Source organism: Ranitomeya imitator, chromosome 2, assembly GCF_032444005.1.
Source record: "Ranitomeya imitator isolate aRanImi1 chromosome 2, aRanImi1.pri, whole genome shotgun sequence".
Lineage (NCBI taxonomy): Eukaryota > Metazoa > Chordata > Amphibia > Anura > Dendrobatidae > Ranitomeya > Ranitomeya imitator.
Window position 1 is genome coordinate 206964784 of NC_091283.1, and position 72089 is coordinate 207036872.

Sequence of the window (72089 nt, forward strand, 5' to 3'; positions counted from 1 at the left end):
CTATTAAAAAAAAAAAAGCAGAAAAAGAAGTCCTTGTTATATAAAGTGCCTGTTTGTTATCAGCTGTCAACCATAGTTCCCCTGCTGACTGTAGTCCTCCTATTGTATCATGTTGTTCCAGATCCAGCAGATGGCAGATGACGTATCGGCAGAAATAGACAAGCAGCTAGCATTGAAGACTAAGGAACTTTTAGAGTAAGACTTCTCAGCTTAAAGGTGGACTGTGGACAATTATATAGCGGTGAACCAGTCACATTTTCCTCCATATGATGCAGTGATGGTACATGATATACCTTTCATACTGCATTATGGAGAGTGTGATTCTGAATGTAAGGTGACAATGTGACGTACGATCACCATCCTCATTAATCTGGAGACCTCTCAGCATGAAAAAAAAAGAAAATGAACAGTCATTTTGGATGAGGAATAGGGTAACATTACCAGACCACAAACTCGGCCATGTACACACATTCTCTGCAACCTTGTGAAAATTATTCAGGTACTGTACAATATCTTCTTTATGCTGCATATGAAATAAAAAGAAAAAAAGTTTATATGATTATAAATCATAAATAAGTGTGGATTATGCGTTGTTGCATAATATCTTGCCTGCATTGGCGTAACTAGATTTTGATGGGCCCTGGTGCAAGATTTGGATCGGCCCCCCCCCACGTAATGGTCAGATGTATGGGCCTTTGTAACATTTTAAATCATATGGGGACATGCAAGTTACACCCCCTCCCCCATTATGTAGTAATATCACCCATTTTGGGCTCCTTCCTGGTATATATGTTTTCCATCCTGGTATATATGTCCCCCATCCTGGTATATAGGTCTCTCATACTGGTATATATCCCCCAACCTGTTTCCCTGTTTCTTATGTGTATATACCCTACCATATCTGTCTCAGGCCTCCTTGGGGAGGGGACAGCTTAGGACATTAACAGGAGCATAGTAAATTCAGAGACTCAGGCACCTCTACCTTTAAGAGTACCCCCGGGACAGGGATCGTTAGGATTCCAGGAATAGCTTGAGGTCCCCCCTTCCGTACCGAAGACCGTCACAGCGTGATAGTGTTATTTATTAATTGGCCTTTAGCTCGATTTTGAGCCATAGCGACTTGATGGATGAACACTCTAGGAAAATCAATCTTCTGCAAGCTTGCATAAGTCCACCAGGGTCTTCTCTGCCTTTCTCTTGATAGTATGATGCCATCAGGTTGCTGGTCTTTCTCTTCACCTTGTTCCTTCTATTTTTCTGACCATGATGTCCTTCTTCAGTGATACCTACCTTCGTATGAAGGTGTCCAAAGTAGGCAAGTCATAGCGTGGTGATCCTTGCTTCCAGTGACATGTCTGACCTGATTTGTTCAAAAATTGATTTGTTTGTTCTTCTTGCCATCCATGGTATTGATAGCATCCTTCTCTAACATCACATTTTGAAGGCGTTGATTCTTCTATTTTGTTTCTTTATCATCCAGTTTTTGCATCTGTATGTTGCCACAGAGGAGACCAGACTATATATGAGCCGTAATTAGGGAAACACGGCACTTCTGGAATTCCAGGAAACTGTTCAGTTATGCACTGAAGATGGCACGTTCCCTGAGTTTTTCCAGCAAGATGGTGCCCCACCACATTATGGGTGTCAGGTCCGAGCATTCCTACATGAACAGTTTCCTGGAAAGTGGATTGGTTGTCGTGAGCCAGTTGAATGGCCACCAAGGTCTCCCGATCTGACCCCCTTAGACTTTTATCTTTGGGGTCATCTGAAGGTAATTGTCTATGCTCTGAAGATACGAGATGTGCAGCATCTGAAACAACTGATACTGGAAGCCTGTGCTAGCATTTCTTCTGCGGTGTTGCTATCTATGTGTCAAGAGTGGGAGAAGAGGGTTGCATTGACAATCCAACACAATGGGAAGAACTTTTAACACATTTTATAAGTGGTCATAGACTTGTAAATAACTCATGAAAGAATATAGATACTTTAAAACCAAGCACATCATTGTTTTCTTGTGAAATTCTCAATAAGTTTTGATGTGTCACATGACCCTCTTCCCATTAGAAAAAATAAAGTTGGATCCAAAATTGCCGACTTCAAAATGGCCGCCATGGTCACCACCCATCTTGAAAAGTTTTCCCCCTCCCATATACTAATGTGCCACAAACAGGAAGTTGATATCACCAACCATTCCTATTTTATTTATGTGTATCCATATAAATGGCCCACCCTGTAGTATGAAAGTTCACACATATCACTTACAGTATGCGATAGCAGGAACCCAGGTGGTCCACCAGCCCACCCTGACACCCATTTTGGAGAAAAGACTCCTTCCTCAGGGGCCGTGTCAATGGAGTGGGGCTCAGGTTTAAATGCATATCCGACCGCAAATCTAAATACGTACCGCAGTACGTCGCCATGACCACCTCCACGCCTGCCGGATTACATACTGCACAGCCGCCTGCATCGGAAGCACGTGGGGCCCCACATGATCAAGCACAGGAGACATAACGGAAGCGAATACCAGCGGAGGTAGAGGCGCCTGGGCGGCACATGCGCATAGGAAGTTAAAACCTTAGCGGCCATCTTGGAAATTGGCAAGGATAGGGCAAAGTTTGTAAAAGGTAATGGAGTCAAATAGTCCTTATAACTACATATACAAAACCCATAAAGAAAGATAACGGGCCGGTGCATATCATGCAAACATACAGAGCAGCACTCTATCCTCTGGGATGCATGACTGTACGCACCCAACCGGACCACACTGAAAATATATACAGTCATGGCCAAAAGTATTGACACCCCTGCAATTCTGTCAGATAATACTCAGTTCCTTCCTGAAAATGATTGCAATCACAAATTATTTGGTATTATTATCTTCATTTAATTTGTCTTATATAAAAAAACACAAAAGAGAATGAAGCAAAAAGCAAAACATTGATCACTTCACACAAAACTCCAAAAATGGGCCAGACAAAAGTATTGGCACCCTCGGCCTAATACTTGGTTGCACAACCTTTAGCCAAAATAACTGCGACCAACCGCTTCCGGTAACCATCAATGAGTTTCTTACAATGCTCTGCTGGAATTTTAGACCATTCTTCTTTGGCAAACTGCTCCAGGTCCCTGATATTTGAAGGGTGCCTTCCCCAAACTGCCATTTTTAGATCTCTCCACAGGTGTTCTATGGGATTCAGGTCTGGACTCATTGCTGGTCACCTTAGAAGTCTCCAGTGCTTTCTCACAAACCATTTTCTAGTGCTTTTTGAAGTGTGTTTTGGGTCAATGTCCTGCTGGAAGACCCATGACCTTTGAGGGAGACACAGCTTTCTTACACTGTGCCCTACATTATGCTGCAAAATTTGTTGGTAGTCTTCAGAGTTCATAATGCCATGCACACGGTCAAGCAGTCTGGTGCCAAAGGCAGCAAAACAACCCCAAAACATCAGGGAACATCCGCCATGTTTGACTGTAGGGACCGTGTCCTTTTCTTTGAATGCCTCTTTTTTTCTCCTGTAAACTCTATGTTGATGCCTCTGCCCCAAAAGATCTACTTTTGTCTCATCTGACCAGAGAACATTCTTCCAAAATGTTTTAGGCTTTTTCAGGTAAGTTTTGGCAAACTCCAGCCTGCTTTTGTATGTCTCGAGCTAAGAAGTGGGGTCTTCCTGGGTCTCTTACCATACAGTCCCTTTTCATTCAGACGCCGACGGATAGTACGGTTTGACACTGTTGTACCCTCGGACTGCAGGGCAGCTTGAACATGTTTAGATGTTAGTCGAGGTTCTTTATCCAACATCCGCATAATCTTGCATTGAAATCTCTTGCCAATTTTTCTTAGGGAGGTTAGCCCCAGTGCCATGGGCTTTAAACTTCTTGATGACACTGCGCACGGTAGACACAGGAACATTCAGGTCTTTGGAGATGGACTTGTAGCCTTGAGATTGCCCATGCTTCCTCACAATTTGGTTTCTCAAGTCCTCAGACAGTTCTTTGGTCTTCTTTCTTTTCTCCATGCTCAATGTGGTACACACAAGGACACAGGACAGCGGTTGAGTCAACTTTAATCCATGTCAACTGGCTGCAAGTGTGATTTAGTTATTGCTAACACCTGTTAGGTGCCACAGGTAAGTTACAGGTGCTGTTATTTACACAAATTAGAGAAGCATCACATGATTTTTCGAACAGTGCCAATACTTTTGTCCACCCCCTTTTTTATGTTTGGTGTGGAATAATATCCAATTTGGCTTTAGGACAATTCTTTTTGTGTTTTTCTCATTTAAGACAAATTAAATGAAGATAATAATACCAAAGAATTTGTTATTGCAATCATTTTCAGAAAGAAACTGAGTATTATCTGACAGAATTGCAGGGGTGTTAATACTTTTGTCCATGACTGTATATAATAGAAGCAATCTGCATTCAAACAGTACAGGAAAGGCACACGCACAGACATACTCCATATGGAGAGTCTTTGCATATGTCCAGAATTCCTCAGGCTTTCTTTCATCCATGTTCAGGGATGTAAATCGGTTGTGTACAGCAGGGGTGTCAAACTGCATTCCTCGAGGGCTGCAAACAGGTCAGGTTTTCAGGATTTCCTTGCATTGCACAGGTGATAATTTAATCACCTGCAGAGAATGATTCCAGCACCTTGTGCAATGCTAAGGAAATCTTGAAAACAGGCATGGTTTGAGGCCCTCGAGGAATGCAGTTTGACACCCCTGGTGTAGACCATTCCAAAAAATGGCTTGTTGTCTGATCCATTTGCGCAGCTTGACTCTAATCTTTGCTGCCAGAAGTTCATGATCAGTTCCACAGCTCCTGGTATTGTTTTTCACAGTAATGATCGACAACATCCATGATTGGCAAATACATATAGAGTCAATCTGATTCTTATGGGCTCCATTCGGTGATGTTTATGTGTAGAGTCTCCGTTTGTGATTTTGGAAGAAGGTGGACAGTTGACTTGTCATACAAAAGTCACTGAATCTTCCTGCAGTCTCGTTTCTTTCACCAAGTCCAAAGTTTCCATCAAGGATTCCATGTTTGCCGTGGCCCAATTTGTCATTCAAGTCTCCCATGATAATGAGCAAGACTTGTTTTGGTGTCTTGTCGATTTCCTCTTGAATTTGATCGTAGAATAGCTCAAGGTCCTCATCGGCATCTATTGTTGGTGAGTAGACTTGCATCACTGTGACATGGATTGGCGTATAGAAATCACGATCACTGACTGCATTGTACTAAGAAAAAACACATTTACCGGAATATTTTAGGTAACAAATGCAAAAGTCGTTTGGAGAATTAGCTTTTGTCCGACAGCTATCTCATGTCTACAGCCAGCTCTACAGGTGCAGTCTATCTGTAGAGAAACAAGGTCCTTTCTGGGCAGGTTTTTGTCACGTGCCAATGGCTGATAAGAACTTGGGCAGAGATGTGATCTTCACAAGTGCGGCAATGTTGGCAAACAGGAAAATAAAAAATGGACTGAAATCATAGAACTATATTATACATTCATATGTCCTACATAGTGCCAACCTATTCAGCAGCCATGCCCCTAATAGGACTCGTAACCCAGATAAGGCTCATTTTATAGCATTCGGAAAATCAAGAGTACCAATAGGAAATCCAAACAAACATTGGGAGAAAACACGAACCCAAGCAGATGATGTCCTTGGTCTCGAAACTGGGCACCGGAGTAAAAGTGTAAAATAAAATAGAGACCCTAAATCTGTTGTCCCAGAGGGACTGGTTATGATACCATGAAGAACCTGAAAAGGATATGGGTAGTACATGGTAATATCGAAAAGAACCCCCCTCCCAAAACAGGGGGAAGCTTGAGTAAGAGCCTGGCTGTATGATTGTCGAGTTGTCGAAGCTTTTCAGAGAGAGTATACTCAAAGGATCCAGCTGAGGACCATCGTTGGAGAACCAGACGACTATTGATAGATCCCTCCCCATGTACACGCAATACAATGTCAGTCAGCTGCAGCAGCGCAGGGAATAGCTGGTCTGTGCCGATCTAGTCTGGTCTCTGGCTATGGTCCCAGGTGGATATACCGTATATACTTGTGTATAAGCTGAGATTTTCAGCACAATTTTTTTGGCCTGAAAATGCCTCCTTCGGCTTATACACAAGTCACGGTCCAAAAAGCAGGAGGGGGGACGGCTGTGGCACAGTGACAGCTGCCGGCTAACAGAAGAGATCATACCCTCCATCGCTGCATCTCCATCCCTGCATCTGTTGTCCCGGAGCCAGAAGCTCTCCTCGCCTGTGCTGAGCAGTCACGTGGTACAGCTTATTAAGGTAATGAATATGGACATGTCTCCACTCCCATAGGGGTGGAGTGCATATTCATTACCTTAATGAGAAGAGCAATGCGGGACCGGGGGAGCTGAGCAATGCGGGACCAGGGAAGCTGAACAGTCGGACTGGTGAGCTGAGCAATAGAGGACCGGGGGAGCCATGCATACAACAGGGGGAGCCACATACCAGAACAGGGGGAGCCACATACCAGGATAGGTCAGTGGGAGCCACACATAGCAGGACAGGGATGAGAGGGGACAATGCCTAGCGAGCTTATACTCGATTCAATAAGCTTACCCAGTTTTCCATGGCAAAAGTAGGTGCCTCGGCTTATATTCGGGTCGGCTTATACTCGAGTATATACGGTATGAGGTTAATCTGCAGGTTTATAGGGTTAGAAAGGTGCCCGGTCACCGAAGAGTTTCAGGGGATAATATACAGCTGTGCTCAAAAGTTTACATACCCCAGCAGAATGTTTGCTCCCTTGGCCTTTTTTCAGAGAATATGAATAACACCAAAACTGTTTATCCACTCATGGTTAGTGGTTGGGTGAAGACATTTATCGTCAAACTACTGTGTTTTCTCTTTTTAAATCATAATGACAACCCAAAAAATCCAAATGACCCTGATAACATGCACAGAAGTTGACACAAATGGGTTTGAATGGCTACTAAAGGTAACATCCTCACCTGTGACCTGTTTGCTTGTAATCAGTGTGTGCATAAAAGCTGAGTGAGTTTCTGGGATCCAGACAGACGGATCTACGGGAAATGGTAGTGGAACTGTATAAAACAGGAAAGGGATACAAAAAGATATGGAAAGAAGAAATATAAGCCAGCTCACCCCTGATGCATAAGCCATACTTCAGTAGCACGGACCCACTGTGTCCAGGCGTATAAAGTCCAAAAAAAAGAAGAGAATGTTCAGCTTCACTGAATCCATAAAAAAGAGTTTTCTTTATTCACAAACTTTAAGCATAGAGGATACAGACTTCAGCACGAACCATATGGGTAAGAATCTCAACGCGTTTCTGGAGACTAAGCTCCCTTAATCATGACATGACTGTGATTAACAAATGGAAAATCAGGGGCTCTGTAAAAACAAAACAACAGTCAGGTAGACCAACAAAAATACTCAACAAAGCCCATAATGGTGTAATAGCCATAGGACAAAAAAGTGTAAAGGCAAAAAATGAAGTTTAAAAGATAACATCTTTATTATACAATTTAAAATAAAATGAAAAAGGGGGACCAAAACAATAAACAGGGCTGAAAAAACCTCCGTGGGGAAGGACCAACTGTATAGTGGACGCACCCAATACACTGTAACGTATCTGGCAGTAAATACCAAAATGTAAATATGCAAATGCCACAATAAATATATAACTGCAAGTGATACAAAAACAAATGTATGGGACAGCGAACACTGAATCTCCACAGCCTATAGCCGGTATAAAGATATGAAACTGCCTGTCTATCTATGCACTTATTAGCCAAAAGATATAATACTGATAAGTCACATCGGATTGATGCCAAAAAAAAAAATATATATATATATAAATATACAAACAAAAAACTGCTGTATAAGTAAAGGAAAATATACTGACTACAGTGAGTCGAATGGACATAAAACAAACCAGTATAATGTAGGCTGATAAGTATAGTGCAAAAAAACTGTATAGCAAGTGGCCAGGTAAAAGTGCTGATGCCGCAGTGAAAAGATGTCAATATAACAGCATGGCAAGATGCAACAGTGAAGACAGATATCATAGACCAAGCGGTAAACATAACCGGAATACCGGCGATAAGGCAAAGGTAACGGAGTGCTCACCGCAAAATGCGTGGCGTCCAAGAGTCCTTTCCGCCTGCCCGACGGGCGCCGTTTCGCTGCTCGCTTCTTCCGGGGGCGTGTACGGAGAGGGGTGCCGACGCTGTATTTACGTGCAGAGAGAGGATGTGATAGGCTGTTCCACCCAGGTATACGGCGCATGCGTCAGGACAAAATCTCCCCTGCTAAAAAAATGACTTCCGGGAGATGCCTCAGTGGAACGCAGTGAGACGCACTGCGGCCACAAGGTAGACACACTCGGAAGTCATAGGGGATAAGACCCAGCGCATGCGCACCCCGAGTGGGAAAGCAGACCGAGACAATAAAATATAACGTGCAACCACCGGCAAGGATGTATTTATGCAACCAAAAGGATAAAGTAATAGCGAGGCAATATTAATATAACAATATAAGACGAAAAGAATACCTACGGGGAAGGAAATAAAGTGCGGAAAAGTGCCCGATATGAATTGATAATTTTAATTAATAATATATATAAAAAGGAGAACCATAGTTAAAACCAAAAGTGAATCCAATGTGCCATAACCAAAGAATTATATATGAAATAAATAAAAGTGCCAAAAAAGAATATAAATAAATTAAATAAACCTAAATATAACTACCAATAGACCAAAATCATATTCATAGGTCCATTAACACGCATAGTGTCATAGTATAAAAAATATTATTTTTATAAATTTTTGTGCATGGAAACTCCAAATATTATAATATTCTATCCTATTAGTGAAAAATTGTGGAAAAACCACTATAGCATAAAATAAAATAAACACATGGCATACAGCTAACACACAAAAAGATATATACATATATAAACACCCAAAATGTAAAAATATAAAACATTATATAAGACAGTCCAATTGATATGAAGGGCATCATTAATGAAAACTCCAATGGTCCCCGATCATTTTTTCATCTTTAATCCTTAAGATGCTGATTGTAGAGATGCTCAGTATCATCCTTGCCATTAGGAACGGAAATAGATCTGTTAGAATTTCTCATAATATAGCATATTATCCTCAATTCACACTCTCACATAACGAATACTTCTGTAATGATAAAAGAATTGATGTTAAAATCAAGAATAAAAATAACACAAACAACAATTAATTAAAAAGGAACCCCTAACCTAAACTCAGGAAAGTGACCATAAGCGATGACCAACTGTTATCACAAAAATGCATTAAAACCCAAATTCTCATTGAGGCCTTGTGGTGTGAGTGTACCCAGGCGGAAAATCCATCTACTCTCATATTGTGCCAACACTTGGCCTAAATCCCCTCCCCTAATGCCAAGATCAACCTGATCAATCCCCCAAATAACTAGCCCACGTGGATTACATTGGTGGTGGGCCCTGAAGTGCCTGGGGAGAGTTTTCAGGGTGGAGACATCCTCGACTATTGCTGCTTTTTCGATGTCTCTAACATGTTCTCTCACCCTGATTTTGAGTTCTCGAGTGGTGAGACCAATATAAATCATGTCGCAAGGACACTTGGCATAATAAATAACACCACGAGATGCACAAGTGAGATGTTTTCTAATCCCATAAGTTTTAGATCCATTCCAATTTGAGAACGAGCCTGCTTTACGAAGATTAAGGCAGGCTTTACAGAAGCCACACGGAAAGAACCCATCTTGTAAGGGCCTCTTCTTGATGTTCCGATTTGAGTCATAATGACTATGGACTAACACGTCCTTGATGTTCTGACTTCGCTTGGCCACCATCTGTGGAGATGTCGGAATCACTTTTCGTAAAATGGGATCCGATTTCAAGATATTCCAGTGTTTCGTTAAAATATTTCTGAGTTCATTCCACTGGTTATTATAATTAGAGATAAATCTCACTGGTTCCCCTGTATCAGAGTGACATTTTTTGATAGGGGGATGGATCAATTTAGCACGCGGGGTGTTAATGGCTCTCTTATAACCCCGTCTGATGGATTTTTTACTGTATCCCCTACTGGCAAATCTACATGCCAAATCTACCGCCTGTTCCTCAAAAGTCTCTTGTTGGGAACAAATTCTACGAGCCCGCAGAAATTGGTCGATAGGTATTCCTCTAATCGTGGACGCCGGATGTGAAGAGGAATAATGCAGTAAGGAATTTGTAGAAGTCGGCTTCCTATATAAATCTGTAGTAATGGTTCCATCATCAAGGACCTCAATTTTTAAATCCAAAAAATCTAGTTTCCTTCCGCATTTATAAGTTAAATGGATATTTAGGGAGTTGTCATTAAGTTTCTCCATGAGATGACGTAGTTCATCCATTGTCCCCTCCCACACAAACCATATATCATCGATATAACGCATCCATCCCTGAACTTTGTCCATTTCAGGGATGGTGCCATCTTGGAAAATACTTCTCTCTTTTTTTTTTTTTTTTTTGGCATCAATCCGATGTGACTTATCAGTATTATATCTTTTGGCTAATAAGTGCATAGATAGACAGGCAGTTTCATATCTTTATACCGGCTATAGGCTGTGGAGATTCAGTGTTCGCTGTCCCATACATTTGTTTTTGTATCACTTGCAGTTATATATTTATATTTATTGTGGCATTTGCATATTTACATTTTGGTATTTACTGCCAGATACGTTACAGTGTATTGGGTGCATCCACTATACAGTTGGTCCTTCCCCACGGAGGTTTTTTTCAGCCCTGTTTATTGTTTTGGTCCCCCTTTTTCATTTTATTTTAAATTGTATAATAAAGATGTTATCTTTTAAACTTCATTTTTTGCCTTTACACTTTTTTGTCCTATGGCTATTACACCATTATGGGCTTTGTTGAGTATATTATATGAGGGTGTTGTTCTCTAGGCTACTATACACATTGTCTCTAGTGACGTTTTAGTAATAATACGTATTCTCTGTTTTGGTGACAGACTTTTTGTCCTAGACATACAATATGGACTTTAAAGCCAGGGAGAAAGCCTGGCAGTCCAAAGCATCGGACCTATTTAAACAGGGTACCTCCTTAGGAACCCAGGAAACGACCACCGCCAATAAGGACCTTATAAAATCATATAAAAATGCTCTTTATAAAAAAAACCGCCTGTGGTGGAATAAGACATCGTTAGAAAATTACTTGGATAAGCAGATAATACCACGGGGCCTTCGGGTGCAGATATATCCTTCTTTTGAGTTGGGTGATGACACACTCATTAAAAGATGGATATCTGCTGCTATGACATGCTCATTGGACTTTATGCAGATTATTGTGGATAAGAATTCTCAATCTTTAAAAATTCTGGACGAGGAAATCGATGAAATGGAAAAAAACATTTTAAAACAGTTACCGGTGGACAATTTTGACACAAGCTTGGCAGAAATTAATAAAGAGGTGGATAAATGGGAAAGTCAAATTAGCCAAAATAAGTTGAAGAAATTACAACGAGACCTCAAAGACTATGAAAACGATAAAATTTATCGATGGCAATATAAAAACGCCAAAAAGGTTAATAAAGAAAATATGGAGGAAAACAGACCAGACTTATCCCACGAAAGAACGGCATCAGAGAGTTCTTGCGCCTCAACTTCCGATAATCACAACACCTCGGCTAGTGAGGGCGAGAACTATACCATTAGAGAAAGAAGACCCCGTAGGGGCAATCCGAGGAATGAAAAACGTCTACATGATATCTTCACAAGAACCAAGGGGAAGAAATCCTTTGGTGAACAAGCTAAGGTAGTGAATTTATCACAACATAGGATAACAGAGACGCAACTACGTCTCTTGGAAAAAGGATTAACATTCTCTCCCTCATGCCGTTTAGATCCGTTTACAGCGGTAAAAGATTTACACCTGTTCGCCAGGAAATTAATCTTCAAGAAGTTCCATTACAAGAAAAAGACTGGGGATATGATAGCGACTGGTGAGGAAAATGAGACTCTACAAATTTTGGAATCCCTATTAGATGAAAATACCACTCCAACAACGGTGAGTACTTTTCCTGATAGCCTCCTAGGTAAATCCAAGAAATTTCCACCACTTAGTACTTGTTCGGCCATAGAAGTATTTACTAAAATGGTTACAGCAGACATTGAAGATTTAGCATCTAAGCCCATATATAGGACCAATATTACTCGAGAAGAAAGCCAGGCCTTGAGAGAATTACAGTCACTTCGTGACGTGGTATTCAAAGAAGCTGACAAGGGGGGGAATCTTGTCATTTGGCCCATTGACCAATATGAGAGGCAAGCCTATAAATTGTTGAATGCACCCCTAGGATATAAAAAATTGAGTTTCAACCCCACCCCCAATTTCCAAACTGAGTTGGTTAATATCTTAGATAAGGCATGGGAGCATGGCATTATCTCAAAAAAGATGGTAGAGTTAATTCGGAATCTACATCCAAAATTGCCTACATTTTATTTGATTCCGAAATTACATAAAAACTCGCTAGATCCACCGGGCAGACCAATTGTGGCCGGAAATGGGGGACTCAATGAAGTTATTTGCAACTTCATCGATTGGCACTTAAAACCCCTAGTGTCTACATTGCCCTCGTTTATACAGGATACAACAGCTGCTTTACAAAGATTGGATGGCCTCAGTCTTGAGGATAATATGATCATGGTGACATCAGACGTTGAGGCCTTATATACCTCGATCAAACATCACGATGGCCTCCGGGCAGTGGCGTTTTATTTAAGATCTACCAACTTTTCGCCTGAGTTGACCGAATTGATTTTGATTCTTTTAGAATATGTCTTAACTCACAATATTTTTACATTCAACAACCAGACATACCTCCAATTACAAGGCACAGCCATGGGGGCCGCGTGTGCCCCCTCTTATGCCAACTTATTTATGGGGGCTTGGGAGAGAAGTATTTTCCAAGATGGCACCATCCCTGAAATGGACAAAGTTCAGGGATGGATGCGTTATATCGATGATATATGGTTTGTGTGGGAGGGGACAATGGATGAACTACGTCATCTCATGGAGAAACTTAATGACAACTCCCTAAATATCCATTTAACTTATAAATGCGGAAGGAAACTAGATTTTTTGGATTTAAAAATTGAGGTCCTTGATGATGGAACCATTACTACAGATTTATATAGGAAGCCGACTTCTACAAATTCCTTACTGCATTATTCCTCTTCACATCCGGCGTCCACGATTAGAGGAATACCTATCGGCCAATTTCTGCGGGCTCGTAGAATTTGTTCCCAACAAGAGACTTTTGAGGAACAGGCGGTAGATTTGGCATGTAGATTTGCCAGTAGGGGGTACAGTAAAAAATCCATCAGACGGGGTTATAAGAGAGCCATTAACACCCCGCGTGCTAAATTGATCCATCCCCCTATCAAAAAATGTCACTCTGATACAGGGGAACCAGTGAGATTTATCTCTAATTATAATAACCAGTGGAATGAACTCAGAAATATTTTAACGAAACACTGGAATATCTTGAAATCGGATCCCATTTTACGAGAAGTGATTCCGACATCTCCACAGATGGTGGCCAAGCGAAGTCAGAACATCAAGGACGTGTTAGTCCATAGTCATTATGACTCAAATCGGAACATCAAGAAGAGGCCCTTACAAGATGGGTTCTTTCCGTGTGGCTTCTGTAAAGCCTGCCTTAATCTTCGTAAAGCAGGCTCGTTCTCAAATTGGAATGGATCTAAAACTTATGGGATTAGAAAACATCTCACTTGTGCATCTCGTGGTGTTATCTATTATGCCAAGTGTCCTTGCGACATGATTTATATTGGTCTCACCACTCGAGAACTCAAAATCAGGGTGAGAGAACATGTTAGAGACATCGAAAAAGCAGCAATAGTCGAGGATGTCTCCACCCTGAAAACTCTCCCCAGGCACTTCAGGGCCCACCACCAATGTAATCCACGTGGGCTAGTTATTTGGGGGATTGATCAGGTTGATCTTGGCATTAGGGGAGGGGATTTAGGCCAAGTGTTGGCACAATATGAGAGTAGATGGATTTTCCGCCTGGGTACACTCACACCACAAGGCCTCAATGAGAATTTGGGTTTTAATGCATTTTTGTGATAACGGTTGGTCATCGCTTATGGTCACTTTCCTGAGTTTAGGTTAGGGGTTCCTTTTTAATTAATTGTTGTTTGTGTTATTTTTATTCTTGATTTTAACATCAATTCTTTTATCATTACAGAAGTATTCGTTATGTGAGAGTGTGAATTGAGGATAATATGCTATATTATGAGAAATTTTAACAGATCTATTTCCGTTCCTAATGGCAAGGATGATACTGAGCATCTCTACAATCAGCATCTTAAGGATTAAAGATGAAAAAATGATCGGGGACCATTGGAGTTTTCATTAATGATGCCCTTCATATCAATTGGACTGTCTTATATAATGTTTTATATTTTTACATTTTGGGTGTTTATATATGTATATATCTTTTTGTGTGTTAGCTGTATGCCATGTGTTTATTTTATTTTATGCTATAGTGGTTTTTCCACAATTTTTCACTAATAGGATAGAATATTATAATATTTGGAGTTTCCATGCACAAAAATTTATAAAAATAATATTTTTTATACTATGACACTATGCGTGTTAATGGACCTATGAATATGATTTTGGTCTATTGGTAGTTATATTTAGGTTTATTTAATTTATTTATATTCTTTTTTGGCACTTTTATTTATTTCATATATAATTCTTTGGTTATGGCACATTGGATTCACTTTTGGTTTTAACTATGGTTCTCCTTTATATATATATTATTAATTAAAATTATCAATTCATATCGGGCACTTTTCCGCACTTTATTTCCTTCCCCGTAGGTATTCTTTTCGTCTTATATTGTTATATTAATATTGCCTCGCTATTACTTTATCCTTTTGGTTGCATAAATACATCCTTGCCGGTGGTTGCACGTTATATTTTATTGTCTCGGTCTGCTTTCCCACTCGGGGTGCGCATGCGCTGGGTCTTATCCCCTATGACTTCCGAGTGTGTCTACCTTGTGGCCGCAGTGCGTCTCACTGCGTTCCACTGAGGCATCTCCCGGAAGTCATTTTTTTAGCAGGGGAGATTTTGTCCTGACGCATGCGCCGTATACCTGGGTGGAACAGCCTATCACATCCTCTCTCTGCACGTAAATACAGCGTCGGCACCCCTCTCCGTACACGCCCCCGGAAGAAGCGAGCAGCGAAACGGCGCCCGTCGGGAAGGCGGGAAGGACTCTTGGACGCCACGCATTTTGCGGTGAGCACTCCGTTACCTTTGCCTTATCGCCGGTATTCTGGTTATGTTTACCGCTTGGTCTATGATATCTGTCTTCACTGTTGCATCTTGCCATGCTGTTATATTGACATCTTTTCACTGCGGCATCAGCACTTTTACCTGGCCACTTGCTATACAGTTTTTTTGCACTATACTTATCAGCCTACATTATACTGGTTTGTTTTATGTCCATTCGACTCACTGTAGTCAGTATATTTTCCTTTACTTATACAGCAGTTTTTTGTTTGTATATTTATATATATATTTTTTTTTTTTTTTTTTTTTTATTTATTTATTTTTTGGCATCAATCCGATGTGACTTATCAGTATTATATCTTTTGGCTAATAAGTGCATAGATAGACAGGCAGTTTCATATCTTTATACCGGCTATAGGCTGTGGAGATTCAGTGTTCGCTGTCCCATACATTTGTTTTTGTATCACTTGCAGTTATATATTTATATTTATTGTGGCATTTGCATATTTACATTTTGGTATTTACTGCCAGATACGTTACAGTGTATTGGGTGCGTCCACTATACAGTTGGTCCTTCCCCACGGAGGTTTTTTTCAGCCCTGTTTATTGTTTTGGTCCCCCTTTTTCATTTTATTTTAAATTGTATAATAAAGATGTTATCTTTTAAACTTCATTTTTTGCCTTTACACTTTTTTGTCCTATGGCTATTACACCATTATGGGCTTTGTTGAGTATATTGTATGAGGGTGTTGTTCTCTAGGCTACTATACACATTGTCTCTAGTGACGTTTTAGTAATAAGACCAACAAAAATGTCATCCACAACTGCCAGGAAAATTGTTCGGGATGCAAAGAAAAACCCAAAAATAACATCAGCTGAAATACAGGACTCTCTGAAATCTAGCGGTGTGGCTGTTTCAAGATGCACAATAAGGAGGCACTTGAAGAAAAATGCGCTGAATGGTTGAGTCACCAGAAGAAAGCCATTACTGCGCAAATGCCACAAAGTATCTTACCTACAATACACAAAACAGCAGAGACAAGCTTCAAAACTTCTGGAACAAGGTAATTTGGAGTGATGAGTCTAAAATTGAACTTTTTGGCCACAAAACGTTACATTTGGAGAGAGGTCAACAAGGCCTATGATGAAAGGCACACCATTTCTATTGTAGAGCATAGAGGTGGATCACTGATGCTTTGGGGATGTGTGAGCTATAAAGGCACAGGTAACTTAGGCATAGTTGAAGGAAAGATGAATGCAGCACATTATCAGCAAATACTGGAGGTAAATTTGCATTCATCAGCCCAGAAGCTGCGCATGGGACGTACTTGGATGTTCCAACATGACAACGATCCAAAACACAAGGCCAAGTCGACCTGTCATTGGCTACAGCAGAACAAAGTGAAGGTTCTGGAGTGGCCATCTCAGTCTCCTGACCTCATTATCATTGAGCCACTCTGGAGAGATCTCAAGCACGCAGTTCATGCTAGACAGCTCAGGAATTTACAGGAACTGGAGGCTTTTTGCCAAGAAGAGTGGGCAGCTTTACCATCTGAGAAAATAGAGAATCTCATCCACAACTACCACAAAAGACTTCAAGCTGTCATTGATGTTAGAGGGGGCAATACACGGTACTAAGAAATGGGGTATGTGAACTTTTGATGAGGGTCATTTGGATGTTTTGGGTTGTCATTATGATTTAAAAAGAGAAAACACAGTAGTCTGACAATAAATGGCTTCACCCAACCACTAACCATGAGTGGAGAAAATGTTTTGGTGTTATCATTCATATTCTCTATAAAAAGGTCAAGAAAGCAAAAATTCTGCCGGGCTATGTAAGATTTTGAGCACAACTGTACGTGGCTGCAATTGTGCAGCAAGGCCAGCAGTTTGAGCGACATGACAGGTTCCATTTAAAAGATCTTCCTAGAGACGTCACTCATTATATAGAGATAAACCTGTCACGGGGACGTCAATACGGTTTTGAGTTTTTGAGCTATAGTGTTGTGATCAGGACAGCTGGATGGAGACAGACAGACAGCAAATTGCTTTAGAAAAGTATCTGCCTAGTTTACGATTCTGCAACGCCGAGCGCGGCTGGCATGTCAAAGTTTACGGCGTGCATACATTTCGGCGTCTTCTCAGCAGAATGTCACTCCAATCTCTGCCTCCCACATTCACTGCTGATTAGACACTATTTCCACTGCCATTTTCGAAAAACTCAAGTGTTTTTTTAATCACTACAGAAGCTCATTACGGTTTCCCAGTGACTCTTATGTCCTTCAGTTTTCCTGCAAGATTAGATTCTATACTCCGATGAATATTGAATGATTTCATTACATACAAATGCAATCAACACTTTTTGCATAAATTTCCCCCTCTTTTCTTGAGTCCCAATTGACCTTAGCACCCATCCAGGCAGTGGCACAATACAAATGCAAATGAGCCAACACAAGAACATATAGAGGCAGTCAAAGAATACATTATGAGCTGAGGGAGAGGGGGCCGACACTTTCACTACATTGCAGTGTATCATCTTGTGTAATTTCTGTAGAGCGAGGGCAATGTATTCTGTTGTGCAAACCATAATCTACCTATGCCATGTAAGTTATTAAGTACACAGAGGAAGGAAACGCAATTACACCTGCCGGCGGACTACTAGAACTTCCACATTCTGCCGGGCTTACTAAGAACCAATGCTTGCTTCATGGCGTTCTTCTGGAATTTGGGCATCAACAATGTGTATTATGTTTTTGTTTTTTTTTGGCAATTGTTTACGGGTTATGAGGAAGGCAGCCAAGTCACGAGAACTGGTGAATCCCACATGGACGATCCTGAAAACATGAAACAATAGGGGTCATTTTCAAACCACAAGTCTATGAACGCAACTTGTAAAGTGGACTTGCCAAGTAAATATTTTCAGAGGATACTCAGTAAGAAATGCATCACATCACTGACAGAGATGGGAGAGAAGTCTTTTCTTTATTCTTATTTAAAGGAATTGTCCATTTTATTTTAAGAAATGTGTTGCGGACGTGATTTTGTAGCACCAATCTCTGAAATATTATAGGTATTTTGCATCATCATCATCGGATGTAACAATAGACACTAGAGCTGGGTAGGTCGATGTCTGGGACTCTAGCTCATCGGCTAGGACAATAGTCTCTGACCTCCAGACAGGAGCTCTATGAATCTCTTAGTTACGTTGTTGCTTTTGATTAGAGACGCCATCATTGCACAATTCATGTTGCGCTAGAAAAGTAATAGTTTTGCACGACTCCTGACCAGCAGCCAGAAACTGCTGACCTGGCTGTGAATCCATCCACCAGAAACTGCTGACCTGGTTGTGAATCCATCCACCCAAAACTACTAACCTGGCCGTGAATTCATCCACCAGAAACTACTGACCTGGCTGTGAATTCATCCACCAGAAACTACTGACCTGGCCGTGAATCCATCCACCAGAAACTGCTGACCTGGCTGTGAATCCATCCACCAGAAACTACTGACCTGGCTGTGAATCCATCCACCAGAAACTACTGACCTGGCTGTGAATCCATCCACCAGAAACTACTGACCTGGCCGTGAATCCATCCACCAGAAACTACTGACCTGGCTGTGAATCCATCCACCAGAAACTACTGACCTGGCCGTGAATCCATCCACCAGAAACTGCTGACCTGGCTGTGAATCCATCCACCAGAAACTACTGACCTGGCCGTGAATCCATCCATCAGAAACTACTGATCTGGCTGTGAATCCATCCACCAGAAACTACTGACCTGGCCGTGAATCCATCCACCAGAAACTACTGACCTGGCTGTGAATCCATCCACCAGAAACTGCTGACCTGGCTGTGAATCCAACCATCAGAAACTACTGACCTGGCTGAGAATCCATCCATCAGAAACTGCTGACCTGGCTGTGAATCCAACCATCAGAAACTACTGACCTGGCTGAGAATCTATCCATCAGAAACTGTTGACTTGACTGGAAGTGCATTTGGACAGCAAGGTGGATTGCTGTTAAGGGAACTAAAGAAAAAAAAAATCTATAAATCTTCAGCATAGCGAGTGTGAGCGAGCTGAGTGTGATCTGAGCTTAAGTGTGAACGGCGGTAAGTGTGACTTGTGATTCAGTGACTTTTGAGTCAGGGAGTTTCCAAGGGAGGAATTACTGAATTGCTGTCTGATTTTTATTAATACTTTGTATTTATTTTTTATTTTTTTTATTGAACTGTTTTGTCTGGTGCAATCCCCATTAGGAAATGTGCTCCACTCTTGTTAATGCCATCCAGTGCACGTCTTGCCACATGTATGCAATCCTTGAGCAGCCGATCGAGGGTGCATACTGCTGTGCGAGATGTGAGCACGTTGTGCATTTGGAAACCCAGATTCTGACTCTAAATGTGCAGCTGGCAACACTGAGATCCATAGACAATATGGAGAGGAGTCTTCTGCTCACAGAGCAGACGCTCAATGGGACAGATGAGGGGGGGGATGGTAGGATGGAGCTGCAGAATGGTGAAGTAGCAAGCTGGGTGACAGTTAGTAAGCGGGGTAGAGGGAAGAGTGCTAGGGAGGCTAGTCCTGATCTGGAACACCCCAATAAGTTTGCTAAGTTGGCAGATGAGGGGGGTGCCAGTACAGGGGTAGCACTGCTGCAGCCAGGCATGTCCTCTGAAAGCCGGAGGAGTAACTGCTCCAGTAAGGAGGGAAATAGGAGAGCAGGGCAGGCCAGACAGGTGCTGGTAGTGGGCGACTCAATTATTAGGGGAACAGATAGGGCAATCTGTCACAAAGACAGGGATCATCGAACGGTGTGCTGCCTACCTGGTGCTCGAGTCCGACACATCGCTGATCGGGTGGACAGATTACTGGGACGGGCTGGTGAGGACCCAGCGGTCATGGTGCACATTGGCACTAATGACATAGTTAGAGGTAGGTGGAAGGTCCTTAAAGATGATTTCAGGGAATTAGGCTGCAAGCTGAAAGCAAGGACCTCCAACGTGGTATTTTCCGAAATACTGCCGGTACCACGTGCCACGCCAGAGAGGCAACGGGAGATTAGGGAGGTTAATAAGTGGCTCAAGAATTGGTGTAGGAAGGAGGGGTTTGGGTTCCTGCAGAACTGGGCCGACTTCTCAGTTGGCTACAGGCTCTACGCTAGGGACGGTCTGCACCTCAATGGGGAGGGTGCAGCTGTGCTGGGGGAGAGAATGGCTAGAAGGTTGGAGGAGTGTTTAAGCTAGGAATTGGGGGGGAGGGTATTCATTTTATAGGAGGGGAAGATAGTACAGAGACCTGGGCACAAATAAGGAAGTTGGGGGTGGCGGTGGCATGGGGGGTGGGGTTAATACAGAACAGTTAATAATTTAAAGGGGTTGTCCACTACTTTCATGTAACCCCCCAATGTATCCCCCCTGGGCCCCTAATGAATTGTATAAATACCTTCTGTTGCCGTTTTCGCCTGTGAGCGGCGCTATGGCAGCTGCTGAGTCCGGGTCACAAGACCCCCAGGCTGCAGCCACCGCTAATTTCAGCTGACGTCACGTCAATTTCCAGACTCTGGAAATTGACGTGATGTCGGCAACAGGCGTGACCAGCCCCCACAGTCAGCAGTCACTCAAGAGTGACTGGGCTGTGGGCGTGGCTGTGTTCTGCCTGCGGGGCTGCATGTGCTGGGTACGGGGGGGGCTGTGCTAGGATCTGCTGCCGTCGTCGGCGTCCGGTGCAGCGGCCGGTGCCGTGTCGGCGGCCGGTGCATCGGCGGCCGGTGCGTCATCGTCGGCGGCCGGTGCCGTAGCGGCGGCCGGTGCAACGGCGGGGTTCTGTGCCGAAGATGCTGGAGTGTGCGGTGGCGGCGGCGTCTCTGTGTGCAGGCATCGTCCGATAGGACCACAAGTCCCATCGGGCTCTGCCTGCTACAGTGACAGCGAGTAACACATTAGCCAATGATGGGACAGTAGTAGTCCCATCATCCGGCTAATGTGTTGAATGTAAAAAAAAAAAACAGTACATACATACAACACACACCATGCGACGTAACATGTGACAACATTCAACACATGCGACATGCACCATGCGACAACATGCACCATGCGGCGACATGCACCATGCGACGACATGCATCATGTTTCGCCATGCACCGGCATGTGACATGCACCATGCGACGACATGCGCCATGCGACTACATGCGCCATGCGACGACATGCTACACGCACCATGCGACGACATGCACCATGCGACGACATGCGCCATGCAACAACATGCGCCATGCGTCGACACGCGCCATGCGCCGACATTCAACATGCACCATGCGGCGACATGCACCATGCGACACCATGCGCCGACATGCGACATGCTACATGCACCGACATGCACCATGCGACGACATGCACCATGCGCCGACATGCAACATGTGCCGACATGCAACATGTGCCAACATGCAACATGCACCATGCGACGACATGCTACATGCACCATGCAATGACATGTGACATGCACCATGCGACGACATGCTACATGCACCATGCAATGACATGCGACATGCACCATGCGACGACATGCACCATGCAATGACATGCGACATGCACCATGCGCCAACATGCACCATGCGACGACATGCACCATGCGCCAACATGCACCATGCGACGACATGCACCATGCGACAACATGCTACATGCACCATGTGACGACATGCGACATCATGCTACATGCACCATGCGACGACATGCAACATGCACCATGCCACGACATGTGCCATGCGACGACATGCGCCACCATGTGACATGCCCCATGCGCCGACATGCAACATGCGGCGACATGCACCATGCGCCGACATGCACCATGCGACGACATGCACCATGCGACATGCTACATGCACCATGCGACAACATGCACCATGCACAGTACATACATACATACAACATACATACAGACATACAGTACATATAACATAGAGTACATACTCACCATCACTTGTCACTTTGTTCCCCGAAGCCATTGTCACCTGTAAAAAATATTAAAATAATAAACAAACAATATACTCCCTGATCCGCAGAAATCCAATTAAAACGAGTGTCCCACGACGATCTCCCAGTGGAGAGCAGGAGCATCAGCTGATGCGACCACTCTCCAGGGGCCCCAGGAACACAATGATGGAAGGTATCCTTCCATCATGTATTCCTCACAAGGCATTCCTACGCCCCTGTGAGAAAATAGTCCCTAGTCTCACTTATGGCAATGCTGGGTGAGACATTTTCTCACGCAGCAAATGCCATAAAGTGAGACCAGTGAACTAGAGTAACCTCAGTGATGCACTGCAGGAGCCATTGTCTCCTGTCAGTGTGTCACTGAGGGTCCTATAGAGCAGTGACATCACCCGATGTCACTGTTCTATAGGGGAGATCGTCGTGGGACACTCGTTATTAATTGGACTACGGCGGACAGGTAGTATACGGTTTATTATTTTACTTTTTTTGCAGGCGCAGAAGTATGGTAAGTATGGTTAAATGAAGAATATTAAAATACTTTTTTCCAAATGTGTGTGTGTTTTATTAACCCTTTCTTACTATTGGATTACTAACGGATAGGCGTCTTGTTGACGCCTCTCCGTTATTAACCCGGCTTAATGTCACCTTACAATAGCAAGGTGACATTAACCCCTTATTACCCCATATCCCACCGCTACACGGGAGTGGGAAGAGAGGGGCTAAGTGCCGGAATTGGCGCATCTTACAGATGCAGCCATTTCTGGGGCGGCTGCGGACTGGTATTTGTAGCCGGGGGGGTGGGGGGGGGGACAATATCCATGGCCCCTCTCTAGGCTATGAATATCAGCCCGCACATGTCTGCGTAGCCTTTCTGGCTATAAAATATAGGGGGACCCCACGTCTTTTTTTGGGGGGGTCCCCCTATTTTAATAGCCAGTAAAGGCTACGCAGACAGCTGCGGGCTGGTATTCATAGCAGGCTACAAATATTGGCCCCCGGCCGTCGGCTTTCCCCCCTGGCGCAGAAAATTGCGCGGGAGCCCACGCCGTTTTTTTTCCGCTTTTTTTTTTAAATTCAACACTCATTAAGGCCTCTTTCACTCTTGCGTCGTTACGGGTCCGTCGCTATGCGTCGGGCCGACGTACCGATGCACATTGTGAAATTTGTGCATGACGTGGGCAGCGGGTGCAGTTTTTCAATGCATCCGCTGCCCATTCTGAAGTGCGGGGAGGAGGGGGCGGAGTTTCTGCCGCGCATGCGCAGTAGAAAATGGCGGGCGCGACGGCCAAAAAAACTTTCACTTGAACGTTTTTTCGTGCCAACGGTCCGCCAAAACACGACGGATCCGTTGCACGACGGAGGCGACGTCATAGACGCCGGTATAGTTGAATGCCGCGGCGGCACTGGCGGGAGTAGGGGGGAAAGAGTGCAGCGGCCCACTACTTGCATCAGCCCTTCTGGCATTTGCCAGAAGTGCCTGATGGTCAGTCCGGCCATGGTCACCGCCCACACACTTCCCTCCTCCTGAACTGCAGCGTTTCTCGGACCCACATCCGCAGCAAAACTGCAGATATTTTTTACATCTCAATGAAAGTGTAAGGCCGGAGTCACACTACAGCGAGATACGGCCGAGTCTCGCAGGTTAAATACAAGCTCTGGCACCGGTACTCCGGAGCGGAGCGTGCGGCTCCATGTATTGCTATGCGGCCGCACGCTCCACTCCAGGGTGCCGGTGCCAGAGTTTGGTTTTAACCTGCGAGACTCGGTCGTATCTCGCTGTAGTGTGATCCCGGCCTAAGGGTGCAGAAACGCTGCAGTTCGGCACAAAAGAAGTGACGTGCTGCAGAAAAAAAAAAAGCTGCGTTTCGGTGCGGCCTTTTCTGCAGAATGTGCACAAGTCTGCGGCTCCCATAAACTTACATTGGTTGTGGATCTAATGCAATTCCGTACGGCAAAAAACGCTGCGGATCTGCAATCAAATCCACAACGTGTGCACACAGCCTTAGCATTTAGTGAACCTAGCAAAAAGGCAAGCAAAAACAAGTGTGGGATTGCACTTTTTTGCAATTTCATCGCACTTTGAATTTTTTTCACATTTTCTGTTACACGACATGGTAAAACCAATGGTGTCGTTCAAAAGTAGAACTTGTCCCGCAAAAGATAAGCCCCCACATGGCCATACTGATGGAAACATTATGGCTCTGGAAAGAAGGGGAGCGATAAACGAAAAAAGCTCCAGGGGTGAAGGGGTTTAGAAACATGGATATGGACATATCTATGGAAATAGATATATAGATATATCTGTATGTATCCATCTATCCCATATATATCTAATTCTATCTGTCTGTGTCTGTCTATCTATCTAATATCTATCTATCTAATATATATCTATCTAATATATATCTATCTATCTAATATCTATCTATCTAATATCTATCTATTTAATATCTATCTATTTAATATCTATCTATCTAATATCTATCTATCTAATATCTATCTATCTAATATCTATCTATCTATCTATCCATCTATCTAATATCTATCTATCTAATATCTATCTATCTATCTATCCATCTATCTAATATCTATCTATCTAATATCTATCTATCTATCTGTAATGGAGTGTGGGTTGGACAAATGAAAAAGAGGAGTTGGACAGAAATGACATCACAAATCTTTTGAAGAGAGAGGAGGGAGGGGTTTGGGTGTGTTTTTGGAGTGGGTGTGGTAGGTTCGGGCTTAGTGGCCAGTGCAAAGCATCATGGAACTTGTAGTATTAGAACACAATAACTCAGGAGAAAGGAAGTTGTCGATTAACCCCATGAGAGCTGAATCCAGCACTGAAGATGTGCTGCTACAGCATGATAAAAGGTAATATTGCTAAAATAAACACAGTAGATATTTTCAGTGGCACATAATAGCAAGATTTATGAAAAAAAAAGAAAACTTTATAGTAGTGGACAACTTCTTTAAAGGGAACCTGTCACCCCGTTTTTTCAGATTGAGATATAAATACTGTTAAATAGGGCCTGCGCTGTGCGTTACTATAATGTATGTAGTGTACCCTGATTCCCCACCTATGCTGAGAAATACATTACCAAAGTCGCCGTTTTCACCTGTCAATCAGGCTGGTCAGGTCGGGTGGGCGTGGTGACATCGCTCTTTTCTTCCCCAGCTTTCCGTTGGTGGCGTAGTGGTGTGCGCATGTCCAAGTTCCGAATTCCCTGCACGCACGTGAAGACACAGCGCGCGATCTGCGCTGTCATCCCTTTCATCGTTGGGGCGGCCATCTTCCTGGGGCCGCGCGTGCGCAGATAGAGTGCTCTGCTGCACGGGGCTTCAGGAAAATGGCCGCGGGATGCCGCGCGTGCGCAGAAGAGATCGCGGCGGCCATTTTCCCAAAGCCGAGATGCAAACTCGGCTTTGGGAAAATGGCCGCCATGATCTCTTCTGCGCACGCGTGGCATCCCGCGGCCATTTTCCTGAAGCCCCGTGCAGCAGAGCACTCCATCTGCGCACGCGCGGCCCCAGGAAGATGGCCACCCCCACCGATGAAAGGGATGACAGCGCAGATCGCGCGCTGTGTCTTCACGTGCGTGCAGGGAATTCGGAACTTGGACATGCGCACACCACTACGCCACCAACGGAAAGCTGGGGAAAAAAAGAGCGATGTCACCACGCCCACCCGACCTGACCAGCCTGATTGACAGGCGAAAACGGCGACTTTGGTAATGTATTTCTCAGCATAGGTAGGGAATCAGGGTACACTACATACACTATAGTAACGCACAGCGCAGGCCCTATTTAACAGTATTTATATCTCAATCTAAAAAAACGGGGTGACAGGTTCCCTTTAAGAAAGAATAGAGGTACAGAGAGGAACATCAAGTGCATGTATACTAATGCTAGAAGCCTCGCCAACAAAATGGATGAATTAGAACTAATGTTGTTGGAGCATAATTATGACATGGTGGGGATATCGGAGACATGGCTGGATGAGAGCCATGACTGGGCTGTTAACTTGCAGGGCTATAGTCTGTTCAGAAATGACCGTACAGATAAGCGAGGGGGAGGGGTGTGTCTATATGTAAAATCGTCCTTAAAACCCATCCTGCATGATAATATAGGTGAATTTAATGAAAATGTAGAATCCCTTTGGGTGGAGATAAGGGGAGGGGGAAAAAATAATAAATTACTGATAGTGGTTTGTTATAAATCTTTAAAAACAATGGAAGCAATGGAGAATATCCTCGTAAAGCAAATAGATGAAGCTGCGACTCAAGGAGAAGTCATTATCATGGGGGACTTCAACTACCCTGAAATAGATTGGGGAACGGAAACCTGCAGTTCCAGCAAAGGTAATCGGTTTTTGACAACTATGAGAGACAATTACCTTTCACAACTGGTTCAGGACCCAACAAGAAGGGGGGCACTGCTAGACCTAATATTAACCAACAGGCCAGACCGCATAGCAAATATAAGGGTTGGGGGTCACTTGGGAAATAGCGATCACAAAATAATAAGTTTTCATGTATCCTTTAAAAAGATGTGTAATAGAGGGGTTACAAGGACACTAAACTTCAGGAGGGCAAATTTCCAACGGATGAGAGAGGATATTGGTGCAATTAACTGAGACGATATCCTGAGACACAAAAATACACAAAGAAAATGGGAGACGTTTATTAACATCCTGGATAGGACCTGTGCACAGTATATACCGTATGGGAATAAACATACTAGAAATAGGAGGAAACCAATATGGCTAAATAGAGCTGTAAGGGGCGCAATAAGTGACAAAAAGAAAGCATTTAGAGATTTAAAGGAAGTAGGTAGTGAGGAGGCAATAAATAAATACAAAAAATTAAATAAATTCTGTAAAAAGCAAATCAAGGCAGCAAAGATTGAGACAGAGAGACTCATTGCCAGGGAGTAAAAATAATCCTAAAATATTCTTTAACTACATAAATAGTAAGAAACTAAAAAATGATAGTGTTGGCCCCCTTAAAAATAGTCTGGGTGAAATAGTGGATGAGGATGAGGAAAAAGCCAATATGCTAAATGACTTTTTTTCATCAGTATTTACACAAGAAAATCCCATGGCAGACAAAATGACTAGTGATAAATATTCCCAATTAAATGTCACCTGCTTAACCCAGCAGGAAGTGCGGCGGCGGCTAAAAATCACTAAAATTGACAAATCTCCAGGCCCGGATGGGATCCACCCCCGAGTACTGCAGGAATTAAGTACAGTCATTGATAGACCATTATTATTAATCTTTAACCCCTTTCTGACCTCGGACGGGATAGTCAGATCCGAGGTCAGATCCCCTGCTTTGATGCAGGGCTCCGCGGTGAGCCCGCATCAAAGCCGGGACATGTCAGCTGTTTTGAACAGCTGACATGTGCCCGTAATAGGCGCGGGCAGAATCGCGATCTGCCCGCACCTATTAACTAGTTAAATGTCGCTGTCATTCGCAGACAGCGGCATTTAACTACCATTTCCGGCCGGGCGGCCGGAAATGACGTCATCGCCGACCCCCGTCACATGATCGGGGGTGGGTGATGCTTCAGAATAGTAACCATAGAGGTCCTTGAGACCTCTATTGTTACTGATCCTTGGCAGCTGTGAGCGTCACCTTGTGGTCGGCGCTCACAGCACACCTGCAATTCTGCTACATAGCAGCGATCTGATGATCGCTGCTATGTAGCAGAGCCGATCGTGCTGTGCCTGCTTCTAGCCTCCCATGGAGGCTATTGAAGCATGGCAAAAGTAAAAAAAAAAGTAAAAAAAAAAGTGAAAAAAATAAAAAAAATATAAAAATTTAAATCACCCCCCTTTCGCCCCAATCAAAATAAATGAATAAAAAAAAAAATCAAATCTACACATATTTGGTATCGCCGTGCTCAGAATCGCCAAATCTATCAATTAAAAAAAAGCATTAACCTGATCACTAAACGGCGTAGCGAGAAAAATAAGCGAAACGCCAGAATTACATTTTTTTGGTCGCTGCGACATTGCATTAACCCCTTCCCGACCCATGACGCCACGTAGGCGTCATGAAAGTCGGTGCCATTCCGACCCATGACGCCTATGCGGCGTCATGGAAAGATCGCGTCCCTGCAGATCGGGTGAAAGGGTTAACTCCCATTTCACCCGATCTGCAGGGACAGGGGGAGTGGTAGTTTAGCCCAGGGGGGGTGGCTTCACCCCCTCGTGGCTACGATCGCTCTGATTGGCTGTTGAAAGTGAAACTGCCAATCAGAGCGATTTGTAATATTTCACCCATTATAACGGGTGAAATATTACAATCCAGCCATGGCCGATGCTGAAATATCATCGGCCATGGCTGGAAATACTAGTGTGCCCCCACCCCACCCCTCCGATCGCCCCCCCAGCCCTCCGATCTGGCCGGTACACTGCTCCGGCTCCCCTCCGTCCAGTGCTCCGCTCCCCCCCGTGCTCTTGTCCGCTCCCCCCGTGCTCCAATCACCCCCCCGTGCTCCAATCACCCCCCCTGCACTCCGATCCACCCCCCCCGGTGCTCCGTTCCACCCCCCGTGCTCCATTCCAGCCCCCCCGTGCTCCGTTCCACGCCCCCCGTGCTCCGTTCCACCCCTCCCGCACTCCGATTCCCCCCCCCGTGCTCCGATCCCCCCCCCGTGGTCCGCCCCCACCCCATCATACTTACCGATCCAGCCGGGGTCCCGTCCGTCTTCTCCCTGGGCGCCGCCATCTTCCAAAATGGCGGGCGCATGCGCAGTGCGCCCGCCGAATCTGCCGGCCGGCAGATTCGTTCCAAAGTGCATTTTGATCACTGAGATATAATCTATCTCAGTGATCAAAATAAAAAAAATAATAAATGACCCCCCCCCTTTGTCACCCCCATAGGTAGGGACAATAAAAAAATAAAGACATTTTTTTTTTTCCACTAATGTTAGAATAGGGTTAGGGTTAGGGTTAGGGGTAGGGTTAGGGGTAGGGTTAGGGGTAGGGTTAGGGTTAGGGGTAGGGTTAGGGCTAGGGTTAGGGTTAGGGCTAGGGGTAGGGTTAGGGTTAGGGGTAGGGTTAGGGTTAGGGGTAGGGGTAGGGTTAGGGCTAGGGTTAGGGTTTCGGTATGTGCACACGTATTCTGGTCCTCTGCGGATTTTTCCGCTGCGGATTTGATAAATCCGCAGTGCTAAACCGCTGCGGATTTATGGCGGATTTACCGCGGTTTTTCTGCGCATTTCACTGCGGTTTTACAACTGCGATTTTCTATTTGAGCAGTTGTAAAACCGCTGCGGAATCCGCACAAAGAAGTGACATGCTGCGGAATGTAAACCGCTGCGTTTCCGTGCAGTTTTTCCGCAGCATGGGCACAGCGATTTTTGTTTCCCGTAGGTTTACATTGAACTGTAAACTCATGGGAAACTGCTGCGGATCCGCAGCGTTTTCCGCAGCGTGTGCACATACCTTTAGAATTAGGCTATGTGCACACGGTGCGGATTTGGCTGCGGATCCGCAGCAGTGTTCCATCAGGTTTACAGTACCATGTAAACATATGGAAACCAAATCCGCTGTGCCCATGGTGCAGAAAATACCACGCGGAAACGCTGCGTTGTATTTTCCGCAGCATGTCAATTCTTTGTGCGGATTCCGCAGCGTTTTACACCTGTTCCTCAATAGGAATCCGCAGGTGAAATCCGCACAAAAAACACTGGAAATCCGCGGAAAATCCGCAGGTAAAACGCAGTGCCTTTTACCCGCGGATTTTTCAAAAATGGTGCGAAAATATCTCACACGAATCCGCAACGTGGGCACATAGCCTTAGGGTTAGGGTTGGAATTAGGGTTGTGGTTATGGTTAGGGGTGTGTTGGGGTTAGGGTTGTGGTTAGGGGTGTGTTGCGGTTAGGGTTGTGTTTAGGGTTATGGCTACAGTTGGGATTAGGGTTAGGGGTGTGTTGGGGTTAGTGTTGGAGGTAGAATTGAGGGGTTACCACTGTTTAGGCACATCAGGGGTCTCCAAACGCAACATGGCGCCACCATTGATTCCAGCCAATCTCGTATTCAAAAAGTCAAATGGTGCTCCCTCACTTCCGAGCCCTGAAGTGTGCCCAAACAGTGGTTTACCCCCACATATGGGGTACCAGCATACTCAGGACAAACTGCGCAACAATTACTGGGGTCCAATTTCTCCTGTTACCCTTGTGAATAAAAAAAAATGCTTGCTAAAACATAATTTTTGAGGAAAGAAAAATGATTTTTTATTTTCACGGCTCTGCGTTGTAAACGTCTGTGAAGCACTTGGGGGTTCAAAGTGCTCACCACATATCTAGATAAGTTCCTTGGGGGGTCTAATTTCTAAAATGGGGTCACTTGTGGGGTTTTCTACTGTTTAGGCACACCAGGGGCTCTGCAAACGCAACGTGACACCCGCAGACCATTCCATCAAAGTCTGCATTTCAAAAGTCACTACTTCCCTTCTGAGCCCCGACGTGTGCCCAAACAGTGGTTTACCCCCACTCATGGGGTAACAGCGTACTCAGGAGAAACTGGACAACAACTTTTGGGGTCCAATTTCTCCTGTTACCCTTGGGAAAATTAAAAAATTCTGGGCTAAATAATTATTTTTGAGGAAAGAAAACGTATTTATTATTTTCACGGCTCTGCATTATAAACTTCTATGAAGCGCTTGGGGGTTCAAAGTGCTCACCACACATCTAGATAAGTTCCTTTCGGGGTCTAGTTTCCAAAATGCGGTCACTTGTGGGGGGTTTCTACTGGTAAGCCACATCAGGGGCTCTGCAAACGCAACGTGACGCCCACAGAGCATTCCATCAAAGTCTGCATTTCAAAACGTCACTACTTCACTTCCGAGCCCCGGCATGTGCCCAAACAGTGATTTACCCCCACATATGGGGTATCAGCGTACTCAGGAGAAACTGGACAACAACTTTTGGGGTCAAATTTCTCCTGTTACCCTTGGGAAAATAAAAAATTGCAGGCTAAAAGATCATTTTTGAGAAAATAATTTTTTTTTTTTTTCATGGCTCTGCGTTATAAACTTCTGTGAAGCACTTGGGGGTTCAAAGTCCTCACCACACATCTAGATTAGTTCCTTTGGGGGTCTAGTTTCCAAAATGGTGTCATTTCTGGGGGATCTCCAATGTTTAGGCACACAGGGGCTCTCCAAACGTGACATGGTGTCCGCTAATGATTGGAGCTAATTTTCCATTTAAAAAGCCAAATGGCGTGCCATCCCTTCCGAGCCCTGCCGTGCGCCCAAACAGTGGTTTACCCCCACATATTGGGTATCTGCGTACTCAGGACAAACAGGACAACAATATTTGGGGTCCAATTTCTCCTATTATCCTTGGCAAAATAGGAAATTCCAGGCTAAAAATCATTTTTGAGGAAAGAAAAATTATTTTTTATTTTCATGGCTCTGCGTTATAAACTTCTGTGAAGCACCTGGGGGTTTAAAGTGCTCAATATGCATCTAGATAAGTTCCTTGGGGGGTCTAGTTTCCAAAATGGGGTCACTTGTGGGGGAGCTCCAATGTTTAGGCACACAGGGGCTCTCCAAACGCGACATGGTGTCCGCTAACAATTGGAGCTAATTTTCCATTCAAAAAGTCAAATGGCGCGCCTTCCCTTCCGAGCCCTGCCGAGTGCCCAAACAGTGGTTTACCCCCACATATGAGGTATCGACGTACTCGGGAGAAATTGCCCAACAAATTTTATGATCCATTTTACCCTACTGCCCATGTGAAAATGAAAAAATTGAGGCGAAAAGAATTTTTTTGTGAAAAAAAAGTACTTTTTCATTTTTACAGATCAATTTGTGAAGCACCTGAGGGTTTAAAGTGCTCACTAGGCATCTAAATAAGTTCCTTGGGGGGTCTAGTTTCCAAAATGGGGTCACTTGTGGGGGAGCGCCAATGTTTAGGCACACAGGAGCTCTCCAAACGCGACATGGTGTCCGCTAACGATGGAAATAATTTTTCATTCAAAAAGTCAAATGGCGCTCCTTCCCTTCCGAGCCTTACCATGTGCCCAAACAGTGGTTTACCCCCACATGTGAGGTATTGGTGTACTCAGGAGAAATTGCCCAACACATTTTAGGATCCATTTTATCCTGTTGCCCATGTGAAAATGAAAAAATTGAGGCTAAAAGAATTTTTTTGTGAAAAAAAAGTACTTTTTCATTTTTACGGATTAATTTGTGAAGCACCTGGGGGTTCAAAGTGCTCACTATGCATCTAGATAAGTTCCTTGGGGCGTCTAGTTTCCAAAATGGGGTCACTTATGGGGGAGCTCCAATTTTTAGGCACACGGGGGCTCTCCAAACGTGACATGGTGTCCGCTAAAGAGTGGAGCCAATTTTTGATTCAAAAAGTCAAGTGGCGCTCCTTCCCTTCCAAGCCCTGCCGTGCGCCCAAACAGTGGTTTACCCCCACATATGAGGTATCAGCGTACTCAGGACAAATTGGACAACAACTTTCGTGGTTCAGTTTCTCCTTTTACCATTGGGAAAATAAAAAAATTGTTGCTAAAAGATAATTTTTGTGACTAAAAAGTTAAATGTTCATTTTTTCCTTCCATGTTGCTTCTGCTGCTGTGAAGCACCTGAAGGGTTAATAAACTTCTTGAATGTGGTTTTGAGTACCTTGAGGGGTGCAGTTTTTAGAATGGTGTCACTTTTGGGTATTTTCAGCCATATAGACCCCTCAAACTGACTTCAAATGTGAGGTGGTCCCTAAAAAAAATTGTTTTGTAAATTTCGTTGTAAAAATGACAAATCGCTGGTCAAATTTTAACCCTTATAACTTCCTAACAAAAAAAAATTTTGTTTCCAAAATTGTGCTGATGTAAAGTAAACATGTGGGAAATGTTATTTATTAACTATTTTGTGTCACATATCTCTCTGGTTTAACAGAATAAAAATTCAAAATGTGAAAATTGCGAAATTTTCAAAATTTTCGCCAAATTTCCGTTTTTATCACAAATAAACGCAGAATTTATTGACCTAAATTTACCACTAACATGAAGCCCAATATGTCACGAAAAAACAATCTCAGAACCGCTAGGATCCGTTGAAGCGTTCCTGAGTTATTACCTCATAAAGGGACACTGGTCAGAATTGCAAAAAACGGCAAGGTCTTTAAGGTCAAAATAGGCTGGGTCATGAAGGGGTTAAAGCCGGTAATTCAATTACCGGCTTTTGCTATCTCCTTCCTAAACCCGACATGATATGAGACATGGTTTACATACAGTAAACCATCTCATATCACCATTTTTTTGCATATTCCACACTACTAATGTTAGTAGTGTGTATATGCAAAATTTGGCCGTTCTAGCAATTAAATTAAAGGGTTAAATGGCGGAAAAAATTGGCGTGGGCTCCCGCACAATTTTCTCCGCCTGAGTAGTAAAGCCAGTGACTGAGGGCAGATATTAATAGCCTGGAGAGGGTCCACGGTTATTGGCCCCCCCTGGCTAAAAACATCTGCCCCCAGCCACCCCAGAAAAGGCACATCTGGAAGATGCGCCAATTCTGGCACTTGGCCACTCTCTTCCCATTCCCGTGTAGCGGTGGGATATGGGGTAATGAAGGGTTAATGCCACCTTGCTATTGTAAGGTGACATTAAGCCAAATTAATAATGGAGAGGCGTCAATTATGACACCTATCCATTATTAATCCAATACTAGTAAAGGGTTTAAAAAAACACAAACACATTATTAAAAATTATTTTAATGAAATAAAAACAAAGGTTGTTGTAATAATTTATTCTACGCTCAATCTATCTGAAGACCCTTGCCCTGTAACAAAGAAAAAATAATAAACCAACAATATACATACCTTCCGTAGATCTGTAACGTCCCACGATGTAAATCCATCTGAAGGGGTTAAAATATTTTGCAGCCAGGAGCTCTGTTAATGCAGTGTTGCTCGTGGCTGCAAAACCCCGGGGAATGAAGGTAAAGTAGGTCAATGACCTATATTTACCTTCATTTGCGGTGAGGCGCCCTCTGCTGGTTGTCCTCATATGAACTCGAGCCTGGGAGCTTTCTAGGAAAGTTCCCACGCTCCAGGAACAACCAGCAGAGGGCGCCTCACCGCGAATGAAGGTAAATATAGGTCATTGACCTACTTTACCTTCATTCCCCGGGGTTTTGCAGCCACGAGCAACGCTGCATTAACAGAGCTCCTGGCTGCAAAATATTTTAACCCCTTCAGATGGATTTACATCGTGGGACCTTACAGATCTTCGGAAGGTATGTATATTGTTGGTTTATTATTTTTTCTTTGTTACAGAGCGAGGGTCTTCAGATGGATTGAGCGTAGAATAAATTATTACAACAACCTTTGTTTTTATTTCATTAAAATAATTTTTAATAATGTGTTTGTGTTTTTTTTAACCCTTTACTAGTATTGGATTAATAATGGATAGGTGTCATAATTGACGCCTCTCCATTATTAATTTGGCTTAATGTCACCTTACAATAGCAAGGTGGCATTAACCCTTCATTACCCCATATCCCACCGCTACACGGGAATCGGAAGAGAGTGGCCAAGTGCCAGAATAGGCGCATCTTCCAGATTAATATCTGCCCTCAGTCACTGGCTTTACTACTCTGGCGGAGAAAATTGCGCGGGAGCCCACACCAATTTTTTCCGCCATTTAACCCTTTAATAGCTAGAACGGCCAAATTTTGCATATACACACTACTAACATTAGTAGTGTGGAATATGCAAAACAAAAGGGGATATGAGATGGTTTACTGTATGTAAACCATGTCTCATATCATGTCGGCTTTAGGAAGAAGATAGCAAAAGCCGGCAATTGAATTACCGGCTTTAAAGCTATCTAGCGCTGTATGAAATAATAATATATATACATATATGTGTCTCACTGACATATATATATATACCTATTCTATGTGTACACATTTATTCTACCTATTCTACTGTAAGCTCTCAGTGTGATTTTACTGTACACCGCGCTGAATTGCTGGCTTTTCTCTCTAACACCGCTGCGTATTTCTCGCAAGTCACACTGCTGGTCCGTGTGTAATCCGTATTTTTCTGGCTTCCATAGACTTTCATTGGCGTTTTTTTTGCGCAATACGGTGACAAACGCAGCATGCTGCGATTTTCTACGGCCGTAGAAAGCCGTTTAATACTGATCAGTAAAATACGGCAGATAGGAGCAGAGGCATAGAGAATAATTTGGACGTTTGTTAGGCGTGTTTTACGGACGTATTTCATGCGCTCATACATCCGTAAAACTCGCTAGTGTGACGCCGGCCTTAGTCTGCATTTCAACAACCTAGAACAGGTTAGATCAGTTGGGGGTACTAGAACCTGCTGACAGGTTTCCGTTAAAATGTTCCCTTTACCAATGTTATTTGCTATGGAAACTTGCCCGTGACTATGAATAATCCTGTTTCACCCAATTCTTACAGACCGTGCTTCACTACTTGGTGTCTCTTACTTTTCTCCTCCAAGTGGCTGTGTCGTTGACACTAAAGGCGTTCTAGAAACCTGAATCTCATCCTTGATCTATCCGTGCATGAATCACTGAGTGTTATGGTGGAGTTTTGTCAGGATTTCCTGACTCATGTCCAGTACAGGATGATTCCAGTTGGTTCTTTAGCGCTACATTTCTTGGCTTTCATTTTGATTGAATCTGTAGCTGGGATACTTACTTTCACTGTTCGATTACCCGGTTCTAAAAATTTAAATTTATCTCCCAAGTTTTTAGTCAAACGTCAGAGTTAGTGCTCAAAGTGATGTCCATTTCTTTCTGAGTAGACATCACACAGACACGTTAAACCCAACTTTTCTAACGATGAGCAAAACTTTTGAAATTCCAATTCACTAGAGATTCGATTTGTCGAAAATCCAAAGTCCTCCGACTGCCCGGTAAAGATGCCTAACAAACTTTTGAGGTCTCTTGGGACCATGTTTTTGTTTTGCTTTTTTTTATGTTCCCCTTTTCAGAAAGGACTGACCAAGAAATGCTCAGTGACCACTCAACAAATAAAAATGGCAAAAGGCACAATTATTGGTAAGGAATGTCCTTACATCAAATTAGACTAATAAAATGGATGTATAAAAAAAACATTGTGACCCATATATTTTTGTCCCCAATTAATCAAGACAAGTGTTATGTATGCCGGTCTTGATGAAGCGTGCACTGGATGTTCCAAATTTGCCATTTCCTCCAGCTGCTGTGTGCCACCCCAAGAAATGTGCTCCAAGTACATCTCTGTCATGATTTATGCCACAGTAGTGGTGTAAATTATGATGAATTTGTTGGCCATGCTTGGTCTCATCCCGCCCCAGTTAAGTTCCTCTCGCTTTTCAAAAAGTTGGCAAGGGTTGACCTAGAATGGAATAAAAGCGGGAAGTTACAACATTTTATGCAAATAAGAATTGTGTGATATTTAAAACAATTTTATGCTAGAATTTTGGCCATAGCTGAACGAATTGTGACTTTTCGTTTCCTTCCTCAATATTGCTGGCTTGCTCCAACATAACCCATGTGATTGAATTGTAGTAGCAGGAAAATAGCACAATCACACAAACAACAGCAGCTGCCAACTATTTGACCCTTCCAGGTCTTCTCCAAAACTTGATGTGACTTTCCTATTTCTTTCTCCTTATCAATTAACTGTATTCTCTTTTCCTTATACCATTCTATTCTTCACTGCTGGGCTGTCACACACGATCTGTACATTTTCTTCAATGTTTTATGACTTTCTCTCCCTATCTCCAAGGCTAAGCTGTGAGCTGTGACATCCTTTCACTACCCAGATTAATCTGAAAATGGCTGCTGCATTCTCTGCCTCTGCTTTTATACAGACTATGATACTCCCTCCATCCTGGCTTTTCTATATCATATGATGTAATAGCTGCAAGGCATTACGAGGATAGTCACATGGTCACATCTCAGATGTTATGATACATTTTATGGTTGAATCTTTAGCAATGCGTAAAATGGTGGCTGCGATTTTAAGTGATTTGCACAAAGCGATTTGAATATTGCTAGAATTTGACAGCTTCAGTGAATTTCTAAGAATTTGATAGCTATTTGATCCATGAGAAATTGACTCTTTCATCGCCAATCTTTTTATGGGTCATTTTTTGCAAAACATATGTTCTACTTTTGTTAAATAAGAGAATTTGATTTGCAAATCTAAGTGTTAGTGACATGATGGACAGCACACGGATGCCATCCATGTTGCGTTTGAGTGCTGTTTCTATTCCACTGACTAGATGCTAGAAGGTGCTTAGAAATTTTCCTACTATTTTTAATTGAATATGAAAAAAAAACAGATGACATATGGTAAAAATGGAAACAATCAAAAAACATGAAAAACAGATCCATTACACATATTAAAAAGGGATCATTTTTTCGGTGTGAAAAAGATTCACGAACATGTGAATGAGGCCTTATACTTTTCAGATTCTGGACCTATTTCCTGCTGGTCAGGGACCTGTCCAGATTGAGTACATATTGAAGACCAGGGCAAAGGGATATGAAGGAGAGAAGGCAGACAAGCAAAGCAGGAAACCACAAAAGACACAGCAAGGAATAGAGATGTATGCAGGTACAGCAGATGTATAGTTAGTCCAGGGCTTTCAGCAAGCAAATGGTTAATGGCAGAACTGTATGCCATTTGCAAACACATAGTCATTTACAGAAACGTAAGCAATCAGCATGTTCTGTCCTCACTAGCTGAGGCAGGCTCATACGTAGCTATACAGTCAGCTAAACCGCTATACCGGGGTCCAATAAGGAGACTGTGGTTGAGTCTGTGCTTTATTAAACGTAGTGGTATATTGATGCGGTGAAACTGTGAACAATGATATACATAGAATCAGTGCATGGCATAGAACAGATACATAATACACATGATATACATTATGCATAACATTTAGAAGGCTAGTGACTAAACTAGGAGTACAAGTGGTTAAACTAAGCTAATATAGAGCAGAAATATCTATAGGAAGCATAAAGACATACCGGCAATGCAATCGCAAGGGGGATGAAGTGAAGCGTCTTTCCTTGAAGGCAAACCGAAGAAAGTGAAATGAAAAATGGAGGGAAATGGAGGCTGAGCTACCATAATGCATTGCAAAGGAGGAGGAGAATCAGACATGGATAATACAAAAACAAGATTGAACTGTCAACATAACTCTGGCCGCTAGAGGGAGCCAAAGCATCACAGATGAATAAAGGCATGAATATATCAATACTGTATACTGAGGAAACTGCAATTATGCAAGCAAATGATCAGGGTAACAATATTAGATGGCGGAGACAGAACACAGCAAACAAATGGTTAATCACTGACAGAAGTCATGAAGAGGTAAACTTGATACTTACTGCAATAGCTGTTGCCGTAACGTTGTAGTGCAAGCAGCACTAGTATAGCAGAGAATATTTTGTTATGCTTACAGTAGAGGAATGGTTAACTGCAGGTCTGATCCAGGAATGAAATGCAAATCGATAAACAAGCAGGAGTTTGGTGAAGATATGATTAATTTGTTAAATGTAATGGATTGTGGGGACAAACTCCTGAAGTACTCATGAAACAGAATGTAAAGCTGCCAGAATACTCAGCACATGTCTGTCTTTGTCAGCATTAAAAGGATCATGTCAAAGGAAATTGTAAGGATTACGTGGAAAATACAGCAAGGACTACAGCAAGGGGTGGCAGCCCTAGAAGAATGGAGCAGGATTCGGCACTGGTGCCAGGAGAGGTGAGATATCGCCCCTTTTAGGATGCTTGGTGTGAAATCTCCTAAGCAAGTTTGGCCCAATAATATCCTTTTTAGAGATCCAGCATCTCTCTTTGGATCCATATCGTCAAGTTGAAGTTATTACAATGAACCTTCTTATTGTCCAAAGTAAAGAGATAAATGGGTCCAAGATAAGACTTTATGATTGAGTGCTTTTGATACTAAAGAATACAGAAGAGCAAACCCGAACTTTAAAGTTAAGGTTCATACCGGACACCTTGTATCCTGTGCTCAAATCCGAACACTGACTTCTCATGGAAGTCCATTTTAGTGTTCAGAGCTTGGATGCTGAATAAAGTTTGTTGAAAGGCCACAGCGCAGCAAATCAACAAGCTTTTCGGCTGTGGGCACTTCCACAGTCATCATATTCATTACGAGTATTGGCATGGCTATGATTGACTGGCGCACCACGTGACCTGGCCGGTATAACTGTCAAATTATTTGTGGCGTTGCAATTGTGCTCTCTCTAGCGTAGGGTCATGACGCAGCTCAAGTGAGGAGCAGTGTTAGGCTCTGTCGTGGTACTCTGAAAACAGCTTCTGTGGGGATACTCTGAAAATAGCCTATGTCGGGGTACTCTGAGAACAACCTCTGTGGGGGGTACTTTGCAAAACATCCTCTGTGGCGGCACTCTGCACCAGCCTCTATTGGGTTATCGTTAGATCCTTTTTAAAGGATATACAGTGTGCTAATTCAAATTACACAGGGAAAGAGTCCTGTATTTTTATTTTTTGTCACTACCCCACCTGGTTGGGCGTGGGTAATAGGCACGCCTGTTTCTTTCCTTGGAAGTCATAGCCATTTCTCAGGCTCCCTTTTCAGAAATGAACCCTGATTCTCAGTTACCCGTGGTCACCATCGAAGGGAGCCCGTACACAAGGAGGGGGTAGTCGGAAGGGAGAGTGGTTTGCTGTGCAGGAAGGTCCCGGAGTGGCAGGCATCCAGAAAACACCCCTTGCACGGGGAGCGCGAGATAACTGGCCTTCAGAGAACACCACGGCCGCCCTATCTCATCACCCACTGCTCCCAAGTTGACACACAGCGTCGTTCGGGAGAGGGGTGAGGGCATGGGGGCCTATATGGTGCCTCTGTCAGGCTTAGACCTGCCTGTGCCGCGGGGGCCTAGACCCACCAGCCGACAGGTGTCGAAAAGGGGGGCTGGTCATCAGGATCCCCCACGGCTCCAGCACACTGGGTAAATGAAGTGGTGGCTGGATCTGGGGCGGAAGGTGTTTTGGCGCATGTCCTACCAGCACTAAGGATTGCTGGATGTTTCTCGGTCCATGCTGCCTCCTCCTACTCCGCTTCCTCCACGGTCTCCTCTTCCAGTCAACATAACACCTGTATGACCAACTTCAGCACAACCAGCGGGGAAACTACAGAAGCTGATCTGAAACTCATCTGTTTGGGAGAAAAAAATCCCACACCGCACAGGAGCTGTGGATGGAGATCAAACAGACTGATTAGTGGTTGGTGCTGCTGAACCTTAAGCCCGGCCTGGTGGTCGACGATAATGGGTGAAATCTCGTACCAGCTCTGGGCCTAGTCGGTTTGGTGCATATCCATTGCCTGTGCATGTGGTGAATTTGGTGGTGCAGAGCTTTCTGAAAAATTACCCCAAGATGTCTGATCTGTTGCAGAAAATGAGGCCAGTGTGTGCACACCTCGGGCGTTCTTACTTTGCTGCTGCTTGCCTGTTTGCGCTGCAGCATCGCTTCTGCCATCTGATATACAACGTAACCACAAGGTGGAACTCCATCTCGCATATGCTAGAAACACTGTGCGAGTGACAGCAGCATGCGATAGTGGAGCTTCAGCTGCAGAATGCAAGGGTGAGTCATTCTACGGAACAACACCAATTCACGACCAACGAGTGAGCCTCCATGCGGGATGTGTGTGCTGTGTTGTGCTGCTTTGAGTATTCCACGATCATGGCCAGTGCTGATGACGCCATCATCAGCGTCACTATCCCACTTCTTTTCTTCCTTCAAAAAACGCTTTAGGCGATGATGGAAGAGGTGGTGGTATAGGAGGAAGAGAAGGAGGAACAGGGACCTGAACACCAGGTGGACAATGCAATGAAGAAGCCTTCATGAAGGAACGTCATAGTAGTCCTACTCCCTGGATTATAGTATGAGGTGACAATGTACATTATCCGGGCCCCTGTAGTTTTCATTCCAGGTATACTAACAGATTGGCGTTATATTGATTTGGTGGTGGAACCAATAGTACGGCCATTTCTCCAGTGTGCCTCAGGAGCCATTTTTCAATACAACATCAAGGCCGTGTATTGCTCTTGCTACTGTGAGCAGCCTGTGTGGCCATAACATGCTACAATGGTCTGCAGCATCTCCGGACTTGTCTCCCATTGAGCACATCTAGGACATCATTGGTCAAAAATTGCAGCATGACCAGATGTCCTAGATGTCCTGCAGCAAATCTTGATGATTTCTGTACCCAAGTGCATACAAGGAGGCAAAATATTAACCAGACAACCATTCATAACCTCCTTGATAGGAGCCAAGACTTGTAGGTTCGGGGGTTTCTCATACTCCATACTGAATAAATTGAGATGTTTTGAAAATTTATAATCCATTTTTCACCATCTGCAGATCATTAACACATCTCCATCCTGTGATTTTTGTAACTCCATTTCTTCTTGGTTTTGCAATTTCGATGATGAGGTGTGTGTATAGTATCTCGATTTTATGCACTTATTTATGTCATTTCTTCTACAACGGAAAAGACAAAGCAAAATACAATGATATAGTGTGTTACTTCTGCCAAATGTGCAAGGAGATGGACTTAAGCCAAATTATTGGTCTCCAGGATCCCTCCCAAGATATTATAGGTCCCATTCTTCTCCGTTCATTTCATTCCTGCTTCTTACTGAATGGACAATATCAACAGAGCCTCAAGCGACAAACTTTCTGTACTCTATAATTAGATATGAAATGATAACATTCCCCAAAAAGCCTCCAGCAGAGCGAGCGCTCAGACACAATACATCACATTGCCACCAAACCCGGGAGCCAGCTACCAGGCATATTTAACAACAGGGAAATTCTGTAATTAAAACACCGAGTTCTCCCAGTAGATACAATTGGAAAATTATCCATAATTTCCAAGTAAATCTCCGAACATTGAATTCCTGTACAAAATTAGCAGAAATAGCATGCCGAATTACACATTTTCATGAATTGTAATTTTTTCCAAATTATGTTTAATTAGCTGGAATGTTTTGGTTTTTCTACAAAGTGAAATGTAAATGGTTGCATTTTACAAACCGTATTGTGTAATTCTATAGTCTCCTCATTTTCGCAGCTTGATGATATGGTAAAAGCTGTACTTTTATGGTGGTCTCTGTATTTTAATGCAGTATGTTTTCCTTGTAACGGTGCTATTGTAAAACACTATAGAGAAGTGTTGGGGTGGGGATCACTTCTGGTGGTTGAGTTCAATCATTTCTGTAGTTTGCATGATTCCCTTTGCCTCTAAGCTTTTAACAGAATGCAAGAACAGCATACATTGACCAGCCATAACATTAAAAACACTAAATAATATTAATTATCTGGTGGCGACGACCCCTGACGAGGATTCGAATACATTAGGTAGTTGAAGAGGCAAAATTGGCAAGCATGAGGACCTAAGCAACTTTGCGAAGAGCCAAATTTTGATGGCCAATTGACCAGCAGATCTTGTGGGATGGATTGATCAGTACCAACCAAACGGTGAGTTAGTGACAAGGTCATGGTTTATTGATGAGAGTCTGATCCAAGACGGTTCCTCCTCACCATTTATATGGCTTAAAAGATCTGTTGATAACCTTTTGGGACTAGAAAGATACAGTACAGTTTGTGGAGACAAAGGTCTGATGGGTCAGAAGCAAGATGGAACCCTACAATATTAGTTTTAAAGTTATTCCTGAACTTTGTGCAAAAGTCATTTGACTTCATGGTATAGTTCTTACATTACTTCTGATGTAGACTCCACCACTGCGGCAGCCTTTTAATGCAACCCCCTACCCAAATGCCAATTTTTAGTACTATGAAATTTGGATTATGTGAGAATATTGATATAGCTATGTACAGAAAGCGAAATTATTGGATCTGTGCCCCAGCTGGAGTCTAAGAGTCTTCAAGAGGTCCACTGAAGGCATCAAACCCTTGGAAAACACCGTATGTTACATGCAATGAATGGCATCTGTCAGAAAAGACAGTAGAGAAGACCCAAGTGTCGCTGAGGGTTTCCAAGGACTAAGGCTGTGCACACGTCCAGGATTTGCAGCAGAAAATTCTTATGTGTTGCCCGGGGGTTTGAAAAAAAATAAATACATTTGCTGCTTTTTTTTAACCTACGTTTTTGTTGCACATTTTTCCCAACTCATTACAATGGGTAAAATCATCTGAAGCAAAAACACTGAAAGAATTGACCTGCTGCAGATTTATATCTGTAAGGAAAAAATAAACAAGGTGGGCAGCAGACTTGAAGAATCTCATTCACTTTGCTGGTAGCAGAATATCCTTCAGGTTTTGTGACAAAACTGCACAGAAAAAAATGCGACAAAACCAAAATGTGTTCTTAGGGAAGAAGCCAGTGTAAACATATGGTGAACTTGCAACAGCTGCTTAAGATATTTAAGAAAAACGGAGAAAGATTTACAACGTACATGGAGACAGACAATGAAACGACTCAGTGCAAATGAAGCTGAGCCAACTCCCATTACATCTCCAACCAAAAAACTGCTATACAGCCAGTACACCGTACACCTACTTACCATACAAACACTGCTATACAGCCAGTACACCTTCCCCTACCTACCATACAAACGCTGCTATACAGCCAGTACACCTTACCCTACCTACCATACAAACGCTGCTATACAGCCAGTACACCTTACCCTACCAACCATACAAACACTGCTATACAGCCAGTACACCTTACCCCTACCTACCATACAAACACTGCTATACAGCCAGTACACCTTACCATACCTACCATACAAACACTGCTATACAGCCAGTACACCTTACCCTACCAACCATACAAACACTGCTATACAGCCAGTACACCTTACCCTACCAACCATACAAACACTGCTATACAGCCAGTACACCTTACCCCTACCTACCATACAAACACTGCTATACAGCCAGTACACCTTACCCCTACCTACCATACAAACACTGCTATACAGCCAGTACACCTTACCATACCTACCATACAAACACTGCTATACAGCCAGTACACCTTACCCCTACCTACCATACAAACACTGCTATACAGCCAGTACACCTTACCATACCTACCATACAAACACTGCTATACAGCCAGTACACCTTACCCCTACCTACCATACAAACACTGCTATACAGCCAGTACACCTTACCCTACCTACCATACAAACACTGCTATACAGCCAGTACACCTTACCCCTACCTACCATACAAACACTGCTATACAGCCAGTACACCTTCCCCTACCTACCATACAAACGCTGCTATGCAGCCAGTACACCTTCCCCTACCTACCATACAAACACTGCTATGCAGCCAGTACACCTTCCCCCTACCTACCATACAAACACTGCTATACAGCCAGTACACCTTACCCTACCTACCATACAAACACTGCTATACAGCCAGTACACCTTACCCCTACCTACCATACAAACACTGCTATACAGCCAGTACACCTTCCCCTACCTACCATACAAACGCTGCTATGCAGCCAGTACACCTTCCCCTACCTACCATACAAACACTGCTGTGCAGCCAGTACACCTTCCCCTACCTACCATACAAACACTGCTATACAGCCAGTACACCTTACCCCTACCTACCATACAAACACTGCTATACAGCCAGTACACCTTACCCCTACCTACCATACAAACACTGCTATACAGCCAGTACACCTTACCCCTACCTACCATACAAACACTGCTATACAGCCAGTACACCTTACCCCTACCTACCATACAAACACTGCTATGCAGCCAGTACACCTTACCCCTACCTACCATACAAACACTGCTATGCAGCCAGTACATCTTACCCTACCTACCATACAAACACTGCTATGCAGCCAGTACACCTTACCCTACCTACCATACAAACACTGCTATGCAGCCAGTACACCTTACCCTACCTACCATACAAACACTGCTATACAGCCAGTACACCTTACCCTACCTACCATACAAACACTGCTATACAGCCAGTACACCTTACCCTACCTACCATACAAACACTGCTATACAGCCAGTACACCTTACCCCTACCTATCATACAAACACTGCTATACAGCCAGTACACCTTACCCCTACCTACCATACAAACACTGCTGTACAGACAGTACACCTTACCCTGCCTACCATACAAACACTGCTATGCAGCCAGTACACCTTACCCTACCTACCATACAAACACTGCTATACAGCCAGTACACCTTACCCTACCAACCATACAAACACTGCTATAAAGCCAGTACACCTTCCCCTACCTACCATACAAACACTGCTATGCAGCCAGTACACCTTCCCCTACCTACCATACAAACACTGCTATACAGCCAGTACACCTTACCCCTACCTATCATACAAACACTGCTATACAGCCAGTACACCTTACCCCTACCTACCATACAAACACTGCTGTACAGACAGTACACCTTACCCTACCTACCATACAAACACTGCTATGCAGCCAGTACACCTTACCCTACCTACCATACAAACACTGCTATACAGCCAGTACACCTTACCCTACCTACCATACAAGCACTGCTACACAGCCAGTACACCTTACCCCTACCTACCATACAAACACTACTATAAAGCCAGTACACCTTACCCTACCTACCATACAAGCAATGCTATACAGCCAGTACACCTTACCCCTACCTACCATACAAACACTGCTATGCAGCCGGTACATCTTACCCTACCTACCATACAAACACTGCTATACAGCCAGTACACCGTACCTCTACCTACTATACAAACACTGCTATACAGCCAGTACACCGTACCCCTACCTACCATACAAACACTGCTATACAGCCAGTACACCTTACCCCTACCTACCATACAAACACTGCTATACAGCCAGTACACCTTACCCCTACCTACCATACAAACATTGCTATACAGCCAGTACACCTTACCCCTACCTACCCTTACACACTACCATACTGCTTCTATACCTTGCTACTCACCACTCACCATACAGGCAGTATATCCTTATATGCCTGTGACGCTAGTCACTACTCACGGACAGGCCGTAAGGCAGAGTAGTCAAATGTTGTGGGGTCAGATTGCAAGAGAACACAAGTGAAAAGACAAAGGCAGAGTCAGTTCATGGTCTGAGGTCAGAACACCATGAAGAGAGTGCATCAGAGCATAGGGGCTAGGTAAATGGATGGTCAGAACGAGGTCCAAGGTCAGGCAGCATTAGATCAACAAACAACACAGAAATAAAAAGCAAACTACTGAGCAGATGCTACATTTGGCAGAGGTCTGGGGCTAGCAGCTCTGCTAAGTAGCTGGGTAATCACCTGGAACAGTGAACACCTGTAAGAAGCTCAGCATCGCCCAGACTCAGACTGGACGGCCGAGCTGTCCATCATAACACCTACAGTCAGCACACTCCTTCACCAGAATGGATGACTGAGCTGTCAGTCACTGGGTCCAAGACACACTTAGGGGAGGAATCGTGACAATGCCTTAATGCAATGTAAGGAGATGGATAAATGGAAAATATCCACAGTTAGGGCAGAGACACACTGCTGTATTTCTCGTGCGAGGATCGCATCGTAAAAATGGCATCGTAAAACTTGTACTGGCAGTCGGCTCTCCTGACCTGAGCTTGACAGCTGCATAGTAATCCATCATGCTGTCAGGCTCAGGTCAGGAGAGGTGCCGGCCAGTCCGTGCAGTGCGATGCGATTATCGCAGGAGAAATACGGCAGTGTGTCTCTGCCCTGAATGTATAACAGGATGTCCTCAAATCAGCACAACCATCTACTGGCTAAATATTGTAGGACAAGAGAAAGAGGAAAGGATTGCATCAGCAGGAACTGCATAAGGAAGAGCTTGATTTTTGAGGGGAAGAGATTGGAGGAGACACCAGGTCAGGTGAGAGCTGTGGGTCAGTTAATAATTATTAAATGCCCAGGAGGGTAGTGAAAGGGAGGAGTTGACCCCTGAACCCGTCGCAGGACGGACACGTGGTGCCATGAGGTTGCCTTATGGGCGCCATTATAGAGAGACCAAACCCAAATGAAGAATCGAGTGACTAGAATTGGGGGTGAGTGACCAAACCTGGGTAGCCGGAATCGGAAACAAGAGACCAGAGCTAAGTTATCCGAACTGAGGAAGCAGAGCCAGAGTCGAGAGAGACAGCCAAGCTGTTGAAGAGGGATGTTCATTTTAGCTGTGACTTCCGGTGTAGACGTACGGTACACAGGGGACCGAAGCCGTGCTTCAGAGGACGAGGGCGGCCAGCGTAACTGGAGTACAACGTGACTTATTGATAAGGGACTCGTGGCCTAACGGCGTGGAATCATAACTCTCCGTTAAGGCCAATATTATCGCTTGTATTGCCTAGCGTGTGACAGAGAGACGGCAGTGATGGGTCCGATTGTGATGTTGACATAACTCAGATTAAGGTATTAAGACTAAGACATCACTGACGATAATATTTGTTTACTTGTGAGAATAAAACAATAGTGTGTGGTTTGAATTGAGTTGATATTCTGTGTAGCCGAATTGCTGTATTACATTGTACAATAACTCATGTGCCCTAGGCATGACTTATACTTGTGATAGTTACCGGTAAGTAAATGTTTTTTCGTTAAGTTACCACTGTGTCCTCATCCTCGGTGCGGTTTCATCCGTGTACCTGTTTACAGCACCACTATACATGTATTATACCGCCACAAAATGTCATAACTCCGTTCAGTCAGCATACTTTTATAAAATCTCTCACATTGCCACAGACCCAGTATATGCAAAAGAAATGGACTTACGCAGGCTTGTAGGTTACAAGACACAGGGAGAACGCCGAGACCCAGCGCACGTGGCATGATGACATCACTACATTGCACCGTCTGCGTCGGGCACTAATCGCACAGTCATAAAGAAGCCCCATCTCCTCATGCAAACTAGGCTAGGTGAGCAGGAGATTACTTCTGCTCAGCTCCAGTCAGGAATCCAGCATATATCCCATGTTGTGAATTCTGTGGCAGAGCTCCCTCCTGTGGTCACAAGTGGTACTTCGGCCGATTCTCTCTGTGAGCTTCCGTTGGTGGAGGAGAGTGGTACTGCGGCTTCTGAGTTTCCTTCCTCAGGTGATGTGGTGAAGTCTTTAGGTGCTGCTCTATTTAACTCCACCTAGTGCTTTGATCCTGGCCTCCAGTCAATGTTCTAGTATTGGACCTGTTTCCTCCTGGATCGTTCCTGTGGCCTGCTGCTCTGCATAGCTAAGTTCCGCTTTTGCTATTTTGTTTGCTGTTTTTTCTGTCCAGCTTGTTTATTTGTTTTTTCTTGCTTGCTGGAAGCTCTGGGACGCAGAGGGTGTACCTCCGTGCCGTCAGTTCGGTACGGAGGGTCTTTTTGCCCCCTTTACGTGGTTTTTTGTAGGGTTTTGTGTTGACTGCAAAGTTACCTTTCCTATCCTCGCTCTGTTCAGAAAGTCGGGCCTCACTTTGCTAAATCTATTTCATCTCTACGTTTGTCTTTTCATCTTAATTCACAGTCATTATATGTGGGGGCTGCCTTTTCCTTTGGGGTATTTCTCTGAGGCAAGGTAGGCTTATTTTCTATCTTCAGGCTAGCTAGTTTTTCAGGCTGTGCCGAGTTGCATAGGGAGCATTAGGTGCAATCCACGGCTGCCTCTAGTGTGGTTGGAGAGGATTAGGGATTGTGGTCAGCAGAGTTCCCACGTCTCAGAGCTCGTTCTATGTTTTTGGGTTATTGTCAGGTCACTGTATGTGCTCTGACTTCTATGTCCATTGTGGTACTGAATTACCTTATCATAACAGTACTGGAGGCCTAAAGTACTAATGATTCTCAATAGAGGGAAAAAAGAAGTTCATTTTTTTTTCTCTGCACTGTGTTTTGCCTTTTTTTCCCCCTAGACATTTGGGTGGTTCAGGACACAGGTGTAGCGATGGACATTAAAGGTCTGTCTTCATGTGTGGATCAGCTCACGGCAAGAGTACAAAATATTCAAGACTTTGTGGTTCAGAATTCTATGTTAGAACCAAGAATTCCTATTCCTGATTTGTTTTTTGGAGATAGAACTAAATTTCTGAGTTTCAAAAATAATTGTAAACTATTTCTGGCTTTGAAACCTCGCTCCTCTGGTGACCCAGTTCAACAAGTTAGGATCATTATTTCTTTTTTACGTGGCGACCCTCAGGACTGGGCATTTTCTCTTGCGTCAGGAGATCCTGCATTAAGTAATATCGATGCGTTTTTCCTGGCGCTGGGATTGCTGTACGATGAACCTAATTCAGTGGATCAGGCAGAGAAAAATTTGCTGGCTCTGTGTCAGGGTCAGGATGAGATAGAGGTATATTGTCAGAAATTTAGAAAGTGGTCCGTACTCACTCAATGGAATGAAGGTGCGCTTGCAGCTATTTTTAGAAAGGGTCTCTCTGAAGCCCTTAAGGATGTCATGGTGGGATTTCCTATGCCTGCTGGTCTGAATGAGTCTATGTCTTTGGCCTTTCAGATCGGTCGACGCTTGCGTGAGTGTAAATCTGTGCACCATTTGGCGGTATTATCTGAGCATAAACCTGAGCCTATGCAGTGCGATAGGACTTTGACCAGAGTTGAACGGCAAGAACACAGACGTCTGAATGGGCTGTGTTTCTACTGTGGTGATTCCACTCATGCTATCTCTGATTGTCCTAAGTGCACTAAGCGGTTCGCTAGGTCTGCCACCATTGGTACGGTACAGTCAAAATTTCTTTTGTCCGTTACCTTGATCTGCTCTTTGTCATCTTATTCTGTCATGGCATTTGTGGATTCAGGCGCTGCCCTGAATTTGATGGACTTGGAGTATGCTAGGCGTTGTGGGTTTTTCTTGGAGCCCTTGCAGTGTCCTATTCCATTGAGAGGAATTGATGCTAGGCCTTTGGCCAAGAATAAGCCTCAGTACTGGACCCAGCTGACCATGTGCATGGCTCCTGCACATCAGGAGGTTATTCGCTTTCTGGTGTTGCATAATCTGCATGATGTGGTCGTGTTGGGTTTGCCATGGCTACAAGTCCATAATCCAGTATTAGATTGGAAATCCATGTCTGTGTCCAGCTGGGGTTGTCAGGGGGTACATGGTGATGTCCCATTTCTGTCTATTTCGTCATCCACCCCTTCTGAGGTTCCAGAGTTCTTGTCTGATTACCGGGATGTATTTGATGAGCCCAAGTCCGATACTCTACCTCCGCATAGGGATTGTGATTGTGCTATCGATTTGATTCCTGGTAGTAAATTCCCAAAAGCTCGACTGTTTAATTTATCTGTGCCTGAGCACGCCGCTATGCAGAGTTATGTGAAGGAGTCCTTGGAGAAGGGGCATATTCGCCCGTCATCGTCGCCATTAGGAGCAGGGTTCTTTTTTGTGGCCAAGAAGGATGGTTCGCTGAGACCTTGTATAGATTACCGCCTTCTAAATAAGATCACGGTTAAATTTCAGTACCCCTTGCCGTTGTTATCTGATTTGTTTGCTCGGATTAAGGGGGCTAGTTGGTTCACCAAGATAGATCTTCGTGGTGCGTATAATCTTGTGCGTATTAAGCGAGGCGATGAATGGAAAACTGCATTTAATACGCCCGAGGGCCATTTTGAGTATCTAGTAATGCCATTCGGACTTGCCAATGCTCCATCAGTGTTTCAGTCCTTTATGCATGACATCTTCCGAGAGTACCTGGATAAATTCCTGATTGTGTACTTGGATGACATTTTGATCTTCTCAGATGATTGGGAGTCTCATGTGAAGCAGGTCAGAACGGTGTTTCAGGTCCTGCGTGCTAATTCTTTGTTTGTGAAGGGATCAAAGTGTCTCTTTGGTGTTCAGAAGGTTTCATTTTTGGGGTTCATCTTTTCCCCTTCTACTATCGAGATGGACCCTGTTAAGGTCCAAGCCATCCATGATTGGACTCAGCCGACATCTCTGAAAAGTCTGCAAAAGTTCCTGGGCTTTGCTAATTTTTATCGTTGCTTCATCTGCAATTTTTCTAGTATTGCTAAACCATTGACCGATTTGACCAAGAAGGGTGCTGATGTGGTCAATTGGTCTTCTGCTGCTGTGGAAGCTTTTCAAGAGTTGAAGCGTCGTTTTTCTTCTGCCCCTGTGTTGTGTCAACCAGATGTTTCGCTTCCATTCCAGGTCGAGGTTGATGCTTCTGAGATTGGAGCAGGGGCTGTTTTGTCGCAGAGAAGTTCTGATTGCTCGGTGATGAAACCATGCGCCTTCTTTTCCAGGAAGTTTTCGCCTGCTGAGCGAAATTATGATGTTGGCAATCGAGAGTTGCTGGCCATGAAGTGGGCATTCGAGGAGTGGCGTCATTGGCTTGAAGGAGCTAAGCATCGCATGGTGGTATTGACTGATCATAAGAACTTGACTTATCTCGAGTCTGCCAAGCGGTTGGCATGGTGGCATCGCATGGTGGTATTGACTGATCATAAGAACTTGACTTATCTCGAGTCTGCCAAGCGGTTGAATCCTAGACAGGCTCGTTGGTCGCTGTTTTTTGCCCGTTTTGACTTTGTGATTTCGTACCTTCCAGGCTCTAAAAATGTGAAGGCGGACGCTCTGTCTAGGAGTTTTGTGCCCGACTCTCCGGGTTTATCTGAGCCGGCGGGTATTCTCAAAGAGGGAGTAATTGTGTCTGCCATCTCCCGATTTGCGGCGGGTGCTGCAAAAATTTCAGGCTAATAAACCTGATCGTTGCCCAGCGGAGAAACTGTTTGTCCCTGATAGGTGGACGAATAAAGTTATCTCTGAGGTTCATTGTTCGGTGTTGGCTGGTCATCCTGGAATCTTTGGTACCAGAGAATTAGTGGCTAGATCCTTTTGGTGGCCATCTCTGTCGCGGGATGTGCGTTCTTTTGTGCAGTCCTGTGGGATTTGTGCTCGGGCTAAGCCCTGCTGTTCTCGTGCCAGTGGGTTGCTTTTGCCCTTGCCGGTCCCGAAGAGGCCTTGGACACATATCTCTATGGATTTTATTTCAGATCTTCCCGTCTCTCAAAAGATGTCAGTTATTTGGGTGGTCTGTGATCGCTTCTCTAAGATGGTCCATTTGGTACCCTTGTCTAAATTACCTTCCTCCTCTGATTTGGTGCCATTGTTCTTCCAGCATGTGGTTCGTTTACATGGCATTCCAGAGAATATCGTTTCTGACAGAGGTTCCCAGTTTGTTTCGAGGTTTTGGCAAGCCTTTTGTGCTAGGATGGGCATTGACTTGTCCTTTTCCTCGGCTTTCCATCCTCAGACTAATGGCCAGACCGAACGAACCAATCAGACCTTGGAAACATATCTGAGATGCTTTGTTTCTGCTGATCAGGATGACTGGGTGTCCTTTTTGCCTTTGGCTGAGTTCGCCCTTAATAATCGGGCCAGCTCGGCTACCTTGGTTTCGCCGTTTTTCTGCAACTCTGGGTTCCATCCTCGTTTCTCTTCAGGGCAGGTTGAGTCTTCGGACTGTCCTGGTGTGGATACTGTGGTGGACAGGTTGCAGCAGATTTGGACTCATGTAGTGGACAATTTGACCTTGTCCCAGGAGAAGGCTCAACGTTTCGCTAATCGCAGACGCTGTGTGGGTCCCCGACTTCGTGTTGGGGATTTGGTTTGGTTATGTTCTCGTCATATTCCTATGAAGGTTTCCTCTCCTAAGTTTAAACCTCGTTTCATTGGTCCGTATAGGATTTCTGAGGTTCTTAATCCTGTGTCTTTTCGTCTGACCCTTCCAGATTCTTTTTCCATACATAACGTATTCCATAGGTCATTGTTGCGGAGATACGTGGCACCTATGGTTCCATCTGTTGATCCTCCTGCCCCGGTTTTGGTGGAGGGGGAGTTGGAGTATATTGTGGAGAAGATTTTGGATTCTCGTGTTTCAAGACGGAAACTCCAGTATCTGGTTAAGTGGAAGGGTTATGCTCAGGAAGATAATTCCTGGGTCTTTGCCTCTGATGTCCATGCTCCCGATCTTGTTCGTGCCTTTCATATGGCTCATCCTGGTCGTCCTGGGGGCTCTGGTGAGGGTTCGGTGACCCCTCCTCAAGGGGGGGGTACTGTTGTGAATTCTGTGGCAGAGCTCCTTCCTGTGGTCACAAGTGGTACTTCGGCTGATTCTCTCTGTGAGCTTCCGTTGGTGGAGGAGAGTGGTACTGCGGTTTCTGAGTTTCCTTCCTCAGGTGATGTGGTGAAGTCGTTAGGTGCTGCTCTATTTAATTCCACCTAGTGCTTTGATCCTGGCCTCCAGTCAGTGTTCTAGTATTGGACCTGTTTCCTCCTGGATCGTTCCTGTGGCCTGCTGCTCTGCATAGCTAAGTTCCGCTTTTGCTATTTTGTTTGCTGTTTTTTCTGTCCAGCTTGTTTATTTGTTTTTTCTTGCTTGCTGGAAGCTCTGGGACGCAGAGGGTGTACCTCCGTGCCGTTAGTTCGGTACGGAGGGTCTTTTTGCCCCCTTTGCGTGGTTTTTTGTAGGGTTTTGTGTTGACCGCAAAGTTACCTTTCCTATCCTCGCTCTGTTCAGAAAGTCGGGCCTCACTTTGCTAAATCTATTTCATCTCGACGTTTGTCTTTTCATCTTAACTCACAGTCATTATATGTGGGGGCTGCCTTTTCCTTTGGGGTATTTCTCTGAGGCAAGGTAGGCTTATTTTCTATCTTCAGGCTAGCTAGTTTCTCAGGCTGTGCCGAGTTGCATAGGGAGCGTTAGGCGCAATCCACGGCTGCCCCTAGTGTGGTTGGAGAGGATTAGGGATTGCGGTCAGCAGAGTTCCCACGTCTCAGAGCTCGTTCTATGTTTTTGGGTTATTGTCAGGTCACTGTATGTGCTCTGACTTCTATGTCCATTGTGGTACTGAATTACCTTATCATAACAATCCCATACGACTCTTGACTTCCACGACCAGAGTTGTTTCCGAACTCAGACTTTTTATTGGGTGTTGTCCACACCATCTCCTCAGCATGCAAATTACCAACTCCTTGCAACTATTCTCAGTCCTATTCACACCTGATTTCTGCAATCAAGATAACACCTCTCTTCAAGCTGCAGTTTGCTAATATGTCTTTGCATTCCTGTGGTTAACCATTTACATGCTACAAATTCCAGTTTAGATACATTGCTGCTATTAACAACTGATTTACTGAAAGATACCAGACTGCATTTACTTCTCCACTGCACTGTTGCTATTAACCATTGCCCTGCCTGTAGATAATGAATTGCATTATTGTGATTAGCTACTTCCTTGCTGTAAGATACCAGTTTCCTATACATCCACTGTTCCTGTGTGGCACATCTGGCTTTGCTTCATCTAGAAATCTATTCCCCTTGTAGTCAACCATCCTTCATCTATGATCCTTGCCATACCACATGTTGTCCATCGAGACCTGCACTGCATCTTTTAGTCCGAGCAACTCACTCAGACTATGGTTTAGAAAACCCATCTGACTTGGTGATCTTGTAGTAATAGAAGCCATCTCTGGTTGTGGCTGCTGTGGAAGTAGAATAAACCTGATTATTGATGTACTTACTAAAGGGAATCTGTCACCAGGTTTTTGCTACCCCTATCTAAGAGCAGCATGATGTAGATGTAAAAGGCCGGGCCAGGGCCGTAATCATGGCTGGGGTTAACTGTTCACCTGTACCCTGGCCCCCAATTACATGTAAACAATGTCCCTTCTGCAGCATACCTCTGTACCATCTTACCCTCTGTACCATCTGGGTCCCATCGGGCTGGCTGAAGTTCCACTGCTTCTGTTGGACAACAAGAGACAGAGTCTTTTTCCAATTTTAAACGATGAACTTTAATGTTTTTTTGTCTCAGCACATTTCAGTCAGTTACAATATTAGCATTAGGTTCCACGCAGTTTACATTCTCCACTTTCCCTACGCTTTCTCCTACATCCTGCAGTACATTACGGGGACATACCGCCTTTTGCAATAATGCAGCGTCCTCCCTGTTCGAGTTCAATACACCTGAGTATTCCTCCATCCGTTTCGCCCGGGTACGTAAGGCATCAGCCCAAGCAATGATCTGCCACATGGTGAGTTACCTGTGTCCCTGTACTGGTTAAGGACCACTTCTTGTCTCCTGTGCTGAACTGAGGCAACTTTGATACCTCAGCTGTACCCTCTGTCTGTCTGGACTCAGAATGGCTGGGTATATGGCTTAGATGTTGTGGAGCTGTCTGCCCAACATGGGCACTAGGCTAGTGCTCTCACTGGGCGTAAAATCCCTGACTTTTGAAGCCTTAACCCTGCCCACCTAAGCAAAACCCCACCCACTCATCAATTTAATTGGTTCATAGCAAGTGGGCAGAGTTTCTGCGGTAGGTGGACGTGGTTTCGGGCGCCTGAACACACATTCAATGGGGATCCATTTAGGATCCAAAAAGAGCCATTTTGTGAGCCGAAAGAGCCCGCTCTTTTTGGTGAGTGGAGCCATGAGAGCTGGATCACCAAAAAGAGCCGGACTGCCCATCACTACTCTGACTACAAAACAGGAAGACACTTTTACTTGACCCAGACAGCCCCTCCTACATTACTAAGTACAATGTAGTGCCCCATCTAGTGTCTGATAACGGGTCCTACACTTGCCCTATACTACAATACACATGATAATAAATATGTACATATAAACAACAAAATTCACCCTAGTGAATTAATGTCCACCATCAAATATAGAACCAATATCAAAGTGAACATAGAACAATGATAACAAAAATAGTAAAAAAGTATAATTTTATTGAAAAATAAAAATAAAAAATACACAAAGGAAAACAACCAACAGTACTACACCAAATTACAAAGAATATATTGAATGAGGAGACCAGATCCATATAATATAAAAGATACTAGAAAAATATATGACCCTCCAAAGTGCAAAAATAGATGACAAAAAAATAGGCCATCTATCTCAATAAAGTGCATATGCATACATAATAAGTAGTCTAACCTAGACCAAACAAGTGCATAAAACTCTGGAAAAATACTAGTACCAGTGTGGAGATGATCTGTGACCCTCAAGGACTCCGACTCCAACGTACGTTTCGCCTAAGTGGCTTTTTCAAGGAGAAAAAGCCACTTAGGCGAAACGTACGTTGGAAAAATACTCTGGAAAAATACTAGTACCAGTGTGGAGATGATCTGTGACCCTCAAGGACTCCGACTCCAATGTACGTTTCGCCTAAGTGGCTTTTTCAAGGAGAAAAAGCCACTTAGGCGAAACGTACGTTGGAGTCGGAGTCCTTGAGGGTCACAGATCATCTCCACACTGGTACTAGTATTTTTCCAGAGTTTTATGCACTTGTTTGGTCTAGGTTAGACTACTTATTATGTATGCATATGCACTTTATTGAGATAGATGGCCTATTTTTTTGTCATCTATTTTTGCACTTTGGAGGGTCATATATTTTTCTAGTATCTTTTATATTATATGGATCTGGACTCCTCATTCAATATATTCTTTGTAATTTGGTGTAGTACTGTTTGTTGTTTTCCTTTGTGTATTTTTTATTTTTATTTTTCAATAAAATTATACTTTTTTACTATTTTTGTTATCATTGTTCTATGTTCACTTTGATATTGGTTCTAAATATGTACATAGCAGCATAACAAGTTTACACTTTTAAGGGGGTGGAGATGTGTCACCCCCTTAGATAGGGGCAGAGACCCTGATTCCAGCCATGAGTCACTTACTGGGCTGCTTGCTACAGTTAAATCACTGTGTTATCTGCTGCAGATCTATCAGTTCTCTAAAGCTGAGCTCTGTATAACCCCGCCCACACCACTGATTGGCTGCATTCTGTGTACACTGTGCATAGGCAGGGAGATACAAATCAGTGGTGGAGGCGGGGTTATACAGAGCCCATGAATATGGAGGACTACATGGTAGCAGGGTTACTAGTCCTCTAGTGATAATCTCCTGTTGATAAATCTGTGATTTTATTGAAAACTACAGTAAGTAGCCCAGTAAGTGATACATCACTGGAATCAGGGTCTGTCTTTACATGATGTTGCTCTCAGATTAGGTGGCAAAAAAAATGGTGACAGTTTCCTTTTAAACATTTTTGCGCTTGTGTTTTTTCCTCCTGACTTTTCAAGATCCATAGATTTTTATTTTTCTATCGCCATAGCCTTATGATGGATTTTTTTTTTGATGATGAGTTGTCTTTATGAATTACACCGTTCATTTAACGAGGGAGCCTCGAGCTTTCACTCACAGAGGCGTGGCCGATGCAACTTTAGTCAGTGCTCAGTATATAGTGAGTGGCAGTGCATCAGTACAGAGCCGGCTGTCAGTCAGTGCCGGGGCGCAGTTACAGCTGCCGCTCTCTAGGCACTGAGCAGTGACTGCAGCTTCACTGCAGGCGCCTCTATGACCGAAAGCCAAAGGCTGCCTGGAGAAATAAAGATCATTTTGTCTTGGTAGATGGATTTCCAGTGCGGCGACCACACTGTTTTACAGCGCTATCAACCTGCAGATTAACCCCATATCTGCAGGTTAATAGTGTTTTTTTAGACATGACAGGTTCCCTTTAAATCCTGTAACTATAGCCCTTAATGACCCAGGGTATTTTTGTTTTTGTGTTTTCATTTTTTGCTCCCCTTCTTCTCAGAGCCATAACTTTTTTTATTTTTTTGATCAAAATGGCCATGTGAGGGCTTGTTTTTTGCGGGACGAGTTGTACTTTTGAACAACATCATTGGTTTTAACATATCATGTACTGGAAAACAGGAAAAAAATTACAAGTGCTTTAAGATTGCAAAAAAAAATGCAATTCCACAGTTTTTTTTTTCTTACCATGTTCATTAAATGCTAAAACTGACCTGCCATTGTTATTGTCCAGGTCATTACGAGTTCATAGACACCGAACATGTCTAGGTTTTTTTTTATCTAAGTGGAGAAAAAAAATTCCAAAGTTTGTTAAAAACAAAATTGCGCCATTTTCCTATACCCGTAGCGTCTCCATTTTTCGTGATCTTGGGTTGGGTGAGGGATTTTTTTTGCACGCTGAGCTGACATTTTTAATGATACCATATTGGTGCAGATACGATCTTTTGATCGCCGTTATTGCATTTTAATACAATGTTGCAGCAACCATAAAAACGTAATTCTGGTGTTCTGACTTTTTTCTCGCTATGCTGTTTAACGATCGGGTTAATGCTTTTTTTTTATTGATAGATCGGGCGATTCTGAACGCGGCGATACCAAATATGTGTAGGTTTGATTTTTTTTTTTTACTGTTTTCTTTTGAATGGGCCGAGAGGGGGGTGATTTTAACTTTTATATTTCTTTATTTTTAAAAAAAATTTTTTTTTTTTTATTTTGGCATGCTTCAATAGTTTCCATGGAAGACTGGAAGCTGCACTCGTCCAATCGGCTCTGCTACATGCAGAGCCTCATCAGATCGCCTGTACTGTATGTAGCAGAAACGCTCACTTTCTATGTGTGCCGACCACCAGGCGACACTCATAGCAATCCGGCTATGACAACCATAGAGGTCTGCTGGAGACCTCCGGTTGTCATGCGAACCCATCGATGACCTGCGATTATGTGACGGGGTCACCAATGGGCGGGATTTCCGATGCGCTTTCCCGGAAACACGAGTTAAATGTCACTGAGATTGACAGCGGTATTTAACTAGTTAACAGCCGTGGGAGGATCGCGATCCCGCCCACGGCTGTTGCGGGCACATGTCAGCTGTTTATATCAGCTGACATGTGCATGGAAAGGTGCGGACTCAACCCCCCATGTGCTGCATAGAAATTTATAACGTTGAGCCATGAAAACAAAAAAAATCTAATTTTTTTACACAAAATTGGTCTTTTAGCCCCAATTTTCTTATTTTCACAATACCTTGAGAAAATGGACCTCAAAATTGTTGTGCAATTTCTACTGAGTATGCTGATATCCTATATGTGGGAGAAAAGTACAGTTTGGGTGCACGGCTGGGCTTGGAAGGGGGAAGAGCAGCATGTGATTATTTGAACGCAAAATTGTCTGGAATAATTAGCAGATACCATGTCACGCTTAGAGAGTCCTTGATGTGCCTAAACAGTGGAATCCCCCCACAAGTGGTGCCATTTTGTAAACTAGACCCCTCAAGAAATGTATCTAGGTGTGTGATGAAAATATTTTACCTACATGTGCTTCACATACATCTATAAGGTTAAGCTGTGGAAATAAAAAATCAAATTGTTCCCACAAAAAAAACTATTTTAGCCCCAATTTTTTATTTTCATATAAGTAACAGTAGAAATTGCACCATATAAATTGTTGTGCAATTTCTCCTGAGTACGCTGACACACCATATGTGGGGGGAAACTACTGTTTGGGTGCACAGCGGGGCTCAGAAAGGAAGGAGTGATGTTTTGGAACGCAGACCGCATGTCGCGTTTGGAGAGTCCCTGATGTGCCTAAGCAGTGTAAAACACCAACAAGTGACCTCATTTTGGAAACTAGACCCTTCAAGGAATTTATTTAGGCATGTGGTGAGCACCTTGAACCCCCAGGTTCTTCACAGAATTTTACAAAATTTTTGAGTTTGAGGGTGCCATGTCACATTGGCAGAGCTCTTGAAGTGCCAGAACAACAGAAACTCCCCCATACGTGACCTCATGTTACAAACTACACTCCCCAATTAATTTGTTTAAGGGTACAATGATCATATTGCCAAAACTTTGCCTCACAGAATGTTATACTATTGGGGGTGTGAAGAAAGAATAATGACATTTTTACCACTATAATGTTGTTTTCACACATTAGCAAGTTTTTAATTTTCCTAAGGGCTAATAGGATAAAATGAACCTTTTTGTTGTAAAATGTCTCCTGAATGCGCCAATACTCTACATGTAAACTGGAAATGCTTTTCAGGCACAGTGCATAGCTCAGAAAAGGAGGAGTGCCATATTATAGTGTTATGGATTGCGGGTGCCATGAGGTGATGGGATAGCAGAACTCCTCATACGTGATACCATTTTACAAACTACACCTCTTGATGAATTCATCTAGGGGTGCAGTGATCATATTGACACCACAGGTGGGTCACAGAATTTTATACCATTGGGCAGCGAAGAAAAAATGATTAAAGTTTTACCACCAACATTATGTTTTAGCCGCAGATTTTAAATTTTTACAAAGAGAAATGGGTAAAAATGGCATGAAAATGTGTCCCATAATTTCTGTTGAATGTAGAAATAGCCCATATGTGGATATACAGTACTGCTCAGCCATACGGTGAGACTTGGGAGGAATGGAGCATTATTTGCAATTTACTCAGTAACACCCAAACTGCTATTGTAGTGCCCAGTACGTTGTAGTGCCCAGTACGTTGTAGTGACCAGTACGTTGTAGTGACCAGTATGTTGTAGTGCCCAGTACGTTGTAGTGCCCAGTGCGTTGTAGTGACCAGTACGTTGTAGTGACCAGTACGTTATGCCCAGCTCATGCTTCTGTAGACACGCACCCGGTAAATTAGGCGAATTCTCATCGCTACAGAAATGCGAAACATGTGGACACTAAATGTTGTTCAGGCACGCTGAAGCTCAGAAGGGAGAGGGACCTTTGGATTTGGGAGCGCATTATTCACTGGGTTTCCTCTGGGGTGCGAGGAGCCATTTCGCTATTCCAGAGCCTTTGCACTATCAGTAACATGGAAGCCCTCCATATTTCCATTGTCATATGACGGACCTGAGCGGAGACTTGCTTTTTTTGTGGATTGAGTTGAAGCTTTTATTAACATTTTTCATAACGTTTGGGATCACAGTTATGCGGCACTCTACGCTGAGCTCTTACTTTGGGGTTTCCATCTAAATCTCTGAGTGATGTGATTCAGATGAAACCCCCGAGGGATCCATTCACTATAATGAGGCAGCAGAGTTACTCAGGACTCCGTCTGGCCTCTGTTCAGTGGTTTTCTTCATTTCAGAGGTGCATAAAACTATGGAGGACAGCACTTTTATGCACTCCTAATAAAAAGACGGACATCGCCGGATCACAGGCCACATAGCATCCACAGTGCATCCATCTCCTCATTATAAGGAATCTTTCGCCGGGGGTTTCATCTGCATCACGTATTTCAGAGATTTACACGGAAATCCCGGTGCAAGCGCTCAGCGCAGAGCGCAAGATAAATGTGCGCCGAGCCTTACTGAGATCTTTGTGAGGCAGAATGAAAAAATCAACAGCAGGTGAATCATTGAATTTATTTACTTTTTACACAGTTCCTTCTGCGGTATAAATGATTAGGCGACTTTATTCTTCGCAAATACAGTGACACCAGATATATATCGGGTTTTGCTGCTGTCACACACTAAAAGACGCTTTTTATTGCATAACCTAGTTTTTGTATTGCCATATTTTGATACTGTAGCTATTATTTTTCTATATTTCTGCCGACAGAGCAATGTGAGGTCTTGTTTTTTGCAGAACGAGTTGATGTTTTTATTGGTACCATTTTCGGGCACATGACATATTTTGATCGCTTTCTATTCCCATTTTTGGGAGGCAAAATTAACGAAAAACAAAAATTCAGGAATTTTTTCTTATGCTTGTGTTAAAATTGATGTGGCGATTTTATTCTTCTGGTCAGTCCCATTACAGCAATACCTCATTTATATATTTTTTTTTCATGTTTTGGTGCTTCTACACAATAAAAAATATTTTATAGAAAAAATAATTATTTTGCGTCACTTCATTCTGAGCTATAACTTTATTATTTTATTACTGAAGAAGCTGTATGGTTAATTGTGTTTGTGGGACAAGATGACGTTTTTGGTGATACTATTTGTATTTACATTTGTCTTTTTTTATCTCATTTTATTCCACTTTTTGTTTGGCAATATGATGAAAAACATACCGTAGTTTTTTCCCCAATTTTGGTGTTCACTGTAGGCGTTAACTAGTGGGACAGTTATGGGGTGGGTCTTCCCAGACGTGGCGATACCAAACATGTGTACCTTTTTTTGCATAAAAGTACAACTTTATCAGTGCAATATATACGGTATATACAGTGGGGCAAAAAAGTATTTAGTCAGTCAGCAATAGTGCAAGTTCCACCACTTAAAAAGATGAGAGGCGTCTGTAATTTACATCATAGGTAGACCTCAACTATGGGAGACAAACTGAGAAAAAAAAATCCAGAAAATCACATTGTCTGTTTTTTTAACATTTTATTTGCATATTATGGTGGAAAATAAGTATTTGGTCAGAAACAAAATTTCATCTCAATACTTTGTAATATATCCTTTGTTGGCAATGACAGAGGTCAAACGTTTTCTGTAAGTCTTCACAAGGTTGCCACACACTGTTGTTGGTATGTTGGCCCATTCCTCCATGCAGATCTCCTCTAGAGCAGTGATGTTTTTGCCTTTTCGCTTGGCAACACGGACTTTAAACTCCCTCCAAAGGTTTTCTATAGATTTGAGATCTGGAGACTGGCTAGGCCACTCCAGGACCTTGAAATGCTTCTTACGAAGCCACTCCTTCGTTGCCCTGGCGGTGTGCTTTGGATCATTGTCATGTTGAAAGACCCAGCCACGTTTCATCTTCAATGCCCTTGCTGATGGAAGGAGGTTTGCACTCAAAATCTCACGATACATGGCCCCATTTATTCTTTCATGTACCCGGATCAGTCGTCATGGCCCCTTTGCAGAGAAACAGCCCCAAAGCATGATGTTTCCACCACCATGCTTTACAGTAGGTATGGTGTTTGATGGATGCAACTCAGTATTCTTTTTCCTCCAAACACAACAAGTTGTGTTTCTACCAAACAGTTCCAGTTTGGTTTCATCAGACCATAGGACATTCTCCCAAAACTCCTCTGGATCATCCAAATGCTCTCTAGCAAACTTCAGACGGGCCCGGACGTGTACTGGCTTAAAAAGTGGGGCACGTCTTGCACTGCAGGATCTGAGTCCACGGTGGCGTAGTGTGTTACTTATGGTAGGCCTTGTTACATTGGTCCCAGCTCTCTGCAGTTCATTCACTAGGTCCCCCCGCGTGGTTCTGGGATTTTTGCTCACCGTTCTTGTGATCATTCTGACCCCACGGGGTGGGATTTTGCGTGGAGCCCCAGATCCAGGGAGATTATCAGTGGTCTTGTATGTCTTCCATTTTCTAATTATTGCTCCCACTGTTGATTTCTTCACTCCAAGCTGGTTGGCTATTGCAGATTCAGTCTTCCCAGCCTGGTGCAGGGCTACAATTTTGTTTCTGGTGTCCTTTGAGAGCTCTTTGGTCTTCACCATAGTGGAGTTTGGAGTCAGACTGTTTGAGGGTGTGCACAGGTGTTTTTTTATACTGATAACAAGTTTAAACAGGTGCCATTACTACAGGTAATGAGTGGAGGAAAGAGGAGACTCTTAAAGAAGAAGTTACAGGTCTGTGAGAGCCAGAAATCTTGATTGTTTGTTTCTGACCAAATACTTTTTTTCCACCATAATATGCAAATAAAATGTTAAAAAAACAGACAATGTGATTTTCTGGATTTTTTTTTTCTCAGTTTCTCTCCCATAGTTGAGGTCTACCTATGATGTAAATTACAGACGCCTCTCATCTTTTTAAGTGGTGGAAATTGCACTATTGCTGACTGACTAAATACTTTTTTGCCCCACTGTATATATACAGTGCAGAGCAAAAGTTTGGATACACCTTTTCATTTAAAGATTTTTCTGTATTTTCATGACTATGAAAATTGTACATTCACACTGAAGGCATCAAAACTATGAATTAACACATGTGGAATTATATACTTAACAAAAAGTGAAATTATGTCTTATATTCTAGGTTCTTCAAAGTAGCCACCTTTTGCTTTGATGACTGCTTTGCACACTCTTGGCATTCTCTTGATGAGCTTCAAGAGGTAGTCACCGGGAATGGTCTTCCAACAATCTTGAAGGAGTTCCCAGAGATGCTTAGCACTTGTTGGCCCTTTTGCCTTCACTCTGCGGTCCAGCTCACCCCAAACCATCTCCATTGGGTTCAGGTCTTGTGACTGTGGAGGCCAGGTCATCTTTTGGCATTCTTTTGATGAGCTTTAAGAGGTAGTTCAGTTGTTTCACACTTTTTTGTTAAGTATATAATTCCACATGTGTTAATTCATAGTTTTGATGCCTTCAGTGTAAATTTACAATTTTCATAGTCATGAAAATACAGAAAATCTTTAAATGAGAAGGTGTGTCCAAACTTTTCGTCTGTAATATATATATATATATATATATATATATATATATATATATATATGTGTGTTTTTATTTCATTATTTTCTTAAAAATATTTTAACAATTCTTTAAAAAAATCTCTTTTACTTTGTCCACTATGGGACTTTCACCTTCACCAGCCTGATCGCTGTTACAATCCATTGAAATGCACGAGCATTCGTCTAAGATGATTGCCGTACCCTGGTGACCTGAATGTTGTCATGACTACATCAAGTCACCAGGGAAATGATTGGGCCCTTGTGATGACGTTGTGGGGGCACTGATCAGAGTGCAGAGGGTGCTCCTTCTCTTTGCGTGCCTGCTAAACACTGCGATAGTAAGAGATCGCAGTACTTAGGGGGTTAATATGCCAGGAGCAGTGCGGTACCGCTTCATGAGTGCAGGGTGTCAGCTGTCAGAATCAGCTGACACCCAGTGGCGATTGTGCGCACACAGCTTCTGTGAGCGCAAAATCACCTCGTCGTACTCAGTAGCTCAGTATGTCTACGACATTTCTGCACCAGGAAAGCAGAAAAATGGCCTTGATATTTTTAGTGATATTTTTTTCGCGTTCTTTAGAATGGGTGACTGTGCAAAAATGTCAATGATGAAGTGCAGCTTACAGCTATTTTTAATTAAAAAATATGACGTATTCCCAAATCAGCCATAATCCACAAGTGGATGGAAATATTTCACATTCCCCACGCAGTGGGTGGCCTGTGTGCTCTCCAGGGCCAGGGCTGAGCTTGCCTCATTCGACGTCCTTGTATGAGCGCTAGATGTGGTTTTCATGGATGAGACTTGTACCTGTGATAGTCTATGGGGCCGTGCACCTGTCCATGATTTTTGGTCCCCGGGAAATTTTCAAGAAATGTTCGATTTTGATACGAATGTTAGATCAAAATCGGCAATGCAAGTCTATGGGTCCATAAGAAAAATTGGACTACACTCGGGTGTACAGATATCTCATCTGTCATATACAGACATAGAACTAGTGCTCTATAGTTACTTCAATAATCTGTGACCGACTGATGGGAGCCCTGCGAATCCCCCCTTACCTGACAATATCCCCTGCTGCGACACCATCACTGCTGCGTGTAACACATGTGACGTCTCACCAGGCCGGTAAATCAAAATAACAGCGTGGGATACCGGAAGGTATGAATGAATACAGTATACCTGGAGCCCTTTAAATTACACATAAAAGTCTATTTTTTAACTAGAAGAACCTCACATATATGGACAACAGTGACATCAAGTGGTAGAAAAACGTAACAGGACAGTAACAGTTGTGTTTAAAGGAATCTCTGAGTAGGATCAACCCTCCTAAGCCGTCTACATGGGCATGTAGGTCCTACGAAGCTGAATAAAATGATACCTTGATGTCTGACATCGGATGAACGGTTCCTGAGATATCCACATTTTTTCAACATATGCAAATGAGCTAAAAAGATCTCTGGGCCAGATTAATCTCATTTTGCAGCCTATTTGCATATAAGAAAAACGTGAATTTCTCGGGAACCATTTGTCGGATCGCAGATATCAAGGTATCATTTGATTCATCTTCTTATGACCTACATGCCTGTATACCGAAGTTCACCGATTTAATCATATCAGAAAAGTGTATCGTATTGAAGATTAATTAGCAGAATATACACTTTATACACTTATAAACGCATGAATTAATTGTTACTCCAAGTTAGTTGTTTTCTATCAAGTAGATTCTCTATATCCATAACATGTAAGGGAGATTATGTTTTTTGTTAACCTCTACATCTCCGTTTGGGGTCTTCCTCATTGTAGGTTATGCCTTTATCTCATGCGTTTACAACCATTTTTTTTTTTAAATGATCATTTTTCCAGCCCCATTGTTGTATAGTCGCCTGTTCTGTAGTCTGAATTGAGTTAATGTGCAATCACTCGTCCATGTTTCCTGCTAATCGGCCCACTGACCCAGATGTGTGCTGGCAGATATGACACATTGCTCTTGAACTATAAGGGCCTATTGATCACTGATACTCGATAACAGCCAAATTCATAATTCCCAATATGGAAGGTGCCTGTGTACTACTTACGGGAGCAAATAGTTCGGTAAAAAAAATACATTTTATTTATAAACAATACAATTAAGTGTTCTGAAAATAACATTTTCCATGTATAATACCTTGGAAGGTCACTAGGCCAACATCGACTCTGTGCAAGGCGCTCCACTGTAGGTTAGGATAACGTTGCCCGAATGTCTGGGGAAAAAAAAACAAAAAAAACAAACAAACAAAAACAAAACAAAAACAACAAAAACAAAAAAACAAACAAACAAAAAAAATCGGACAATCTTGTCGTCAGCCCCACACATTAGCGTTCCAAACCTCCTTCTGGAGCACCGCCATTAATGGATGACATGGTTGCACTGACATTGATTTCGGCCATTTTGCGCATTTGTGTTTCATCTTGGATCGTAGTCTGAGTTTTTTCACTGACCCGTAGACTTGTATTGTTGATTTTGATCCAACACTCAGATTAAAATCGCACATGTCGAACCACTGAGTAGGGCTAAAAGAATATTATAGTTACGAGTGCCAATGTGTGTGCATGAGACTTCTGAAACCCCGCAGCTTTTTCTGGTACTGTAAAACGCAACTTAGAATTTGAATTAACAAAAAAAATGCAGCAAAAAGCGCAACTTGTGAACAAAGCCTTAGATGTGGCCCTACTCAGCCTTAAAGGGACACTGTCACCTGAATTTGGAGGGAACAATCTTCAGCCATGGAGGCGGGGTTTTTGGGTGTTTGATTCACCCTTTCCTTACCCGCTGGCTGCATGCTGGCTGCAATATTGGATTGAAGTTCATTCTCTGTCCTCCATAGGACATGCCTGTGCAAGGCAAGATTGCCTTGTGTAGGCATGTAATACGGAGGACAGAGAATGAACGTCAATCCAATATTGCAGCCAGCATGCAGCCAGCGGGTAAGGAAAGGGTGAATCAAACACCCAAAAACCCCACCTCCATGGCTGAAGATTGTTCCCTCCAAATTCAGGTGACAGTGTCCCTTTAAACCTTCTCACTGCATTTTCTCTTATGTTAGAGAATTAATGGTAGGACATGAAAAAATGACAGTATGGAAACAAGTGACACTGCATTGGCTCTAATTCTAACATTTAGAGAGAATAGGGTACTCCTCCTTTCTAAAAAAAAAATAAATTTTGGGCAAAGCAGCACCAGGTGTCAGCCGATAATAGGGGTCGCAGGTGCGGACCCTAATTGATCTCATATTTAGGACCTATTCAAAGGAGACATCATCAGTATCTCAACCCCACATCAAATCTTTAAGGACATTTGAGTATTCTTATATCAACACCTTCCCAACATAGCACATAACAGTACACATTACATTGGAGCGGGCTCAGGAGCTCGGCCTGCAGTGTACATGGCAGGACCAGCTGCATAACACAGCCGGCACCTGCCCGTAACAGCAGCGACTGGAGCCTTCTCCGATCACTGCTGTCACCAAAAATGTTGCGGTCAATCACTGACATCAGCTCCTATCGCCCTCTGGACCTCTCCACAACATGATCGTGGGGAGCCTATGGATAGTCAAGGCAGCCAAGACCTACTGAAGACCACCCACGGCTGCCACCTTTGTCATTTTCTCTACATACTGCAAATACAGCAGTGTATAAAACAAGGGATGAAATTACTGCAGGTTCAAGTCCATTAGACCACGATCCCACAACAAGGTTTTGATTCTGCTGATTTTATTTTTTTTTAAATGCATGTAACCTGTATTACTTAACGGGTGCAGAAATGGAGCAAAATATCTGCAATATCCAAAAACTCACCGAAAACTCATTGTGGGAACATAACCGTAAGGGGAGTACAACCTAAAAAAAAAAGTTGTAAAAAATCCAAAAGCAATTTAAAAATAGATATTATATATCTCCCCATTTATCCCTCTTTAAAAATAAAGAATTAAAAAAAAATTATTATCTGTTATTGCTATGTCCATGTTTGATCTATCAAAGTAGAATATTACAGTATGAGCCCACACATAGCCCCTATATACAGTATGAGCCCACTCATAGCCTCCTATATGCAGTATGAGCCCACTCAGCCTCCTATATGCAGTATGAGGCCCCTCATAGCCTCCTATATACAGTATGAGCCCACTCATAGCCTCCTATATGCAGTATGAGCCCACTCAGTTTCCTATATGCAGTATGAGCCCACTCATAGCCTCCTATATGCAGTATGAGCCTACTCATAGCCTCCTATATGTATTGAGCCCTCACATAACCCCTTATATACAGTATGAGCCCACTCATAGCCTCCTATATACAGAATGAGCCCACTCATAGCCCCTATATACAGTATGAGCCCACACATAGCCTCCTATATGTATTGAGCCCTCACATAACCCCTTATATACAGTATGAGCCCACTCATAGCCTCCTATATACAGAATGAGCCCACTCATAGCCCCTATATACAGTATGAGCCCACTCATAGCCTCCTATATGCAGTATGAGCCCACTCAGCCTCCTATATGCAGTATGAGGCCCCTCATAGCCTCCTATATACAGTATGAGCCCACTCATAGCCTCCTATATGCAGTATGAGCCCACTCAGTTTCCTATATGCAGTATGAGCCCACTCATAGCCTCCTATATGCAGTATGAGCCTACTCATAGCCTCCTATATGTATTGAGCCCTCACATAACCCCTTATATACAGTATGAGCCCACTCATAGCCTCCTATATACAGAATGAGCCCACTCATAGCCCCTATATACAGTATGAGCCCACACATAGCCTCCTATATACAGTATGAGCCCACTCATAGCCTCCTATATACAGTATGAGCCCACTCATAGCCTCCTATATACAGTATGAGCATGCACATAACCTCCTATATGCAGTATGAGCCCACTCATAGCCTCCTATATGCAGTATGAGCCCACTCATAGCCTCCTATATGCAGTATGAGCCCACTCATAGCCTCCTATATACAGTATGAGCCCACTCATAGCCTCCTATATAAAGAATGAGCCCACTCATAGCCTCCTATATGCAGTATGAGCCCACTCATAGCCTCCTATATGCAGTATGAGCCCACACAGTCTCCAATATGCAGTATAAGCCCACACAGTCTCCTATATACAGTATGAGCCCACACAGTCTCCTATATACAGTATGAGCCCACTCATAGCCTCCTATATACAGTATGAGCCCACACAGTCTCCTATATACAGTATGAGCCCACTCATAGCCTCCTATATACAGTATGAGCCCCCTCATAGCCTCCTATATGCAGTATGAGCCCACTCATAGCCTCCAATATACAGTATGAGCCCACACATAGCCTCCTATATACAGTATGAGCCCAATCATAGCCTCCAATATACAGTATGAGCCCACACATAGCCTCCTATATACAGTATGAGCCCACACATAGCCTCCTATATACAGTATGAGCCCACTCATAGCCTCCTACATACAGTATGAGCCCACTCATAGCCTCCTATATACAGTATGAGCCCACACATAGCCTCCTATATACAGTATGAGCCCACACAGTCTCCTATATACAGTATGAGCCCACTCATAGCCTACTATATACAGTATGAGTCCACTCATAGCCCCTATATACAGTATGAGCCCACACAGACTCCTATATGCAGTATGACCCCACACACAGTCTCCTATATACAGTATGAGCCCACTCATAGCCCCTATATACAGTATGAGCCCACTCATAGCCCCTATATACAGTATGAGCCCACACATAGCCTCCTATATACAGTATGAGCCCACACATAGCCCCTATATACAGTATGAGCCCACACATAGCCTCCTATATACAGTATGAGCCCACTCATAGCCCCTATATACCGTATGAGCCCACACATAGCCCCTATATACAGTATGACCCCACTCATAGCCCCTATATACAGTATGAGCCCACACATAGCCTCCTATATACAGTATGAGCCCACACATAGCCCCTATATACAGTATGAGCCCACACATAGCCCCTATATACAGTATAAGCCCACACATAGCCCCTATATACAGTATGACCCCACTCATAGCCCCTATAAACAGTATGAGCCCACACATAGCCTCCTATATACAGTATGAGCCCACACATAGCCTCCTATATACAGTATGAGCCCACACATAGCCCCTATATACAGTATGACCCCACTCATAGCCTCCTATATACAGTATGAGCCCACTCATAGCCTCCTATATACAGTATGAGCCCACTCATAGCCCCTATATACAGTATGAGCCCACACATAGCCCCTATATACAGTATGAGCCCACACATAGCCTCCTATATACAGTATGAGCCCACACATAGCCTCCTATATACAGTATGAGCCCACTCATAGCCCCTATATACAGTATGAGCCCACTCATAGCCCCTATATACAGTATGAGCCCACACATAGCCCCTATATATAGTATGAGCCCACACATAGCCTCCTATATACAGTATGAGCCCACACATAGCCTCCTATATGCAGTATGAGCCCGCACATAGCCTCCTATATGCAGTATGAGCCCCCACATAGCCTCCTATATACAGTATGAGCCCACACATAGCCTCCTATATACAGTATGAGCCCACACATAGCCCCTATATACAGTATGACCCCACTCATAGCCCCTATATACAGTATGAGCCCACACATAACCTCCTATATACAGTATGAGCCCACTCATAGCCCCTATATACAGTATGAGCCCACATAGCTTCTTGTATACAGTATGAGCCCCACACATAGCCTCCTATATGCAGTATGAGCCCACACATAGCCTCCTATATACAGTATGAGCCCACACATAGCCTCCTATATACAGTATGAGCCCACTCATAGCCCCTATATACAGTATGAGCCCACATAGCTTCTTATATACAGTATGAGCCCCACACATAGCCTCCTATCTGCAGTATGAGCCCACACATAGCCTCCTATATACAGTATGAGCCCACTCATAGCCCCTATATACAGTATGAGCCCACATAGCTTCTTATATACAGTATGAGCCCCACACATAGCCTCCTATCTGCAGTATGAGCCCACACATAGCCTCCTATATACAGTATGAGCCCACACATAGCCCCTATATACAGTATGACCCCACTCATAGCCTCCTATATACAGTATGAGCCCACTCATAGCCTCCTATATACAGTATGAGCCCACTCATAGCCCCTATATACAGTATGAGCCCACACATAGCCCCTATATACAGTATGAGCCCACACATAGCCTCCTATATACAGTATGAGCCCACACATAGCCTCCTATATGCAGTATGAGCCCGCACATAGCCTCCTATATGCAGTATGAGCCCACACATAGCCTCCTATATACAGTATGAGCCCACACATAGCCTCCTATATACAGTATGAGCCCACACATAGCCCCTATATACAGTATGACCCCACTCATAGCCCCTATATACAGTATGAGCCCACACATAACCTCCTATATA

The 72089-nt window shown here is 43.5% G+C and overlaps 2 protein-coding genes across 4 annotated transcripts in view; both read left to right on the forward strand.

Moving 5' to 3' along the window:
- Positions 1 to 554, forward strand: part of MRRF (mitochondrial ribosome recycling factor) — a 23713-nt gene extending 23159 nt beyond the window's left edge. For all 3 annotated transcript variants that reach the window (XM_069748532.1, XM_069748533.1, XM_069748534.1), the window contains exon 7: positions 122 to 554. In XM_069748532.1, the coding sequence (XP_069604633.1) occupies positions 122 to 199 (78 nt within the window). In that variant the 3' untranslated portion in view covers positions 200 to 554. The remainder of the gene's footprint in view (positions 1 to 121) is intronic.
- Positions 555 to 10621: 10067 nt separating this feature from the next.
- LOC138662667 (uncharacterized) lies at positions 10622 to 16026 on the forward strand. Its single transcript, XM_069748537.1, has 2 exons — positions 10622 to 12092; positions 14296 to 16026. Exons 1-2 carry the CDS (start codon positions 11061 to 11063, stop codon positions 14323 to 14325), a joined length of 1062 nt encoding a protein of 353 aa, XP_069604638.1. The 5' UTR covers positions 10622 to 11060; the 3' UTR covers positions 14326 to 16026.
- Positions 16027 to 72089: the final 56063 nt, after the last annotated feature.

Coding starts and splice junctions, on each gene's coding strand:
- LOC138662667 (XM_069748537.1), top strand. CDS start 11,061: ATGGACTTTAAAGCCAGGGAGAAAGCCTGGCAGTCCAAAGCATCGGAC. Junction 12,093..14,295: donor AAAATACCACTCCAACAACG/GTGAGTACTTTT, acceptor TTATCATTACAG/AAGTATTCGTTATGTGAGAG.